Consider the following 72,089-nt stretch of genomic DNA (forward strand, 5'->3'; position numbering starts at 1 on the left):
CCTAAAGTATTACCTTCTCTCTAAGTTGGAGTTGCAAATCGAGATCTTTGTTAGTGACTATTCCATGTCAAGGTAAGTATTGTGACTCTGTATGTTAAAGTTATGAAAGATTAAGTCTAAATAAGTGCATGAATAGTAAGATGAAGAAGTAAGGCTTTATATAAGGGTTATCTGGGTTTGTGATAATGGTAAAGGTTACGAATGAGTTTTAATGATCTTCTTTTTTTTTCTAAGCGTTGGTTGTTGTACTCCCTTGTTAGATTTGAAGTTCAAACTGTTATCTGTGGTTGTCAAGTGAGTCTTTATACTGACTATTGCATGTATATTATTCATACAAGATATTTCTATGGTAATTGATCAGACTATGAAATAGAAGCTAGAAAAAAAGGTATAGTTAGAATGTTTGTTGGGGTTCGCATGTATAATTTGTATAAATTGAACAAGTTAAAGTATGATATGTATGTGACTATACAAGAAATTATTTAAGGATATCTATGGTTGTGTGTTTGTTTGTTGAGGATGATAGATACATCTGGTATAGATCTAATGAGTTCAAGTAATGTGACGGGAAGTATGATCGTGTATGTGAGTCTTAGATGTATGTTGTGTATTATGTTCTATTAAGAGTCTGTGTCTGTATCCGCGGTATTTTCCAAAGGGGTATGTCAGGACTTTAAACACGAAATCTGAAAGGAAAAGTCCATGGCTATGAAACTTTCTAAAAGGAACTAAAGGACGATGATTACTTAATGGGGTTCTTTGTGTGTCCCAGGACGATGATGGCTAAACCTTACATAACATGATTTTAGGCAAATCCATATTGTAAACACGTTAGGAAAGAAAAACCTTTGTGGCAAATCATGAAAGAAAAGCCTTTGTGACGAAACATAAAAGGAAAGCCTTTGTGGCGAAATACGAAAGAAAAGCCTGTGTGGTGAATTATGAAGGGATAGCCTTTGTGGAGAACCTTGTAATGATAGCCTTTGTGGAAATAATTTGAGAGATAAGCCCTTGTGACACACTCTGAAGGAACGACTTACTTGGCGAATTCTGAAAATAGTGCCCTTGTGGCATATCATAGTAAGGCTTTCAATGGGGTATGCTAAAGGAATGATTCTTATGGCGGATTCTATATTAAATTGTTTTGGCGCATTCAATATGGTTAGTAAGTGTGATCAGAAAGATTAGTAGGGCACAGTGTCTCTATGGGTTAAGGTAAAATAATATATAAGACCATGGTTCAATTATGAATACTGAATTGAAAAGATACAGATAGGTGATGGGTTAACATAAGAAAAGTGTTTCTTGAGTAAGAATTCCAAATTTGATATTTGAAGGAGGTATCTGCTGTCTGTGTAGGTAACCCATTCATGAATTGTGATAAAACGATGGCTTAGAGTTATGTATACAAGAGTAATAGTGTTGCAGTTGTATGGACCTCTAGAAAAGAAATGGATAAATATTTATGAAATTTATAATTGAAGAATGTAAGTGATGTATCGAAGATGTTGATGGGTAAGTAATGGTTTCAGAGTAAGGGATGTTAATCTATAGTGAATGTCACAGCCCGATTTTCAGTGGTGACAGAACAGTGGTTTCGGGACCATAAATTTCTATAGTGTCAACTCAAAAATATTATTTATAGAATATTTACGGAGTCATTAGAGTCGTATTAAAATTTAGTCCAGAAATATTAACGTTTAGATAGCTAATTAAAGAAGAAGGACTAAATTGTAAAAGGTGCAAAACTTAGTAATTATTGCATTTAGATTATTAAATAGCTTAAAATTTAAATGTGGAAGGACTGAAGTGGTAAATTATTGCATTTAGTAATTGTGTAAATTTAAAACATAAATAGTATAAAATGTAAAGTGAATTGGAAGGTCAAATTTAAGCTAATAATTGAATAATTTTACATTTTAGATTAAGACCCAATTGATACTCGAAGAAAAGGAAAAATTACGAAATAGTCCCTAAACTTCTACACCTAATACAATTCAGTTTAGGTAAGTTCGTATGGTTTAAAATTTAGCATCTATATGAAATGTTGGATGATATAAAATAGTATAGTAAAATATATTTGATTATAGATGATGTAAGGTTATTGAGAAAAGTTATTGAATTTCAATTTTTGGATCGAAATGAACGCGGGATAGAGTACAGTCGAGTTATGATGTGTTATGGGGGATTGGAGTGGAGATTGTTGTGGACTAATATATATATGTTTTTCAAGTAGGCCGAGGTTCAGCATTTGTTGCGAACTCTCGTGTTATACTCCCTGTTTTGGTGTGTTTTCAGTTGGACTAGCTCTTCGGAGCCATTGGTGTGTTATCGAATGGATTAACTCTTATGAGCATCTAGTGTGTTTCGGTTGGAATATCGATGTACTCATATTCGTAAGTCATTCATCAGATTGTAAATCTCTATAATGTAACTTGTTTTGTGATTTTGATGGCTATGTCATGTATTTGGACTTTGAATTAAATTTTACAATTCACTTTGGTTGAGATTGTGGATGACAGGGAACACATATGGTTGTATTATTATAGAATGATTTGTTGTACTTACTTCGGTAAGATATTATTATTTTAGCACGTCGAACTTACTAAGCTTTAATGAGCTTACTTATGTTATTTTCTATTCTTGTAGATACTTTGAAGGTTAGACGGTCAGATCGGCATTCAAGTCACACTATCCACTTATTTTTGATAGTTTTTGGAACGTTCATTTCAGATTATATGGCATGTAATAGGCTTGTATGTCATTACTAATGTTTTGGATATGTAAAATGTATGATCTTAAGTGAAAATAGTCAACTTATATGAAATTTGTGAATGAGGTAAGATGTTTTGATGCAAATATATGGTATGTGTTAATGAAATGTTGTGTTTGAGGTGCCTATGATAGACACATTGGTTAGGTGTTAAATTTTGTGAATTGATAAGTTGTGATTGATGATTCATTTTGATGTATAAATGTATATACTTGTGGTATCAATGATGATACATTGGTTAGGCCCTTAGGATGTTGATTTAACATGTTTTTAGCTTGTTTAATGTCACTTTGAATAGGTCTTTTGGTTGGTAAATTGATTACTTAGAGTCTAAGTAAGCTTGAATTGGTAAATTTGTTGTTTAAAGTTCATTTTGGGTCCACACGGCCTGAGACACGAGCGTGTGACTCAGTCGTGTGAGACACACGGCCTAACGACACGGCCGTGTGTCATCTGATGAGTTTTTTAGGGTGCAAATCAGTGAGTTACACGGCCTAACACATGGTCTGGCACACTGGGGTGTGGGGTAACTTAGAGAGTTATACGGTTTGGCACATGGGCGTGTGACCCTACTCAGAGAGTTACACGGGATGGAAGACAGTCGTGTGTCCCTAGTTTAATTGTTACATGGCTTGAGACATGGGCGTGTTTCTATATGTCACCCTCAAACGGATGGACAAATCAAGGTGGTGAACCAAATTTTAAGGGCTTTACTTAGAGCCATTATTGGTAAGAAGCTTCGTAATTGGGAGGAAAGTTTACCATCTGTAGAATTTGTTTATAATCATTCCATTCATTCTTCTACCAGTATTCCCCTTTTGAGATTGTTTACAGTTTTAACCCCTTAACTGTTCTTGACCTTGTGCCTTTACCTCTTAACTCTATTACTACCTTAGATGGCAAAAAGAAGGTAGAAATGGTTAACTTTACACACGAAAAAGTGAGAAAACAAAAAATAACAAACAAACCAAACCAACGCAAATAGAGTCAACAAAGGGAGCACACATGTGGTCATTGAACCCTGCAATTGGGTTTGGGTCCATATGAGAAAAGAAAAAATTTCCAACTAGACGCACAACGAAATTGGACCCATATGGTGATTTATTTTTGTTGGAAAATATCCAATTTGAAAACAGTTTTCTAGCACAACGAAAAATTAAAATTTTGAAAACCAAGCCGATTTATGATATTTATTGCAATAAACCTTGAACTGAAATTGTACATGTATTTTCGAATAAGAAAATCCTTGATGTTTTTCTAAATTTCAATCAAACAGTCTTCTCTACTATTCACGTACCACGAACTGCTTCGAGTGTGGGCTCGAACCAATTGAATCAAAACACAAAACTAGAAAAGGTATTCTTTTCCTTTTGAGGTAAAAATGGAAATTCTCTCTTCTTTAATAGAAATTGGTAGAATTTTTATTCTAGAAAAATATATTTAATAGTTGAGAATAAATTCTCTCCAATTTTCGATAGAGTAACAATCTCTCAAAGTTTTGTTAATAGCTCTATTGGTGTCATCTATTTATACGAAGAGAAAGTAGAGCCCTTGTTGAGTTGTAGTGGTTTATTTCAAATAGAAAAAAAAATCCTACTTAGAGTGAAAGTATGGTGGAAGACACAACCCCCTTCAAGTTACATGAGGAGATTTTGGGCCTCTCTCATATCGGGTCAAATTACGATCGACCCTGTACTTTGTATTTTGATCCTACCCAATTTTGTTTTTCTATTTCCCAAAATAAACTTCAATATAATTATATTAAATAATTTTCTCATCCCAATTTTACCCCCGATAAATTATGATGATTTTACCCCTCATAAAATTTTGAGAAAATATGTTTAATATTTCACCACTCACCATGTTCACTATGACCGAATGGTTTATTTTCATTTTTGGGCTTCAAACAACTCAAAAATATAAACTTATTCTTCTAATCATTTTTGAGTAATCCATGTACATTTGCAAACGAATCATTTCTCATTTTCATTTCCATTTCCATTTCCATTTCCATTTCCATTTCGAGAAACTTACAATCATTTCCAAATTATTTCATTTCTCCATTTTGGAGAAAACTATAATCATTCCTGAATGTTTCTTATTTCTCTATTTCTATTCATTCCGTTCATTTTGATTCAAACTCACAATTCATTTTTGTTTTCAATGAGCTAGTAAAGGGATCGATTGGTGATATGCAATTAAGGCTCAAATGATTTATAATTAAGTTTTGGTTTTTCACATATGAATTATAAACTCATTTAATCATGAAGTCTTTCACTATAGTATCATGATAGAGCTCTCCCTAATGACATGCCATTACGAAAGCATCTAGTCAATGCTCGTCCACTGGCCTTGTCATAAGTTTGTTACCCTTATAAGATATCCTTAATCTCTTTGGGATAATATCCACTCTTCCAATATGATCCCATTTTATCTCATGGTAACCATTACATTTTCTTTCATGAAAAGACAATTACTATTAAATAGTAATGAAGTCATTCATCACAAAGACAAACAACCCATATGTCTCGGGATATGAATTCCACTATTGTGAATGATGTTATGTACTACAGAAGTTATACACCCAATGCACTAGCTTTTGATTCATTATCCATTAATTCTTAGGCTTTTACTTATATCAAAGTGAACGAATCATGCATACATAGTCCGCCATCCACTCAGGATTTATGCATGCCACACTATAAACATCACAAGTGAATAAATTCATAAACGGATTTAAGATCTATTCTGCTTTGGTCTAGTCCGATATATTCTCAATCCAGTCAATCACATCTATGTCTCTATCTTCTAAGAGTCATCCGCTCCGATGCCCAAGGCATCTCCCTAATTAGACTTGATAGATGACATATTATTATTTCAATCGGTTTACACATTTTTTATTAGACTAAGGACAAGTTTAGGTTCATCTACTAATACAAGTGTCTTTCTGTATTACGATCCAACCACGTAATATCGCTTAGTATTAGTTTAAAATTGGACAACCAATGAGCAACATTTGCTTCTATTTTGCTTTATGTGCAAAAACCATGTGACGATAATATACAAAGTATTAAGGTAATTCATGAATAATTTTATTAACCAATCTGTTTGAAAAATTACAATTGTACTTAGACAAAAATACTACACTCAGGGCACCGGATCCAACACTTTTCAAGTACTCAAACGCATCAACGATAATGCGTATCAAATTGATCTTCTCGATGAGTATAATGTTAGTTCCACTTTTAATGTTACTGATCTTTCTCCCTTTAATATTGCAAAAACATGAGGACGAGTCATTTTGAGGAAGAGGGAATGATACGAGCAACCCAACCTAATTCAAAGACCATGATAGAGATGGAATTAGTTTCCCCCAAGGTCTAATCACAGGATCCAAATCCAAGTAGTTGAATTTGAAACTCAACTTATTCGTTCAAGAATTTATGATGAAGAAATTTTGAGAAAAAGAGTTGAAGCTTCAAGACGATGGACTTTGGAGTTAAATACCAAGCAAGGATAAATTGGGAGGACCAGTTCTATTTATGGACTTAAAATCTCAATCTATCATGATAAGCCCATGTGGAAAATGTTAACAAGCTCAGGCATTATACTTTAAAGACTCCAATCAAGCCCACTCGCCTAGCAATTTTACAATAAGCCAACTTGGAGTGCATTTTTGGAAGGGATCCAAATGTTTCTAGGTTGAAATTTCTCATAGCGTTTTATATATATCTCTTGCTTCAAAACACATTTTCAATCACTCAAATTCGCATTCAAGAACTCAAGTTATGATCATTTTACTGAAGACTACAAACCAGAATTTCTGGACAGGATTATTATGGAAATTGTAAGTTTCAAGCTTTTATTCGTGTTTAATCATATTAGGTTCAATTTTTAGGCTTAATTTTTATTACATATGAGTCCAATATTGCATTTTTATGTGTTTTATTGTTATTTATTTATTCCAAATTTTTTATTTTTAATTATTTTAAGTTATTAAGGATTTTATGTTTTAATAAAACAAGAAATTTTAGTTTAAAACTACTTATTGTTTAGATTAATTAGAGTTTTAGTATAGTTGAGAGTTTTATTTGGATGTAATTATTTAGCGCATATAAAGGCCTTTTCATTGTTCGTTCAGGACACAATTGTTTTCATTAATAAATTTTTCAAATCTGGGAGTTAGTTTCTTTGTGCAAGATTTCCTTCTTGTGATTTTTAGAAGTAGTTTTCTCAATTTTCTTTAGGGAGTCATAGGAATTCATTTTTCATCCTTCAATTTGCCAAGGAATTATTTCTTGGAGAATTTATTAGAGTTATTAATTGAGTTTGTTGGGGTGTATACCTCAAAGGGTTTAATTCGACACTTATCCATCTATCCATCATATCCATCGATTTACTCGTTCCATCTTCCACTTTGTTATTTTTCTAATTTTTGTTTATTTATTTATTCATTTATTATTTTTATTTATTCTTTGTTCTCATTTTTTATTTTAGTGCTTTCATTTTCTTTACTTCTATTTTTTTAATTCTTCTTTACAGGTCAGATCCGAATCAATCTTTCTCAAGTTGAACAACTTGAATACTATCTTACTCTATTTTTTATTTATTAAGATCTTCTTCTTCCTCATCCCCTTATCACAAGGGTACTTACCTCTTGGATGGAAATTTACTCAAAAATAAGCTTTCAAATTCTTGAGAAATGATATTTTCATTAAAATAATATTTTCATTATAAAATTCTTGAGAAATGACCAAAATGTCCTTATGTGAAAAAATTACCATATTGCCCCTTTTGCAATAAAGCATAATTTCTTCACAAGTAGGCACTTAATAACTCAAATTACATAATCCATCTTTAATGCTTAATAAGAATCCTTGGGTGGAGAAATTTACACTTTTACCCTTCTCTTAGTAAAATGGAACATTTACAATTTAGTCCTTATATAATTAAGTCTTTCAAATTTGATTCCGTAGTGATTTTATCATACCAATACATATTATACCTTATTCTTATGTCAATTAATCTGTAATAACCAGTATTCCTCTTCTTGGTCAAATTTGTACTTTAGCCCCCCAACTTTTAAAAAAAATTATTTAGTCCTTTTTTTGCTACATTTTCACATTCACAATTCTTTATACTGATTTCCATCTCCAATATCAATTTTCCTATCATGAAATTTCTTTATCTGATTGATTTTTCAATATCCTCGAAATATCACTATATCTAATCCAGAAACAATGTCGGATGATATACCAAAATTTTGGGGTGTTACATGAGCTATCCATTGAGGAAAATATTACACGTGTTGAAGGATACATTGGAAATCCCTAAAAAACACTAGCCCAAATGATACCATTCTTACCCAATAACATATAGGGTATAGGTTTAAATCCTATAAAGCACAAATATGAGATTTTTTTGTAGGTGACCATGTGCAATGTCGCAGATCAAAGCCCATTACCATTGAGCACAGAATATCCCATAGAGGTCAACCGATAAAATGAGACTCACTTGACCTACTTGAACTGGACCGACTCGTAGAACATGTGGAAAAACCAATCTACTTAAAGCTTTTGTGGCTAAGTGAAACACTTATGGAAATTTAGGGCTAATTAATCTAATAATGTAATCTGATAAGATTTGATTTTGTAACCTTAAAGGATTGAGTCGATCCCTTAAGAATCTTAATTGTAGATAGGTTTTAATTTTGATTGTTGATGTAATTCAATTTGTATCGTTGGTTTTGGGGGAGCTCAACTATAAATAGAGGACATCCCCCTCGGTTGTAAAACTTAAAAGTAATAAATACTTTGAGAGCATTTACTCAAACACTTGGTGTACGATATGTTTCTGTTGGCTTTTCTTTTTGTTAGTGGCTACTTTTATTTCAAGCTTGCTTCTACTTTACTTCGGTGTCTTAAGAATTTTTACAAAAAAATCTCATTTTTTGAATTTAAGATTGACTTAGGAAGATTTGAACCCAAGAAGTTGCCTAAGGTCGTGTAGTTTGTCAAACTAAAGTTTTAGCCCCGTGACAGTTGGTATTAGAGTTAGTGTTTGAAGGCACCGATTAAGATGATAAAATGAGGAGATGAGTAGAATGTCTTGATGAAGACTCGTGGAAGGTCTAGGAAAAATAGCAGAGTATGGGATATGTGTCAGCTTTGGAAAGCCTAGTCAGCAACTTAGAGGACTCCATGATGGTGTGAAAGAAATACTCAAGGTAGTTGAGGGACGTACCGATGAGTTACAATTGATGAGAGTGCAGCTCAAGGACTATATGGTGGAGGCTCTCAGTTCCAATCAAGATGCAATGAGAGAGACCCCCAATGCTACCATGGTTGACCAGGCCAATAAGGTGACATAGAAGAATGATGCTCTCAAAGTCATGGTAACAAATTTTAAGGAACAGGTTACAGATATCAAGGGGAAGCTCACTATTTGTAAAGTTGTTCCAAGTAATGAGATGATGGCTTTAACTCCTAATTAGTGTAACATAGATGTTCCTAAACTGAAAGAGTTTAAAGGGACGAGTTCTGCAAGAGATGTGCACAATTTTCTCTAGGGGATGGAGCAGTACTTCTGTGCAATGACCATTAAGGATGATTCTACTAGTGATAAACACTACTTCAATCTATTTTACGGATGTCATTCTCTTTTGGTGGCATTGTAGGTCCATGGATGAGAAATATGGTGAGACTGCAATTTGAACTTGGGAGGGGTTCCAAAAAGAGTTGAAGATGCAGTTTTACCCATAATACGCCGAAGAGAAGGCTTAAGTGAAGTTGCATCGGCTTACGTAAGAATGCACTATTCAAGACTATGTTAAAGACTTTAGTGAGTTGATGTTCAAATATCTAACTTGAGTGAGAAATAAAAATTCTACTAGTTTAAGGATAGGTTGAAGTCTTGGGTGAAGCAAGAGTTGCATCGACAAGGTACAACTGATCTTTCTGTAGCCATGGTCAAGGTGAAGTCCTTTATTGAGCTTGATTCGAAGAAATATATTTAGATCAATAAACGGACCAGTCAATTGATAAACGCGGGAAAGGAAAAATTGTTGATTACACGTCGGAGTCAATTTTTTGCTGCAGAATCGGTTTAGGTAAGTTCATATTAGGATTATTATATTTATATTGATTTGAATTTAATTATTTATGTGTTTGTGTTTATAAATATATGTTATCATCAACATGACGAAAACGAATAAGACCATAGCTGAAAGACGTTATGGCAACATGACGAAAACGAATAAGACCATAGCTAAAAGACGCTATGGCAACATGACGGAAATGAATAAGACCATATTTGAAAGACGCTATGGCAATTTGTCAGAAACGAGTAAGACCATGGCTGATAAACAGGATGGTATCATTATAAATAGAACTAAGATCATAGTTGAAGGACGCTATGGCATCCTTTGATAGTTTTTTATCAGGTACTATGTACCGGTGAAGGAGTTCACACCGATGGCTCGAGGCATCCTTTGATAGTTATTTATCAGGTACTATGTACCGATGAAGGAGTTCATACCGAGGGCTCGAGATAGTACATGTCTTATAGATTTTCTAAAGCCTGTGTGAGCATTATCCTCCCTCGTATCCAAATTCAATTTTCTAATGTTCTTTGAGCAAAACAATTAATTATTAGGATTAAATGAATTAAGATGATGCTATGATTTACATATTGATATAAGATTATTGACATGTTATGTTTGGTTATATAAATTGGTTATATGGAAATAGATTTATGAAATGTAACAAAGGATACGAGACATTTGAAATGAAAATGTGAAATGTTAAATGAATAGATTATGGTGAATGGTATATCAAATGCGTTTACTTGTAGATGTTTTATGACATTAAGAAGTTAAAAATTTTTATATGAATTTACTAATCTGGTGAGGCTTGTGATATGTATAAGCAATTAAATGAACTCATGACCTTGATTATGATTTTTATTGTGAAAGGTTTAAGTTAAGTCATTTACGGTAAGTTAAAGTTTACGTTTAATACAAACTTACTAAGCTTTACACAAGCTTACCTCATTTTTGTTTTTCTTTCTTGTAGATCATTGGATACGAGCTATCGATTGGATTGCTTTTGGAGATTACACTATCTGGAAACTTAATCGGTAACTAATTGTTCACTTTGGTCTGGTTATAAGTGGCATATAAATAGGGTTTTGGTATATATATGTTATGATCATTTGGTTAGGTTTAGTGCCATTTCAAATATGTGAAATGTGTTTTGACGTACATCCTTAGTGGTATTTTGGGTTTGTTTGCATTTAATAGCATAAAAGTGTGTTTGGAATATAATGCATTGTTGGTTTGTTGAATTGGCTAATACATGATAGGTTAATTGGTGAAGTTCAAGTAATGCTTCTGGTATTTGGTGATTTATGTTGATTTGGTGAATGTATAAGCATGGAAAGCAATTTTTTTTAGGTTTAAATGGTTGATGTTTATGTTTGAATTGTGGTGCCAACGAATGCATATTGGTTAGACACATAAGTTGATTATGAATTGTGGTATTTGAATTGTGGTATGTTTTGGCACATTTTGAATAGGCTTGAATGTTTATTAATGTATGGCTTGGAACCTAAGTTTTGGTATGTGAATTGGTTTGTGTTTAAAGGTGAATTTAGGTACACACGGCTTGTGGCACGGCCTACCACATGGCCGTGTGCTCCACATGGTTGTTTGACACGACCGTATGGTCTGTTTGATTTTTAGTACAAGATGTTCCACACAGTCATAGATTGTTACACGGCTTGACGACACGGTCGTGTGACCCTATATTTCATAAAATCAAATTTTATATGGTTTAAGGACACGGACATGTAGCATAGCACCACAAGGCCTCAATCTTGTTACACGGCCTGGTCACACGGCTGTGTGACCCCTATTTACAAGTTTTTCCAATTTTTTCTATTTTGTTTTAGATTCGTCCCTACTTATTTCCAAACTGATTTTTAGGTCCAATAGGCCCGATTTAAATTCCATTTACATGTATATGCTATGAATAATGTTTGAATATTTATTTATGATATTTAAATTGATTTTTTGTTTGAATATTTATTTATGATATTTAAATTGATTTTTTAACTATTTTAAAATATTATCAGACTTTTTAACTTTCGTAATATCCCATAACCCTAATTCGATGACGACAGGTTAGAGGTGTTACATTTAGTGGTATTAGATTTACGATTTAGTCGATTCTAGGACTGAATGTAGCATGTATTGTGTTTAGAAATGCATGCCACTTTATAACTTGGGATAGTGAGATGACTCTCAATCAGTTTGACTGGTTTTCTTATAGATACAAGATGTTAACTAAATCCAATCGAGTAAATTTCGATGAAGTATTGAGTTATGTTCTAGCCACTAATCAAAGGGCTACTCATAAGGTGTCGGAGTTTCAAGGGTCTAGAGAAGATGCTCACAATACCCTCTTCACTATCATGAATGATATGTTTAACGCATGTATGAGAGTTTGTAACCTCCCAAACCTAGCCTAGACGTTATGCCTGAATCGTGAAAGTCACATGGGACACCTAAACTATGATTCTACCCTATCGATGGTTGAAAAACTTAAACGCACTCTCTTTTTAATAAAACCACGATTACCTTAGTTATTTTGGGGAAAAAACATTCATTATAAAAATCCAATCTTTATTAAGTCAAGTTCGTATCACTGGCGTGGTTTTTAGAAAAACTCATTGCACATCATTGCTTTTGGAAAATAACTTTGGTTATCTTGATTACAGTGAAAAAACCGATTAAAACCCAAATAATTAATTAAGCCAAGTAACATGCTTAACCTGAATTCAGTATATAATAATAAATCACTCTCATGTTTAAGGCTATGCATGCATGAAAAATGCCCAAAACAGAAATAGTCCCAAACCACAGTTCAAATCGCTTTACAGTCCAAAAACCAAATAAACTTAGGGAATTTTATATAAATCAAAAATAAAGATAATAGTTTTGAAACTGAGCCCGAAGTTCGTCATACGTCTACATGCCAAGTCCGGTCTTAATTTCGTTCATTACATTAGTAGTTTGAAGTAATGGGGTCAGCTAACTAGCTTTGTATGAGTCTAAACAACAAGGCATTAATCAAGCATTTACGTAGAATCGCAAATCACAATCAAACAACATGAATAACAATATAATGAGTCATGATCATGTTATAATGCAAATTGAGTTTCCTACCCCAACCATCTGCTACACACCACTTGTAACCTCTCTAACGCAACCTAAATGTTATAGCTAGATTGAGAAAGCTACATTAGCCACCAAAATGTCTAAGCTAACTTACGTTACTTTTGAAGACCTTAAATAAACTTATTTTAGAGAAAATCGTAGTTGTACTTTGATTTAGCTTAAAAACATTCATTCATTAGGTCATGTATACTTAGTATTCATTTTATTGTTGATAGTGTTGTTTTAGAAAAACCATTGGACATTCATTTTATTGCTGATAATGTTAACTCCTCCGTCAACCACAAAATCTCAACCCAATGCATATGCAATATGTCACAAATCTCATACATAATCATATCTCAATACTTTTCACATTCATTTGACATGCTCAACATGTCCTCAATAATCACTTACTTTCAGTAAATGGAAACAATGTTCCAATATTTCAAATTACATTTGTGTTGGTAACAATCAATATGTTCAATTTCACGTACTTTACGGATTTTCATCGTGCATAAATAGCACCCTTTTCAGTACACAATATAGCAAATATTTCATGCGTTTAAATCATACATAAGCTTAATATATCAACATATTATATCATTCAGTCAAACATTCTCATATCTCATAACTCAAATATGCAATTACAAACTCAACCAAACATTCATACTATCAAACTAGCAATTTTGCCAACATGTCAATCTTTTAAGATTCGAAACATACCTAGTTCGGCCACTCACATAATCAATAATTTTGATATTAATCCAATCCAATAAGCAAACTATTTTATCAAATATAACCTGATATTTAACATTTTCAAACAATTTTATGAGTTTAGGACCCACACCTTATTTTTCGCTTCATCGCAGCAAACTAACGAATCTTCCAATTTTCCTTAATAATTCCTTAAATGAACCTAAACCAAAATTTAATATAAATTCAACCAATTTACCATTAAACCAGCCCCCAAACACCCACTTATGATTTCAAACCAATTGTTGAAATTATAACTATTTTGTGAATCCAAACTAGTTAGATTTCTTACACTGTATCGATGCGAACTGTACATACAATTGTTCTTCGCCTTTACGGATGATTTGGGGCGTTTGGGTCAGCACCTAGTTCAATAATATATTGGACAATAAGTAGCTAATTAATGATTAAATACCTTCATTTAATAAATTCTTAACCTTTACCCAACAACTTTGTCGAAGTAACAAACTAGTTATCCTTAATTTTACTTACGCTTCACGATTTATGGGATCCGATTAGCTAATTGATGAAGAACGTCCCTACCTAATTAACATGTGATTAAATGTTGATTATGAGGGTTCAAGAACACAATTTAATTCTGGAAAAGAATGGGCAATACCCAAGAAACAAAACAACCCCCTTTCTTGCACATAGGCGCACGCAACACCGCCCATGGTGGCCAAAATTGGGGCTGAATTTTAAAATGGTTTGAGATCTCATTAAAATCTGGAAAAATCATTTTAAATCCACCAAATTCAAAATCTAGAAATTTTGGTTTTTAATTGACAAGATTAATCAAGAAATTCAAGAGAAAAGAGATCTTACCCAAGCTAGTTGAGAGGAACGACAATAACACTTTCTTGGCAATATTTAGGATCGATCTTGGGGTTCAAGATTTTAGATTTGGAATTGATTTAGATGAGATAAATGTCAGAAATAGAGTAAAGGAGATGGTGCACAATCTTATGCAAAAATAAGAAGAAAGATATGGTAAAATGGGAGGTGTAGGCGACGACAATAATGGGAAAAAGAAAGAAAATTGAAGAGAAAAGAGGAAAGGAAGAGGGTTAACAGCTAAATTAGGGAAAATTTTAATTAAAGGCTGAAAAAATACAATAAAAACTTGTATTTATACTTAGGGTTCAAGGGTATGGGTGGCACACACATTAAAAAAACAAGGGATTTTGCAAAATTTAACTATTTCATAAGGGAAAGGATTCAAACTTGGGACTTCATTTATTTTCCATGCTTTCTCATATTTCTTTTAACCATTAGGCTTCTTCCTCATTCTTGAAATAATTTTGTAGTATTTATTTTAAAAATAAGGCATGTCACATACTAGGGTTTAAGGCAAAATTTGCAAAATAATAAAAATGGCGAGAGAGAAGGGATTTGAACTTGGGTTTCAAGGAACGTTTCACTAACCCTCAACCAAAAAACCAATACCTCATTTATTTCCAAAAAATGTATAGATAATCTAAAAAATTAAGGCATGACCACTCTCTCTCGATTTACAAACCCGATTCTACTAACCCCCGATTTTTAGGATGTACACCACAAGTTTCCGAGAGCCCGTTTATCAAACTCCAATGAATGTGAGCAAAGCTCGTTTTGGTAAAACCACCAAATGAATATAATTGTAGAAATCTACCAAATAATGAATAAATGCAATAAAATCGCCAAATTCCCTCAAATCTCTAGTGCAGTGCACTGACTACGAATAAATGCAAACTTAATATGCCGTTGAATCTTCACGAAACTCCTCCGTCAACCACAATAATAACCCACCCCAATGCACATGCAATATGTCATACAATCTCATACATAATCATAACTCACTACATTCAAAATTTATTGGCATGTTCAACATGCCCTCGAATTATCAAATACTTTCAGTGAATAGGATCATTGATCCAACTTTCAATTCACCATCAAGGTGGTATCATTTAAAAAATCACAATTTCATGTGTTCTTACAAACTTTTCTGTGTGCATGTATAGCAGTTTTTCAAACATTACATTGCAAATTACTCATACCAATATATCATGCATAAGCCTTATTTTCATTCAAAATCATGTTATTCAAACAACCAATCATACATTACATTAACCATTCACAACAATATCAATCATGCAATTATTCAGTCAATTTAACAACTTTGCTAACATGCCAAACACTTAGGGCTCAAAACGTACCTGATTCAGCCACCTACAAATTTAATTACTTAGCTATTTAATCAAACCTGATCATCACACTAAATCATCAATTATATCAATAAAAACATTATTATCATTTAAGTCTTTGAGTTAGGACCCATACCTTATTTTACGCTCTTCCGTAACACACTTGTAAATCTTACGGTTTCTCTATTAAGCTTTAAAATTAACCTAAATTAAAAATCAGTATTAAACTCAATAAATATGCCTCTTAAATAGCCCCCAAACACCCACTTATGGGTTCAATCCAACCATTACAATTATAACTATTTTTCAGATCCAAACTAGTTAGGTTTCTTACACTGATTTGATGCAAATCATACGAGCGAACATCTTTCGACTTCGCTGTTGATTTGGGACATTTAAATCAACACCTAACACATTAAAATACTGTAAAATCAATAGCTAATAATTGATTAAAATTCTTTATTTAATCCATTAACAATATTTCCCCAATATCTAAATTGAAACTATAAACTACTTTATGATCAACCATACATACGCTTCCCGAATTATCAAAATTTATTTTCCCTAATTAAAACAAAATTAAATACTGATTAAGATGTGTCAAGAACCCAAGATAATTCTAGAAAAAGAAGAGAAAAAATTAAAGAAAAACAACCCAGTTTCTTGCCCATAGGCAAGCGCACCACCACCATCAGAATTACTAATCTAATCAATTCACGAATTAGTAGTACAAATCTAAAATAATAATAATTACTAATTAAATTAATATAAAATAACAATAATAAAATTAATTAACTAAAACTAAACCTAAGTTAAGTTATCGGCTTTGCGAGCTATTCTAGCCTAGTTTCGGCTTTACGAGCTATTCTAGCCTAAATCCAGTTGTGTTACCTGATTACCATCTAAGATACCCTTTCGGTCTCACCTAGGTACACAGATACCCTTTCTGTCTCACCGCTTAGCTCAAGTTTTATTCAACAGGATACCCTTTCAGTCTCACCTGTCTAAATATTCTACTAGGATCATCAATCCTAGTATACTAAGTCTCTTAAATAAATACCTAATTTTAGGTTATTATTTACTTGATCAATTAACCATATTAAATTGTTGAATCATGCTTATGGATTAGGATTTTCGATTAACAAAGTTAAAGAAAGATAGATAAATAATAGAATAAGAAAATAGATAGAGAATGCTCATGGATTCATTGATGTAAAATCACAGTTCTGGAACAATATCCGCTCGTGATAGTCTAACTTCGGAATAGGATTTCCTGATTAAGCGAACATAAAAAATTAATCTAAGTGAAAACTGTAAAGAAATAAAAATTGAAAGCTAAACAATAATCTCTGTTCAATCCCCCTTTGAATCTGGTTATAATGTTGTTTATATAGACAAAAATAAAAATACTTAAGTTCTCCTTCATTTATAATGGAAATTAGGGTTTTAAGTTGGAAAAGTACCCTTAATTGCCTTTAAATTCATAGTCGATGTGCACAAGAATTTTTGGCCGTGCAGAAGCAGTGTTGCAGCATCCAAATCCAATGTTGCAACATCCAGTTAGTGTCGTGACATTCAATTCCAGTGTCACGACATCATGGCAATTTCATCCTAGGAATTTGTTTTTGCTTCAATCTTCAGTGTCACGAAATTGGCAGTAGTTTCAACCCAAATGTGCACTTTTAGCTCCTGATCTATCCTACATAACTACAAAACCTTATTTAGATATCAAAATATTGTAAAACTATAGAAAAACATAATTTATTGAATCAAATAACAAAAACATAATAAATACTAAAATGTGTTGATTTAGCTTATTAAATAAGCTAAAGTTAGTGAAAAGGGATGTAAATAATAACCTAGATAGTGGCTAATTAGTCACGTGATTTGCTAGACTAAAATTCTAACCCTGTGACACAATGCGCATAGTTCACCTTTTCAAGAACCTAATAGGACACTCTTGTTTTGTGAACCCACCACGTTTCCGGCTCTCAACAAAATTGAGAAGCAAAACCCCTATCAGAGACAATAACGACCTGTTGAAGGGCCCACTAATTTTTAACGAATGATAGCTCACAAACTTCTTTCAATTGAGTCAGTCTCAAGCATTTCTATTTTTTTAATTTCTAAACTTCTTTTATGGAGTCTAACTATTTGTCAGCTATTGAGTGCATATAGTTTTTTTTCCCATTGTATTCTAAATCAGTGGTTTTTTACATGTGTGATTTTGTATTTCTTTTATAGTAAATATTTAAAAGTGAGAAATTAGCTAATGTGGCATTGGTTCAGTTGGCAAAAGTAGAAGCCTTAGTCTTAAGTATCCAAGTTTGAGAGTCATCATTCGCAATTTTATGTGTGGGTCTCGAAGTCCCACTATGTACGACTATATGTGTGGGTTTAGTTCAATTAGTTCAGTTTATTGATTTTAATCTGGATTATACACGTCATCAGTCTAGTCGTGCTATAACGGTTAGATTCTACTTTATAATTTATTGAACAATTTTATTATAATAGTTTGATATTTGTGATTATTTAAATCTATATATTTATATTTGCATTTTGATTATAGTCGTCACACTTAAAAAAAAAAGTGAGAAAATTAATTACTTAGTGCCTTCCCATGAAAATTCCAAAACCTCAAGTAATAAAATCCATAGGCTTTCAGCATTCGGAGATCCTAATTTTCAGTTCAATCAAACATTAATTTCCCTTTTTCTCATTGAAAATTCATCAGTCAAGAGGTTATCAACCTAAAAGTTTTGAACTAAAATCATGCCTATCCATACAAATAATAAATAAGCAAATTTTATTCTTATAAAATTCGATAAAAATTCTTTCTCACAACCTTTTTAATTTATTAAATTTTTTATTAAAAGAGATAAATAAATAAATAAATAAAAAGCTTCTATTCATGGGGACCTTGCTGCTAAACAAGATAAGGAAACAAGCTTCCTGTTTTCTTCAAGAAAAATACAGAAATGCAAGGATTGCCTTCAGTGATGTTACTGCTGCAGAATTGTAAGTGTATTGCCTATCAATCTATCTAAGGTGAAGGTATGAATTTTTTTGGTAGCGATACGATATAAAATCATAAATTTTGGTGTCAAAATTAGAAGTTGTGTTAAAAAATCTTAAATTAAATTATTAAGTTTAGGGAGGTGCCAGGATAATAATTTTTCCATTAACCAAGGGACGAGGCCCTGAGTGATATTGTTGTTATTCTATTTCCAATAAATAATCTGGAAAATTAATGAAGATTTGACTATGATTTTGTGAAGATTGGCTGAAGAAGCAACAAACAATGATCCATGGGGGCCTGATGCTAGAACAATGACTAAGATATCTGAGGCATCTTTTAACATGAATGATTATTGGAGAATTGTTTATGTTCTACACAAAAGGTAATGCAACAGTTTGGTTAAGTTACAATTTAGAGATAATATTTTATATTATAAAAAATTTCAATTATTTGATTTTTTTTACTTATAAAATAAGAGATTACATCAAATTCAATTAAAATCAAATAAAAAAAATATTGTTATCAATTTTTTCGAATTTTTTTTAGTACCATAATTAATATGGTGTAGGTTGGATCACATTGATTGGAAGCATTGGAGACAGTCGTACAAAACATTGACACTCCTTGAGTTCTTACTAACTCATGGCCCTACAACTATTGCTGAAGAATTTCTCTGTGATTCTGAGGTTATTGAAGAGCTTGGAACTTTTACACATGTTGATGAGAATGGGTAATCTTTGATTCTTTTCAACTTCTTTTTGGATTTTGTATTTAGTGTAAGTAAACCTGAATATTGATCTAATTCTAAAAATCAACTTCATCAATTTGATTCTAGTTAATTTGATTATAAAGTCAATAATCTGAATTAAAAAACCTAGAATTAAACTAAACCTAAAACTATTTGAACTTTAAGCAAGAGCGAAGTCCGAAAATATTATTTGAAAACAAAATTAAGTTATATATTTTTACAATAGTAAAAATATATTTTCATCATTTTAATAGTCTATATCTTTATTATTTTTAAAAGATTAATTTTTTTTTTCGTTTTTCGAGACCGTGCTAGAAATTTTTCATTTTATGGGCCGAGTCCCCTGCCTGCCTTGACCTGAAGCGATTAGAACTGAAATGATTCAAACCTGTCGTATGGACAACAAGAGGCTAAAATCCGAATGACCCGAACACCAAAAAGAAAAAAGGAAAGCTCTTTTTGGTGTGCTTAACGTTTATATTATTGTTTCACTGTTAGGTTCAATTGGGGTCTAAACATGCAGAAAAGATCAGATAAAATCCTAGAACTGCTAGGAGGAGGGGAAGCATTAACACAAGCAAGATTAAAAGCCCTGAAAACAACAAAAGAAATCAAAGGATTTGGCAATACAACAACTCCATCTCCTCCATCATCATCAACATCTTCTTCAGATTCATCAAGAGCTTCCACTTCGTCATTCGGCTCATTTTTCACATCAGTTTCCACACTCGCTGACATAAACGATCCCCACATGGACAATTTGGAAACCCCAATATTGGCTAAAAATGAAAGCTCTTTTGATGAGGAGAAAGCTCTTGAATTCCCCTCATCAGAGGATGAAAGTTTCAAGTGCATGCACCTTTGGGATTGCCCTCCCATTCCTGAAAAAGGGTCTTTGCTAGAATCTGATGGAAGTGAAGAAAACGACACCAAATCAGAAGGTTTCATCACTGATATCTGCTCCAAACTTGGAATCAGTCCTTCAAAAACAACTGCTGTTGCTGCTCAAAAAATGGCTTTCAGGAGCTTTTCTGATGCTGGAAATGTTGCCAAAAATAAATTTGGTCGCCAGTTTTCTCTGAGATTTTGATTAATTTATGTTTTCTTTTTTAAAAATGGAAAAAAGCATATGTGCTTATTTAAATTATAGTATACTTTTGTTGTATATATACATAAATTTGACTTGTAAGTAACAAATATACTTTATCAGTGTCTTGTACCAGTTTGCAAGGCAGGATTAATGGATTAGACTTGTATGCCTAAAGAAATAGCAAAGTTTGATAGTTTCTTCTTTTGTTTTTATAATTGTTTTCTGCGAAATCAGAATTTTCTTCAAGACACGCTATAACAATTATAAAAATTTAAAGTGATTCAATCATAATTTTATCATGTTTAATTTATAATTCATTATTTTGAAGGAATTAAATAGAATTTCTTTTTCATATTTAGGGAGCTACATTGGTAATTTACCATATATTATCTTTCAATTTTATTATTTTTAAAGAGATTGAACTAAAATTTTACATTTTTAAGGTGGCCAAAGCTCCTGACAGCCCCTAGCTTTACTTTTGGTATATATATACACACCAGGTATTATTTTATCTTTTTATTCTTTTATAAGATATAAGAGTTGTTCACAGATCAAACTTGAGATTGATATAATCGAAAACTATTTTTTTGAAGTAAAAATGTGTTGATGATAATTAGTAAAGAAAAGAGTGTCATTACACCCACCCACCGAAGAAACCGATTGGTCAAGCACATTGGTGCCATAATTGAAACTATTGGAAACAGAAAAGAAACAAAACAACAAAAGCAAGAAAACCACACTAAACAGATTGAGAAAGAAAAACATAATCAGCAAATAGATGAAATGGCACCCCACGAAATCCACAAACAATCACCACTAGTCTGAAAATCGAGCAACTCCTCTTCCCATCTCAACCGACGATGGCATCTCGACAATTTAGTCCAACATGCTCTTGCTACTCTGGCCACATCAAAGTACCAAAGATGAACCATTTCTCCGGCATTAGAAAACCCATGTAACGCCCGTTTTTAGTGAAATAAAAAAAAGTAGTTTTGAGACCACAAACCTGATGAGAACTTTTTATTTTATGATTATTTTAATGTCTACAGTATGTTAATAATATCTTATAAAAAATTGTTAAGAAAATTTGACGTTTGCATGCTTAATTTAGTAAAAAGGACTAAATCGTAAAAGGTACAAAAGTAGAGTTCTATAAGTTAAAGGAGTCTAATTGTTCTGAAATTTAAATGTGAGTGGATTTAAATGGTAATTAGACAATTTATGTGGATAGTGGACATCCAGGGCATTATTCAAATTATTAATTTTTTTAAAGGATAAAAAGGTAAATGAGTAAATAAAGATTAAATTAATTAAAACAAAGTGTTCATCTTCTTCATTTGATGAACCAAAACTGATTTTGGCCATTAGAGAATAGGGAGCTTTCGGTTGAGCTAGAGTTGTGTGCATGGTGAGTTTTCAAGCCCCGCTTTTAATGATTTTTATGTTTTTATGATCGTTGTAGCTTAATCTAGCTAGTTTGGGGACTAATTTGTAAAATTTTTAAATATTTAGGGTTTGGCCATGAATTTTTATTATTATTCTTGAATTTTAATGAAAAATTATGAGTCATTGTAGATAAATAAACAAGTTTTGTAAAGTATTTTTTGATGAAAATGACATTTAGGGACTTATTTGTAAACGTAGCAAAATATCATGGTTAAATTGTGAAATGATGATTTGTATGAGTTGATATGGGTTCATGATAAATTCAGTTAGCATGATTTAGGGATGATAATGCTTAGATTTTAATTTACGAGTTTAATAACTAAATTGTAAAAAGACTAAAATGTTAGGGGGAAATTGTAATTATGTATAAATGTGGATTATGGATTGAATTGAATGTTTGAGATGGATTGAAACACTTAATTGAATATAATTGTTTATTTAGATCAAGATAAATCTCAATCGGATCTAAACCTAGGAAAGATGAAAATCACGAATTAGCTCGATCGTTCTTTTACACTCTAGTTGTCGATGTAAGTTCATAGTATTTCTATACGTAATTGAATTTCTACTTGTTTGTTTACAATATAGTTATGTAATTATTTGCTTACACTTAATTATTCCTAGAATTGCACATACGTGCCCCTGTTTGTACTTCGGTACCCTTGAATTGTACATATGTGCCCCTGTTTACACTTTGATAACTTCAAATCGAGTAAAATAAAAGTTGCATTCAATTATTGTTAAGTTAAAAGATTTACTATGTTCTTACTAAGCTCTATAAGCTTATATGTTTTTGTGTATTGTTTTGTAGATCGTTATTGATGACTTTTGGACGGATCGAATCTTTGACTCACACTATCCACCGATGTTGAGAGTTCTTGTGCTCCTTAGGGTTGTGGCTATATAGATTGCTATGGTACATTTTGACAAAATACTAAACTATGTTGTTAGGTACTTTACTAAGGTTGTAAATAGGTATCTTTTTGGTACAATTAGAATGATATGAAAGTATACACTTGTGGTTTGTTTTGGCTTGTTGGTGAATTAAGTTGCTATGCTAGAAATGGTCTTAATCGTTGTGTGTTTTAAGATGATATGGAATTGGTTGTGTATGTTGGAAGTAAGGTTAATTATGCATATGTGTTGGTAAGTTTGTTTGATTGTGATTGAGGTGCCTTACAAGGCACATTGGTTGAATGGATTTTGGATCTTTTGAATTGGTTAAATTAAGCATGTTTTGGTAGGTTTTTGGTGTATTGATCATATGTGTATATGGCTTGTAAGTACTTGTTGGAATGGGTGAAAGGAATGGCTTGATTTTGGCCAATTTCTTGTCCACACAGCCAAAGACACGGGCATATGTCTCACGGCCTAGCACACGGCCTGACACACGTTTGTGTAAGGCCATTTCGAGAGTTACACGACCTGGCACACGGGTGTGTGGCTTGGCCCTATGACCCAAGTCAGAGTGTTACATGGGCATGGACACGGGCTGGGACACGGTCGTGTGTCCCTATTTTGATTGTTACACGACCTGAGACACGGGCGTGTGTCTTAGTCGTGTGAGTCATACGGCCATGTGACCCTTGCAGTTTGAATTTTTCAAACTTTTTCCTTAGTGTTTCAAATGTTCTCGATTTAGTCCCGAATCATTTCTAAAGTGATTCTAAGGCCTTGAGGGCTTGAATAAGGGACAATATACATGTATATTATTAGGTTAGGCTATGTCTATTGAAATGTTTGGAAATGAATGATTTTAAGTTAAGTTTATTTGGTAATGCTCTATAACTCTAATCTGGTGACGGATATGGGTTAGGGGTGTTACAACCTACCTCATTCCCAAACTAGCATTACCCTTTGATCCCTCTCTACTGCTAATTTCACCTACCCTGGAGCTTCCTCTACCCAAACCCAAAGCTCATTGAACCTCATTCCCTTCTCCGCTATTATGTATGTCGTACGATTCCCTTGACGAGGTATGACCAAAACTCTATCGATAGAAAATTATTATCCCTTATCCTAATTTCCTTTATCAAGACGCTAATGTTCGACTTATCTTCCTCAAAAGCCCTTAATTTCTTAATGACAGTTAATGTACCCCTTCGTAATTTACTTCTGAAAGACTAACTCCTTTGCCAAAACTACGGCACTACGACATGCCGTTACCTCTGCCGCCGTCGAATCTGCCACATTTTCGTATGGGTAAGTCCCTGCCACCATCAATAACCTCTCATTATTCCTAACTACTATACCAACTATTGCCTTCTTTGTAAACTGGTTATAAGTAGCATCAAAATTTACTTTTATTGAATCCATTGCTAGCAATTCCCAAATGAGGCCATATGCCTGTTGTAATTGTGGCAATACATGTTCCAAACTATTTACCTCTTACATATAAGATTTTATAAACACAACTACCCCATTCACAATTTGATTAATTCCTTTATTGTAGACTCTATTTTGATTAAACCACAATGCTCAAAATGTGACCACCCATAATCTACATGTGTCCATTGTATTGTTAATGAACTATTTAGCTAACCATCGCTTCCAATTGTTTTCATTGTTGGATGAGGAAAACAACACCTCCAAATCTCACAAAACTTGGACATGACTGGACACTCTCGAAACAAGTGCTTGATTGATTCTTCAGCCCCTTGACAAACAAGACAACAACTCCCCCTTACCACGCTCCAAATGACAAGATTATTAAGAGTAGGCAAAAAAATTAGCTATTTTCCATCATGTAAACGTAATTTTACTAGCAACATTAAGTTTCCAAAGCTTTGTGCAAAAAGCTTTCAAATCTATATATTGGTCTGTAGCAACAATTTCTTCCCCATCCCCACCTTTACCCTTGGCCATAAGCCACTTGTATCCACTTTTTACCAAATATTCCCCTGTATTATCCCCTCGCCACACGAACTTATCTATCTGGGCAAACCTCAATTGTAACAGCTCATTTCTCAATGGTGTCAAAAATAATGGTTTCGAGACCACAACTCTAACATGTCAATTTGTAAATATTAATTATTTAATATTGATAAGGTCATTAGTGTCATATTAAAATTTGGTTATGAAATTTTATCGTAAAAGTTTACTAAATAGCTATGGAAAGGTAATTAAGTAAAAAGGACTAAATCGTAAAAGTTGTGAAAGTTTACTTCTATTAGTTAAAATTACTAAATAGCTATGGAAAGGTAATTAAAAGGACTAATAGGGTGATTTAAGCTAAAAGAGTTGTAATGGACGGGTTTAGGTGTTTAAAAGGCATGAAATTTGATTATATAATAAAGGGTAAATTAGTACTTAGTCAAATAAATGATAAGAGCAAAAATGAAAATGAAAATATCATCTTCTTTATTAAGTTTAGAATCGAAAACCCTAGAGAAGGAGGAAGAACATGCAACCAAGCCTTGGCTTTGTGATTAGATAAGCAAATCTTGCCCATTTTTAATATTTTTTTATGTTTTTGAGCTCGTATTAGTTTAATTTAGCTAACCTAAGGACTAATTTGTAAAACTGTCAAATTTTTCAAAAATTTCCATTGATGAGTTTGAGTTATTCACGAATTTTTATGAAATATTATTGAGTTTTGTTGTTAGTTAGGACTATTTTGTAAAGGAGTTTTTGAAGATTTTAATGTTAAAGGACTAAATTGCTAAAAGTGATAAACCACGAGGATTTGATGTGAATTAACAGCAAATAGGAGCTGTAGAGAGGCCCTTATATATTTGGCCAAGCGTAAATGTGAGTAAAAATAGTTACTTTGCATGTTTTGGGCTTAAGGACTAAATTTCACAAAAGTAAAATGACGGGGGGTAATTTTGTAAAAATGTCTAAAAGACCTAATTGCATAAAATGATGTAAGATTGCTATTGATTTAGTTAATTTAATGAAATTATTATTTTAGATCAATAACGTGTTGATATTCGAGGAACGGAAAAAGTAGCTGAGTAGTCCCTGTACTTTGGTTGTTGCTACAAATCAGTCTGGTAAGTTCATACTATTTTCTTTATATTTATAACGATTCTTACATATTACCAAATTATTAAAATTTGATCTAATGTTGTATTTTATCCATTTAATGTTTAAATAATAAATGAGTATAGTGAGTACGTGGTGTACCTGAAATAGTAGGCTTTGGGCCAGTGATAATTTAGCAGCCTTTGAACTGGTGATCATTTAGCAAGTACTATGTACCATTGATACAGACCGTAGCGATGGCTTGAGATCCTGCATGTGTTGCAGATTCTCTATAGCTTATGTGAGTAGCATGTGAGCCGATTAAAGATCTAAAGTTAACTCGAATGAGTGATACCCTTTCGATTACCTGAGATGAGATATTATTAGAACAATGACTTTGTTTATGACCATTTATCATGAGGCATTTTGATGACATGAATTATCCAAGTATAGTTGTTTTTGGAAAGTTGAAATAATAGTAATAGGGAATACGTTTTGAATTATCGTACTGTTCAATACTCATCTGTTGTGAGCTGTGATTGACAGGAACTTAATTTCTTGTTCTTATACATTGTTTTGTTAGGTTTAAATCTGATAAGATGATCATCTAATCATTGAACTTACTAAGCTTTCGTAAGCTTAGTTGTGTCTTATCCCTTTTCTTGTAGATTACAATTTGTGGATGGAAGTTCGGATCAACTCGTAGAATCACACTATCTTGAGGACTCTTTTGGTAGATTTTGTAAACATTTGGCTTATATGGCATGTAATAGGGCCAATAGGTATGATGTTATATTTCATAGCTATGTGGGATGTTTGGTACGCTTGATGTTTAAATGATAGTCCTTGTGATATATTTGTTAAACTTTAAGTAAGCTTGTGTCTGTGGACATGAAGTGGTAAAGGTCGTGTAGGTTGGTATGAATGTGTTTGAAATGGATTAGATTAGGTGTATGTTATGACCCATAAATGACTGCTTTGGTAATGAGTAGTATGAGCATTCTAATGTGTTTTGGTATATGATACCTTGGTGTGGTTTAGATGAATGACATGTTTTAGTTGTCTTAAGGTGTGGTTATAGACTTGTGAACATTGTAATGTGTTTTGGTAATTACATGTTTTAGTTGTCTTAAGGTGTGGTTATAGACTTGTGAACATGTGCTATGAATTTATTTATGTACTTGTGCAATTAGGTGAGGAATAAGCATGAAATTGGTCACTTTTAGGCACACACGGCTTGGGACACGGGCAACCCACATGGGCGTGTGTCCCAAGCATGTTAAGTGTAGGGTTCACTCGGGTTGGGACACATGGCTGTGTGACCCAAGTCAGAGAGTTACACAACCTATGCACACGGGCGTGTGAGGTGGCACACGGGCGTGTAGGACAGCTACACAACCATCTCTAGAGCCACACGGTCTGGGCTCTGTCACACGGCCGTGTGACCTCTATAGTGGAATTTTTTTGTTTTTCCCTAGAAGTCCTAATTTGATTTGAATTGATCCCTAATTGTTCTTAAACTATTTTTAGAGCCTCGTAGGCTTGAATTAAGGCCCGTAAGTGTATGCTATATTCCATACTTGAATTATATATGTATTTGTTAAATTTATTTAATAAATGCATGCTATTTATTATAAAAATGTTTCGATTTGTTCGGTAACATTCCGTAATCCTATTTCGACGATGAAAATGGGTTATGGGTGTTACATCGATAGTGGAATGAACAAAATTCTATTAACCTGATCGCGGTCAAAGAGATGGCTCAACACATCGAACTTCTAGGTATAAGAACTCACATATATCAAGTTAGCCATAAAAGTAAAATTAATATTAATGAATTGACCCATCGTTCTCCCTTGTCCAGGCCCCGGCAACCAAAAATCCCTCAAATTGTTGATTGTTGCACCACTGGCCACCTTTCATCCCCCACCTTCTTCTAACACCCTACGCGGCGCCCAAATACTCTTCCACATATATGAAGGGTAATATTTTAATTTAGCATTCATAAAATCACTCCCCTAATACTACTTAGCTTTCATTACCCGTGCTAGCAAACTATCTGGCTTTATCAATAATCTCCAAGCTTGTTTCGCTAATAACGCTACATTAAAAACACCAAAATCTCGAAAACCTACTCCACCCTCAGATTTCGGCCTACACAACAAATTCCACTAGCACCAATGAATCCCTTTTTCATTTTATTATTGCGCCACTAAAACTTACTAATGATACTCTCTGGTTCACGACAAAGCGTAATTGGTAATAAAAAGCATTACATAGCATAAATCAGGATTGCTTGTAAAAAATACCTCTTTACCCCTTATAGAAAGGTGTCGCACACTCCAACTTTCTATACGTTTTAAGAGCCTCTCCTTAAACCACACAAATGCCTCATTCTTTCTCCTGTTGATTATTATTGGTAAGCCTAAATACTTTTCTGGGTTACTTGAGATCCGAACCCCCAAAATATCTCCAATTTGATCCTTTGTTCTTCTATCAACATTTTTGCTGAAATAAACCAACAATTTATCAAAATTGATCACTTGTCCAGAAACACCTTCATATTGCAATAAAATTTCTTTCATTTCAACCACTCTCTCCTCCTTTACCTCCCCAAATCGAATACTATCATCGTTAAAAAATAAATGCGTCATCGTCAAATCTCGTCTCCCCAACCTCTCACCTCTAATCGTCTCCCCACACTTCTGCTTCCGTAAAATTAACGAACAATTCTTTGTTCATACTCTCCGAGATAGCAGGCATGATCCCAGCCAGCACACGTTCAACAATCTGCAATCGAAGAAGCTATAAATAACTCTCTAAAATAATCAGATGCTACCTCAGTCATTTGTCTTTCCTCCGTTACCCATACTCCATCCTTATATTTCAATCCTCTAGTGGTATTCTTCTTCCCACAACAAGAAGCAAAATTATGCAAAAAAATCGTATTCTAATCACCAAATTTGAACCAATTAGCTCTCGCCCTCTGCTCCCAAAATAGTACTTCTTTATCAGCCTCCATATTCAAAGCAAGTTTAACATCAATCAACTCCATCAAACTATCCTCATCAGGTTCAACTGAGATCAACACTTCTAGTCTAGAATTAAACTCCTTCACTTTCTGATTCTTGTGTATTTGATCTTCCCTCGCCCATTGGTTCAATTCCATTCCCAATTCTTCTAACTTCATTGGTACATAAAACCTAGAGGAGTCCCAAAATACCTTAATGTGTGTTTCATAAGATTCCTCAAAAATCCAATTCACATTGAATTGGAACTGTGAATTAACCCATCCCCTCTGATTATTTCTATTACACACATTATCCACCAAAATCAGACAATGATAAAAAAAAAACATGCTTCAAATTCTTAATAGAAAACCCGAGAAATAACTCCTACCAAGCCAAATTGGCCACCCCCTATCCAGACATTCACGCACATTATTATTTGGCATTCGCCCCATTTCCCAAGTAAATCATTACTGGAGAAACCCATATCACTCAAATCGCATTCTTCTAGCGCATTCTGAAACCTCATCATTTTTCTTTCATTTCACAATCATCCTCCTCGCTTCTCAAAAGAAAACATAATTTCATTGAAGTTACCCATCACCAACCACAGTAAAGATCTATCCCTACCCAACAATTTGAAAAGATTCCATGAATCCTCCCTCCATCTCTATTCCGATGACCCATAAAACCTAGTGAATCTCCACTTTGGCAACCCTTCACCCTCCTCAAGTTCAATATCAATATGCAAGATGGAAAAACTTCTTAATTGAACCGTGCAATCACTTGTCCAACCCACTGATACCACTAAAAAAGTCACACCTTTCTTGAACCCGCCTCATATGCCTTGCACTTAACTTTTTTTTATAAGAAACAATATTTGGGTCTAAAATAATAATATTGAGACCTAAATAAGTAAATTAATGATTCAAGTTTATAATACTAAAATATCTTATATTTTATTATTCTACTTTGAAAAGGTTTTAAAATATATATGGTTTCAAATTTATGTGCTCTAACATGGAAGAAATTAGCTATACTGTAACAAGATTTTAATTTGACATGTTTAAGTTTTTAATTTAACTCAAACAATTTCACTCGGTTCAATTTCATTCCATTTAACTCGATTCAAAAAATTCAAATCTAGTTATGATGATAAAATATGACTCATCAACTTGATTAACTCAAAATTTTTTCACTCGATTCGATCGAACGCTTACTCCTAAAGCTAATAATATGAAAGATAAAAGATTATTTTTAACGTATTTTTATCGATTACAATTTTACTCCAAAAATTGAAATCATTGAACTATTTTTTTGTTTTCATTTAAAATTCTTATTTTTCAAGATAAATATTTATTTTTCGAATATTTTAATAATTAAACCATTACAAAATTTTATAGTTAAAAGGAAAGTTTAATTAAAATAATTATTTTAAAAAATTGATATATATTAAAAATATTTGTAAATTATTAGCTTTCAATATATTAATATAGATTTCAAAGCATCCAACGTGTCTTTAAACCAAATTAATACATTAAAAATCATAATTATCCATTAAAGACAAAAATTTACTCTGATTTTAGTTTAGTCGGCATTGATATTATTGTCAGTGCAAGAGGACGTGAGTTTGAGTACACTAAAATGCATTATCCTCTTATTTAAAGATTGGAGAGGGGCTATGAATAATTCTAAATATTGTATCAAAAAATAAAGACTAAAAATCATGATGCTATAAAAGAAACTAAATAAAAAATGTTAAACATGAATAATGTACTAAATCCTTTTAATTTTGCCAAAATTTTAATACCTTATTTTTATTTTAAATTTAAATCTGAATAATGTAAAATATTTCTTTAATTTTGTCTAATTATTTGATATTATTATTAATGAATAACATAAATTAATTAAATATTATTCAACATTTAAATTATATATATTTTTAACATTTTGATAGAGAGTTTTAAAATTATAAATTTACAATATTTTATAAAAAATATTGACTATTGCATACCAAATATAGATAATTATTTTAATTATTTTTACAAAATTGTAAAAAACAAAATATTCCGTCCTTATTTTACATTTATCATAATACAAACTATCATAATTTTAAAATTAAACATATATATATTACTTTCTCAATCATATATGTTACAAATTTTATAATAAACTTTTAAAAATAAATACAAGATATTAAAATTGATAAATACAACTTAACTTATGCTTCACACGAAATAAAAAACTAGTATATTTTTTAATCGCATTTATTTATCCTGTATTTGATTTGTTTTTTGATAAAAAGAGATGAAATTTTGCAGTAACTTATTAGGCCTAATTAAAATTTGCAACCATTAATTTTATCAAGTACGATATACACATATTTATTTATTTCATATTTAATTTATAAAAAAGTAATTATTGATTACGTATTAATTTAGTTGGCATAGTAACTTAAACACGATAAAAATAATATAAAAGAAAATTATAAAAAAAAGTGAAATACTAGATAAAAAATTTTGATTAAAAAAAAAAGTGTCAAAATTTTCTAAATTTAATACAATTTTATTCTTAAATAAATTCATGTTTTTTTAATTTTTAAAGGGCTATTCTTTTAAATATTTGGGGGCCAAGGGTGGCCCACTAATCCCTACCATTGATGTTTCAGTCATTTGGACTCCACTCTATTGAATAAATTTGAGCATAAACATTTCAACATAATATCTAACATGCTGAAGGTTTAACCCTTTAATAAGTTCATTTAAAAATTCAAATTAAGTAGCATTCTAAATTTAAAGATAAGCATACTTCAAATAGAAAAAGTACGTAATAACATATACCTTTCCCTATTTTTATTAGAGTCCGTTTGTTTACTTGTATTTTGTTTTCTAAAAAATATTTTTATCATTTTCCACCGTTTGTTTGGTGTAAAACAAATTCTCACTTTATAAGCTTTTCCAAAACACGGGAAAATGACGCATTCTTTTGGAAAAATGTCTTACACTTTTTTTTTCGGTAAGACATTTTCCAAAACACGGGAAACTGATGCCTTCTTCTCTCCTTTCCTCTTCCCCTTCCCCTTGGGTTGCAAATCAATCCTTCAATAGAAGCTAGGCTCAGCAGAACGAAGAGAGTTACCAATTGCAGTTGGTGCTGGCTTTGCGGGTTTCTTCGCTGGCTGCTTCTGTTGCTGATTCCAACTTATTAGATTTCAATTCTGATGCTAACACCAACAGAGTTTCCTTCTCCTCTTCCTCTTCTTCTTCTTCTTCACCTTAGCATGTGTCTCATCGATTCTGGGTATCACTTCATTTTTTCTGTTTCTTTGAGTTTACTTCTTTTTGTCCTTGAATTATTGGTTAGTAAAGGATTTTATGCTTTATGGTTGATGATTGAATTTATGTTACTAATTTTTCCATGATTATGAGGATAATGTCTGTGTCGTATACATTAAATATTGGGTTTTCTATCTATAATGTTTCTGCAATTTCACTTGGCCATTTTGTTCAAGTTTTCATGTTTATAATTTTTTAGAATTAAAAATCTGAGTGACCATGTCCTTCATAGCTTTTGTGATGTTTATCTCTTGTTGGTTGAACAATGTGTTTATATTTAGAATATTTCTATGAAACCATATTCTTTGTAATAGTAATAAAAACATTTTTCGTCAAGTTTAAGCAGACAAATAGTATTTTATGTAGGAAAAAGTAGTTCTAGATTATTTTTCTTGGTGGTTGATGAATTTTACATCCCAATGGCGAGAGAAGTTTAGAAAACAAGTTTAATGATTCATATGAAGAATTTCTAAGGTACTCTGATTTCCTTTGGTTAAGGTAAATGACATTCTGTTTATATTCTTATAATTGTTGTTTTCTGCATTCCAGGTTTTTCCTACTTTACAAGGCATGAGAATTGGGACAATAATAGTTAAAAGGATTGTAAGGTTTGTTACTCTTATGTTTTTACTAATTCTGAAACTTTTAACTGAAGTAGTCGTGTTATCAAATTTTCCCTCGACATATATGCCTGCTCCATGTAAGCATTCTATTGTAATATTGTCTTCTTTTAAACAAGAGCCGTTGCTTGCATGCATACCGCTTCTTCTAGAAATTAGTATCATGTCACCGCTTGTAATCATAATTCTTATAGTTGAATAGCAGGTAAATTCTATTTGTTCTAGCATTTATTCAAGTTTAGTTGTCTAATATAAAATAAATGCCTCAGAGCCCGAGTCGAAGCGCACAATGGAGATGACATTATTTTGTTAAATCCTTATTCTTAACTGCAGTTTGTGAAATGTATCTTGGTAGTTACTAAACTTATATATAGAAGTTTAACATTTTGTTCTTACCTTTGCTTCCGAATGCTCATAAGTAGAGATATTTATGACATAGCTGCTCTTTGTTCTAGAAAGGAGAGGTAACTCTTGTCATTGTCTGAAATGTCATAACCTATGTGTTGTCTTCAGAAGTCGATTCATATCCCCCGGTTTTATTGGTTTTACCAAGATCTTGCCTCTCTTTCTTGCTTTGAAACATGTTGCAAAGTCCTTCTAACAAAGGTGGCTGTGTATTACAATTGGTCGGCATCTTCTTGATTGGTTTTATGATATCTGGCTCAACGGCTTTCTTCTGCTACCTTCACACCAAATCTAAAAAGGCCTTAAATTTTATTAGATAGGTGCTTTCATTCTTTCATTGAACTTCATAGTTTATCTCATTCAATAAACATCATCATATAGACTAGTTGCAAACAAGTTATGTAGAAACTTGAGATAATCAAGGGAAAGGGGGTTATCGAGGTTTGAATCCTCGACCTAGTGTCGACCAAGACTTGAAAGAAACATAAGTCATTTCTCAGTTGCTACTACACCAGTGGCTTGGTTACATGGAAAGTTGGGATTGAAATATATATATATATATGAGGTTACTTTGGCAGGGTCATTGATGAAATGATTTGTATTAATTGTTCTTGAAAAGCGTGATATGTATAGCTTATTTCAGGTTCTTCTTCAAAGTATGTAGATTCAGAGATGATATCTTGGGCCCTACTACGCTGATGTATAATAGGACAGTTTCAAGTACTTGTTTTGAAGATGAGCGGATGGTTAAACAAGCTGGTCGAAAACTGTTGTTAGTTCCATCACTCCAATTGCCGTTAGCATCTTCCAAGATAACTAAACCACAAAGTTAAACCGAATCAAACATATGGATTTAAAAAGGCTGAGAAATTACTTCCTTTGTGCATTCAAGCTTCAGTTTCTTTTTTATCTTAGAAGATTGCCCTTTTATTTTCTAGTCACATATTGATTTTGAAGTATGATGTATGTGAGTTTAGTTTTCTTCAATTACACTTGTTGGTGGACTGAAACGGATCGAGTTCGTGGAGAAGCTGAAACAAGAAATAATTCGGGCTACTCATCCAAAATTTGTGCTTACTATTTATTATCTGTTGTTTTTTTTATACAATATCTAGAGCTACTCATAGTCCCACCCCAATCCTTAAATAGGAGGATAACGCTTTTCAAATACATTTTCTTTGCATTTGCAAGTTTATCTTGAATGTTGAATGGGAGTGTAGGGTCTTCAAGTTTTATGCATGGCGAAGTGTAAGCTTAAAGGACTTTGTCTAGTAAGTAATTATCTTTCGGACATATGTGATAACTCCAAGTTCCAACTATTAAACGTGGTGTAATATTAGTTATGCACTTGGACAATGTTGTTGTTATTATGTGGTGTACTACTAATTATGCATTTCGATAATATTATTAATTTCTAGTATTAATTGTGGTTTGGAAGCTAATTTATAATTATTCAATCCTTGTTTTTATTTTTATAACACAATTACAAATAATTTATTTGACTTTGGTCGTTTTCAATTTATGACGGTTAATATTTTAACTTAATAATTGAGTATTATTATATATTTAATTTGATTTATTTATTTATTTATTTATTTATAAATAAATCATTGCAATATATGTAAAAATAATTTAAAATATAAATATATATATGTAAAAAACTTTTCCGGAAAATATTTTCGAAAATCATTAAACAATGAAAATATTTTACATAAATTCATCCAAACACTAAAAAATAAATCATTTTCAGAAAAGTAAATCATTTTCTAAAAATCATTTTTCAAAAAATATTTTACAGGAAAATAAACGAAACCTTAATGAAATTTTATTATGAATCGGGTCTCCATTTAAAACTACGAAAACCATCATTCTGCGACTAAGACCACGTGATTTTAGGGTTAAGAGCACTAGGGGCTAGTTTGGATGGGCGGTGTGTTTACCTCCGGTGAGGTAAAAACAGCGGTGGCGGTGAGATTAGTTACTGTAGCGGTGAGATTGGATACTGTAGCGGTGAGATTAGAAACAATGGTGGAGTGTGTGTTTGGATTCAAACGCAGCTGTAGCGGTGAGGTGAGAATAAAAATGACTATTAAGGACATCAGATTAGAATTGATATATAATAGAAGTTTTTAAAATTATTTTACTTTTTTAAAATTATTAAAATATGTGAATTTATAAATTCATTTAATAAAATATTAAAATTTATCTTCCAATATTTTCATGAATTATATAATTAATTTAAATTATTTATTAGATAAAATGATAATTATTTTTAATTTTTTATGGTTAAATATTTTTTTATAACAATGGTAAATATTAGAAATCGCTGTTTTGTTCCCAAATCTGAAAACAAATAAGATTGAGAAAGAAATTAGTTTAACATCTAAGGATAAAATGGTAAAATAATAAATTAAAGTATGGGTATTATTGTCTTATAAAATGTCATCGCCCTAACTACACCTAATGGAGCTTTTACCACCGGTCGACTTTAAGGTCGCCCATCGGTCTGAGAAACTCCTCACTGTGCTGGAAGCCAACACATCCAAATAGGTAATACTGCAGCTATGGTGCAATGAAATTGATAATAAAGGAGAAAAAATTTAACGCACTGTAGTGCGTTGGCATCCAAAGGAGCCCTAGGAGTCCTGTTAAATTTCTCTGGGGAACTAACTGCTTTAGCTAATTGCGTGATATCCCACATCGCCGTGGGAAGACTTAAACGCTCCATGGCCTCGGTTATAAAAAATGGGCAAACGCCTTAAATGATTCATCTTGTGTTTGGGGCAATGACACAGTTAGTGAGGTTCTAATAGAGGGGCGTCTATTGCTGGTTGAAAACTATTTCCAAACCCCCTCTTATGCCTGGGTTCAGCCTTGGCCCTCTTCGGGGTAGAGCCCTGCAACTCTTAATATCAAAGTTCATCTTTTAAGGTTTGTAAATTGAACTGAGCTGGGTTCAAAATAAAATTTAAGTACAATAAAATATTAAATATATTTTAATTGATATTCTATATTTTTATAATTAAATTTAAATTTTAAAGATATATTTTACTATTCGAAATATTGAATTTGGGTTGGGTTGGTTTAGATAAAATAAGTTCGAGTTTAAATTAAATTTACTATTTAAATAATTTATATTTTATAAATTTTAAATAATTAAATTAAATTTTAATATTTTTAGACGGATTAAAATGTAATTTTATTTTTATAAATTTAAAGAAAAATTTTCTATTTTAAAAGATAGGGTACCTGACATGATTATAATAAATATTATTTAAATTTTAAAATCAGTACAAGTTGTTTAGTAAAAGAAAAATAAAGAGAAGCAAATGAAAGAAAAGAAACGAGAAGAAAAATATATAGTTGTTCCTATGATTGAAAAAATCGAATTGATTTTAAATTGAATTAAAAGCTAAAAACAAATTATCAGAGCGGATAAAAGATTAAAAATAAAAATTAGTTAAAATATGATAAAATAAGAGTTTTTCTGCATGTCTTTTATAAAAAAGAAAAGTTATGTTTTGATTATTTTTATTTTTAATTTATAAATATAATATTTCTAATCTTTCAAATATTTTGCCCTACAAAAGTTTTATTAGACATGAAAAATATACAAAAACAAATACAATTTTTCGCCAATAAAATGAAAGATGACGTATTTAAACCTCCGTAAAACCCCCCCTTCTCTTCCTCTGTTACGGGGTTTTATAGAAATTCCCGTTTTATATGATTGTTTACAGTGTGTTTAACGGAGGGTCATGTTCAGTTGTTCTGTGTGTGACTAAAACAAGAAAATATTCAAAGAGTTGTTGTAACAAAGTCTCTCCTCTCTTAATTTCTCCTTCGCTGCGGGAGAACCAAAACTTTCCCGAAATGGCAATCTCTCGCCTCCTTCATCCCAAACCACGGGGACTGCATTTCAACGCCAGAGGTAACAACAAAAATCCCATACCAGGATTATATATATATATTTTATTCTGCTAGCAATTTTATCAAACAGTTTCTGGGTTTTCCCTTACACCCACGAATATACGTATATAAAACTATTGCAGGACTTATCCGTTCAACGAACTGTTACTCTTTTTCTTCTTTTTCCAGTGGTGGGTCTCAGAAATTTTCGTTTTTGAAAGGATTGAAGGCGTCAAAGGGGGGCAAAGCAGGTGATAAAGAACCCCAGAAGTGAGCTTTCTTTCTTTTTCATTTTTGTTTCCTTCTGTTATTTACTGCTGGAATTATTTTTTTATTGAACTTTGGATTGATGGAATGTGGATTTTGGTGATAAATTTCCTTGATCTTGATATATAAATGTGTATTTCAGTATATAGTTGTATGCATTGCAAATGACTGTTCTTATGCCCGAGTGAATGCAATCCATGTTTACAACCCATTGTGTTCAACTGATTGTACAGAGAAAGTGGGACATGGTTTAAGGGAATTCTATCAAACATAAAGCAAACCATGCTAGAATGTCCTTTGTTTCAGAAATCCAACGCCAGGGAAACATCGGATTCCAAAGTTGACACGGAAGCATCCGAAGTTACTGTGACAGAGAATAGTTCGCACTCCGCTAAATCTTGAGTCTGTAAGTGTACCTAAATCACTGGAAATCATAACAAGGTCTCCTGGTGGCACAGAGGGTGTTTCATCCGGTTCAACATCTGATACAATTGGAGGAAATGCTTTTGAGGGTCCAGTTGTAAATGCAACTTCAGAGTTACATCAAATTCATTGCAATCCCTATAAGGTTGGGCTTAGTGACATTCGAAGTAAGGTTCAGCCACCAGAAGCTGTAATAGTTTCTAATGGCAATGAAAGGATGAATTAAGAACTTTAGCTACTGATGTAGTGGTGGAGAACTCTTTGAAAATGAATAAACCGAAATGACTTTCAGATATATTTGTGAAAATGCTGGAAAATGATGTCGAGGGATTTGAAGGGGCAAAGTCAGATGTACTTGGGCCAACCAGTGAAAAACTTGTAAGATTCCTAGATGGTACAAATGACTTGTCTGAAATTATGAACTATCTACCTGGGAACAGAACTGCTACTTCTGTTCAAAGGCCAAGTGCAACCACTATTTCATGAAAAAAGCATGCATCGTCCAAAAGATCTTCAAGAATTGAGGACTTGATGAAAGTTATTAATAGAGAAAAGAACGATCCAACAGCAGGAGAAATGGCAGGTATTTTGCGTGATAGTTTAGCATCAACTGAATCTTCGAAAGGGAACAAAATAGAGAAGGAAAAAAATAGTGACTTGTCTGAAATTATGAACTATCTACCTGGGAACAGAACTGCTACTTCTGTTCAAAGGCCAAGTGCAACCACTATTTCAGGAAAAAAGCATGCATTGTCCAAAAGTTCTTCAAGAATTGAGGACTTGATGAAAGTTATTAATAGAGAAAAGAACGATCCAACAGCAGGAGAAATGGCAGGTATTTTGCGTGATAGTTTAGCATCAACTGAATCTTCGAAAGGGAACAAAATAGGGAAGGAAAAAAATAGTGACTTGTCTGAAATTATGAACCATCTACCTGGGAACAGAACTGCTACTTCTGTTCAAAGGCCAAGTGCAACCATTATTTCAGGAAAAAAGCATGCATCGTCCAAAAGTTTTTCAAGAATTGAGGACTTGATGAAAGTTATTAATAGAGAAAAGAACGATCCAACAGCAGGAGAAATGGCAGGTATTTTGCATGATACTTTAGCACCAACTGAATCTTTGAAAGGGAACAAAATAGAGAAGGAAAAAAATAGTGATTCAATTGAAGACATGAAGGAGGTACTTGGAGAAAAACTGACCAAATCTCGTGAGAGGAAAATCTTGAATGTAACTGATCAACAATGGGGGGTTCCATAAAAATGTTTATGGCCTGGCTAACTTGCAGAACTCTGATGTTAAAGGATGACATACATCATTGAAACTACTATTAGTGCGACTTGGAGAAGAACCAACTATAAAGGGTCAGGGGAGTAGAATCTTGGATGTGACTGATCAATGAAGCAATGGAGGGTTCCTTAAAAATGTTCAGAGCCCAACTAACTTGTAGAGCTCTGATGTTGAAAGAAGTCATACTTTATTAGAGTCAACTATCAAGGATTGGGAGAGGACAATCTTGAATGTGACTGATCAACTTAGCAAAAATGTTTGGGGTGCAGCTAACTTGCGGAACTCTGATGTTAAAAGAAGACATACGCTATTGAAACATCATCTGAGCAGCGGCAATATTTCACTCGACATTAAAAAAGAGTCGAGTATTCCTACAGAATCCATAAGTGACAAGGAGGATAGCAATTTGGATTTAGCCAACTCTGGTCATGTAAAATCAGGACCAAACTCTCATGTGTCTCTTCCAGTTAGCAGAGAAGAGCTTAACCATTCACAAACTTGTTTTCTTAGCAAAGAAGGATATAAGGATAACAAAGAACTGGTCCGGTTTTTGACCAAAAATGTTAAGAAACTCAATATCCTTGCAGCTTTCAGCGATTGCGGGCTGATTGTGAAGGTCGAGGAACTTTCTTCTACTAAAGAGAGCAGTTTCAAAGACTTTTTGGTACATTTTAAGGTCAGTTCTTTAATTTTTTCTTCTCACCACCACCTGCCTCCCCCCCCCCCACGCCACAAATAATAATAAGGTACTAGGTTCTAACTTCATCTCAATTGTTTCTCTCCAGTGTCCTTTTTATCGGATTTGTTGACATAAAAATTTTATAGGCATTGGGAAAAATGAAATAGTCAAACTTAACAAATTTCTAGTCCCGACGAGCTTGATTTAGTATATATAACACATTTTAGTTTATGAAAGCATTCTGTTTCACCGATGTAGCATCTTAGTCTTTTCTGGCTTTGTTGCAGACAAGGGAAGGTTCCCAACTTGCTCTCAAGAAAAATGACGTCATGGTTATGGAAACAGAAGCCTTTGTGGAGCCAACTTCTTCAGAAGACACGGCTGGTGCAATTATTTCCATTCCTGATCCAATTAGCGATCCTGAGGCTCCGACTGCATTACTGAAGAATCCTACTACAGCAGCTGAAGGAAGCCCTTGCCTTTCATCATTCTAGCATATCCAACATCTTCTTGGGTTCTACAACTTCTGTTGTATATGTGGAGTTAGATGTGAACCTTATCTCTCTTAATTGTTGGCGTCTAAGAATTTTATTGTCCCTTCAGGTTCTATTATGTAACTTTGGTTTCGTCTTTTATGTACTAATTTACGAAGTCTCACTTCTCAGACAGAAGATGCCAAAGAGAGGCACTTGCACAACAATCCGTACTTGTATCGGGGAAGGAGCTGCTGATCCTCAGGATTGATGCACCAAGGACAACAATAGTGAGGATATCAAACATTAAACCCACCAGCAAAGCCTGGACAATATGCAATTCTTATGGACAAGTGAAGTATTTGGCAAAAAGAGGTGTGGGAGTTGTGGATGTGCATTTCAAGCTTGCTGAATGGCCTAACATGCTAAATATTGTTAATAAGTGACGTGATCCGGCTCGGTTGATTGAGTCGAGTTCACTTAAGATGCCCGATCGTCGACGAGAAGTTCGTTCGAAATTATTTTAAGATGAAGATTGTTTTCAGTTTAAGCGGAAGACTTTTAAAAGGGTTCGAAAGATAGGCTAAATTTAGATATTTTGTAGGTTCGGTTTAATAAGAAAAGAAATAAAGTTTATATTTAATAAATAGGATGGAAATGGAAAAGTGAACTTAAGTATCAAGAACGGTTCAATACTATAGAGAGTATTGCCCCGGGACTTATATCACTTAAGGTGGAAAATACGAAAGGTAGAAGATGGACCTTGACCTGTTACCTATAAAGAGGTAGGAACCAAAGGTATAAAAAGATGGATGAACGCCACACCAGAATGGTGATAAGTTCAAAGAGTCGGGTTGACGCCACTAGCTAGCTAGATAAGGCAGAACGAGACTCAAACGAAGTAAGAAAGGAGATAACCTCACAATCAAGTTTTAATAATCAAGAATGTCTAACTTGTTTACAAAGAGAAATAAACTATTTATAGTTTTCATATGATAGCTGAATGGATAGAATTAGATAAGCTTAAAGACTAAGTAATTTGGCTTTAAATGAGTTAAACTAGTCTAGAAATGTATTCCTTAAAGCTATGTCTAAATTCGGCTGAATGGGTCTTCAATGGGCAGCTTCATGGTTAAGGAAATGAACTTGGTGGCTGGTGAATGCATGGGAAGCCAAAAGCCTTGTCTAGGTTCGGCCAAGGTGTGAATGGACACTCCAAAAGATGCCTTTTGGCCGAATAAGTACATAGGAGATTAATGGGCAGCAACCGATGCATGTAGATGGACATTCATGCACTCTCCTATTCAATGTAATGAACCATTCATGTATCATCTTTAAGGCAACCATTCGTTGTAGGTAGTCATGCATGCACCCGAACATACATTGAACCAGCCCGTTCATGAATCATCTTTAATGGTGTTGCCACACTCGGTTGTACCTACATGAATCACAAATACATTAAATCCCAAAATATATTCAGCTGAACTAGACATATAAGCAACAAAACATAGTAATTAAAAAAATAATTAATTAAAAACATAGCTATTAAATTCGGCTAGCTCAAATAGATAGGAAACAATTAATAAACTGATTTGAGTTAGGGAATTCGGTCTTAAGCTGTAACAAGCTGAATTAATTAAGCTAATATGTAATTTATTTAAATGATAAAATTAACGAGCTGATAGGAAGCTAAATTGAGCTCAAATGGACAGAATTGAGCTCAAATGAGCTGGTTGGAGCTGAAATGAGCTAAGGGAGCTGAAATTGAGCTAAAATCAGCTTGCACTAGGGTGCATGGATTCTTCAATGGGTTAGCTCGAGCTTCTCCATCATCAATGAGCAGGTCCCTTTGGGAGCTCAATGGAATCAAGAGGTGGGCTTGGTGGAGCTTGGGACGTGGTCACGTCAATAAGTATGCTCTTCTCCATCATCAATGAGCAGGTCCCTTTGGGAGCTCAATGGAATCAAGAGGTGGGCTTGGTGGAGCTTGGGACGTGGTCACGTCAATAAGTATGCTTTTTATCTTTGAAGTTTTTATGATAATCAACCCAAGCATTCCTCTAATATATTATAGTGCTGCAATTACATGCAGTTTGAATGGAATTGAAGTGGATGAAAATCGGTGGCTTGCACAGCCGGCTCCTGTCTTTCCTGTTCAAATTCTCAGAGCCCTTTGGAGTCGACCAGAAGAATGGGAGTTGAGTCAGTTGACTAACCTTGCTACCAGGTATTATTATGGCAAAGAAATTTAATTAACCTTGCTATCATAATCAAGCATGAAAGCATAAGGGATTCATTAGAGATTTATTAAAAATTCAACAATTATTTTTATGTAAGCGATTAATATTATTAACGAGAAGCATTATTAACTACTAGATTTTATCACTCAAGTGAACGAAAATATTTATATTAAAAAAACATTTTTATATATTTATAAAAATATATTAATAAATGATTATAATTCCAAACAGTGTGATGTTGCATTCTTCTACTTCTTTACATCTTGTTAAAATTCAAAGGAAATTCTTATAAGTTTATAATTCCAAGCAAAAGACCACTTTGAGTCATTAGGATCCCAAGTCTCCTTAATGAGCATGGAATTACATCCAATCCAATTATTTTAACGTAGTCAAATCATTATTCTAAGAAGTCTACCTTAGTTATCTTTTAGAAAAGTCAAAACACATCAAACTTCTTTTGTCTTAGTCAAACCGTTGTTCTAAGAAGTCAAAACACATCAAACTCAAATACAATTTCAAAATTAGGTCAAATACCCTAATTTTCATGAAACCCTAATTATTTTATTTTTGGGACGAAGATGTCGACATTTATCCTATAGATTTTGATATTGTTTCTTAAATTCGAATTTTTCATTATATATGAAACTTTGGTCACATGAAAAATTAAAAATTTTGAATCAATTGGAAATTTAAAAATCAAATACATTCCTAATCAAAATCTGGAGCTCCTTAGGGGAGGATGTTTACTTTTCATCTTCTTGGTACGAGCTCTCTATTCTAATTTTTGTTACAAGATTCCTAATATGTTTCTAGCTCACAAAAATTCTAATTACAATAAATTTAAAAATCTACATGGAAATTATAGTCTACAATTTAATTATATATAAAAAAACTTACATACAATCATTCTAATTCTAGAAACCACAATCTTGACAAAATTATATAATAACAATTATAGAACTCATCAACATCCATTCCTATATGTTTGAACATATAAAAGATCCTAAAATACCACTATCTATCAATTGAATCCATACACAAAGAGAAGAGAGTTTTAGATTATATAATTTATGTTAATAACTAAATCGAGATGGCTCTGAAACCAATTGGTGGAAAAACATATAAAGTGTGCGTGATGGAATTTTAAAAATTTTAATACATCCAAAATCAACTCGGATATTTAATAACAATAGATCATGGATAATCTAATACTTGGATGTGTCTTGATTTGCTTTGCTTAGTTGGAGAAGTTGTGTAACACCTTTAACTCGTATCCGTCACCGGAATAGGGTTACAGAGCATTACTGTAAAAACGTAATGTAAAATAGACATTTTCAAACATTAACATAATCATAGCATAACTCAATCATATACATGCATATCGTCCCTTATTCAAGCCTTCGAGGCCTTAGAAACGATTGGGACTAAATCGGAAACATTTGAAACATTGAGGAAAAAACTACAAAATTCAAATCTGCAGGGGTCACACGACCGTGTGGCCAAGCTGTGTGACTCACATGGCTGAGACACGTGCCTGTGTCTCAGGCCATGTAACAATTGAAACCCAGCCCGTGTCTGTGCTCGTGTAACTCTCTGACTTGGGTCACACAGCCAAGCCACACGCTCGTGTGCCAGACCGTATAACACTCGAAATGACCTCACACGCCTATGTGCCAAGCCATGTATTAGGTCGTGTAACTACCTGACTTGCAACATTTAAAACCTACAAGGGATATACGACCATGTCGCATGGCCGTGTGTGACACACGGCTGAGACACATGCCTTGTCTTAGGCCATGTGGACAAGAAATTGGCCAAAATCAAGCCATTTCTTTCACCCATTCAAAGCATGAACCTAAACGCACCTACACATAAGACCAAGGCATCAAAATCTACCCAAAACATGCATAAAAATGACCAATTCACAAGATCATTAAACCATACAACCAATATGCCATATATGCACCTCAATCACAATCCATCAAACATATCTAAACATATGCCTATTTGACCATATGTCAACCATATACATCTACTTATTTCCATACCAAAACATACGACCACATTCCAAGCTACATCATCACATACCAAATTGGTCATTTAAAGCATACATCAACTTAGCCATATCAACACCAACTATCAAGGCTTCAAAGTACCATAAGTACTACAAATTCAAAGCAACATTTACATGCCATAAACATCAACTAGACATTAGACACAAATCCACCTATACATGCCATTATAACATTGACCAAAACATCAAAATCTACCGATATAATCACTAGATAGTGTGATAGGTCTCCGACGAGCTTCCAAAGTGATCGAACTTTCGATAATCTATAAAACATAGGAAAGAAAAACTACGTAAGCATATAATTCTTAGTAAGTTCGTAAATCATGAACATAGCTTACCATTTCAATGTAAAACCTCATAATTTAAACATGAATCAATCCAACATAAGCTTGACACAAGCCTAAGCATCACCAACAACACAAGTTAGTGCTTTAATACATAACTTAACAAAATCATCACATGGTAAGATAGATTTCATGAACTTTGTACAACTTAATTCATACTTTCCCTAAGTATAGTTGTACATACTTTGATCATTATAAATTCATACCTTTTCATAAGTTCATAACATAGTCATAGGAACACTTACCGTTCCTTCCCTTTCATGCCCATTGAACCACTTAGAATAATATCGAATACGCGGGAAGCTCACACAAAGTGTGCTAAACATATGGTTGAAACCATTCCTTTCCTTTTCCTTTACATCATTGTTCACTCGAGCCATAAATGGGTCTACTCACACAAGCTGACGGTCGGAATATAGTTACATGATGCCGCTCACACAAGCTGAAGAGTATCCGTAACAAATGCAGGAACTCAGTCATCAGTAGGACATTCAAGACCAACACCCGAAACATGGTAACCCTAATGACATGTCATTTGTATTCTATATATTCCTAAGGTTCAAATAGGGCTCGATAATTGTCGTACGTCATTGAATTTCCATCGTTTCATGACATGATAAATAACACAATAGCATGCATATATCAAATAACATTAAAACATTATTTAAACATACAAACTTACCTCGATTTTAAGGATGTCGAAATAAAATCACTAATCTAAGGCTTTAGCTTTTCCTCGATCTAGATCCGTCCGAGGTTTATCTTGATCTAAATAAGCAAATTCAATTCATTTAATACACATATTATTCAATTTAGTCCAAAATTCATACTTTTATAAATTTACATTTTCCCCTATTATTTTAACTTCTTTACAATTTAGTCCTTAATCTCGTAAATGGAAATTTATGCAATTTCATCCACATTTCATACTAGCCGAATTACCAAGGGACTTATACAGCCTCATACAACTCAACATTTCACAAATTTATCATGATATTTTACTATTTTTACAACTAAGTCCCTAAATGATAATTTCATCAAAAATCACTTTACAAAACTTGTTTATTTGGCAACAAGGACTCATAATCTTTCATTAAACTTTAAAAATCATGCAAGAACATTCATGGAAAAACCCTAAACCTTTAACAATTTTGCAAATTGGTCCATGGGCTAGCTAGATTAAGTTACAACGACTTCAAAAATATAAAAATCATTAAAAATAGGACAAAAACCACTTACATGCAAGTAAGGAGAAGTAGCCAAATGTTCAAAGCCTTAAAATGGTGCTTTTTTATTGTATTTTCGGTGGTGTTTCTCAAGTAAGAAGATGATACCTTCTTTTGCATTATTTTTACTTCATTTATTTATTAATTTACTTAATTAACCTTTAACTTAAACTACTTAAAACATCAATTTCATGTCCATCTTTGTCCACTAAATATAATAATGGTCTAATTACCATCTAAGTCCTTTAACTTTAAAGTTTCATAGCTATTTGATACCTTTAGCTACTAGAACTCTACTTTTGCACATTTTACGATTTAGCCCTTTTCACTTAATTAAGCATGCAAATGACAAAATTTCTTAACGAATTTTTTATACGACACTACTAACATACCATAGACATTAAAATAATAATAAAATAAATATTTTCACGTCGGATTTATGGTCCCGAAACTACTATTTCGATTTCACTAAAAAAGGGCTGTTACAAGTTAATTTGCAATTAAACTCGATTTGCCCACAGAGAACTTTACTCCTTCACAAAAACAACCATATCTCAAATTACAAAATTAACATTTCAGTTATTCAAAAACCATTGCTAAGAAAGGTTAAAAATCTACAATTTGTGCACAATAATTGTTCCAAAAGGTAGTCAAATGGTCTAAATAAGTCTAGTAAAAGTTACCCTTGTGAAACACAACAATTAATCATGAGCTTCCCTCAGAGAATTGCACTGCTTTATAAAAATGACCATATCTTGGGCAACAAGAAATGAAATCAGGTTATTCAAAAATCGTTTTAAAGATAACTCAAAGTCTTAAGAATCAGACACTAGAATCACCCCAAAAGCTAATAGGAGCATTTTGGAAAGAAAAGCAGAAGTAAACCTTAAAAAATCCTATGAGATTGGTTTCAGATTCTCACATAACTTCAATCATTGCTTTTATACGATTCGATCTTCTCTACTATTTTCTAACTCACAAATCGCATGACTACTAGAGATTGTTCTAAATTCAAAAACAAGTATTCAATCGGAACTCCATGAAAAAAAATGATTCTGAACAAATTCTCTTTTTTAGCTAAATAAACAATTTGACAACTAAGGATTTTTAGTTGTCACCAATTGTGGATTTTCATCAATCTTATCTCGTTAGATAATAGAAATATTTATAAAGAGCTTATTAGAAGTCTAATTATTCAAACTTAGCAATAAAATAAAGAGTCTTAGGTTAAAACAATAATATGGGTAGCAAATTGAGTCCAACGAGGACTCCATATGCCACCCACCTTACTTGCTTGTACGACAAGGATATTCCCGTTATGCACAGACCTGACTTTGACCCTAGTTAGGTCACCTTAAGGCTTACATATATCGCTAAAATGTGTAACGACCAAACAAGTTGTTGCTAAATGTTAAAATATTTGCAACAATCTTAAATTGTCGTTATGTAATTTAATTTTATGCTTATTCATTGCAACGACAAATCATGTTGTTGTGAATTTGTAATAAAATGTATAACGACAAAACAAGTTGTTATTAAATGTTAAAATATTAGCAACAACTTTGAAATGTTGTTACATAATTTAATTTTCTACTTATTAATAGCAATGACACAAATTGTCATTGTGAATTATTAATAAAATTTACAACGACAAAATAAGTTGTTGTTAAACCTTTAAATACTAGCAGCAACCTTAAAAAAATTGTTAAGTATTTTAATTTTTTGCTTATTGGTTGCAACAACACGATTGACCGTTTCGAATTCTCAATAAAGTTTGTAATGACAAAACAAGTTGTTAAAAATTAAAATATTAACAACCTTAAAATGTGGTTGATGTGGTGACTGCGTCCTGAAAAATAATGGCTGTGTCAGATGCAAATTGGTCTACAACCGTGCTATTAAATTTGAGTTTTTTTAAATGATTGATGATTTCGTATTTTTATTTCATCGTTGGTTGGTTCTAAAATTTTGTCATTATATAGATCATTTAATATGCTATTCTTATTGGGTTATTATCTGTTTAATTGAGTTGCTTATGCGAATATGTATTGATCTTTTGCAAGTGTTTGATAATATGTTTAAGATGGAGTTTTTAATAAAATTATAATGTTAATTAACTGGATATACGTGTTTTTTTAAGTCATTGAAGAAAAAAGATAGTCAGATTAACACATGATGCACATCCATTCACAAACTCTAATTTGAGTCAAAACACCACCATATACGAATTCAATACTGAACATATATTTTTGTTCTGGGTAAGCCATATGAAATTTTAATAAAAAGAAAAGCTTTTAGAAAACATGTCTGAAAGACATTTTACAGTCACAAGAGTCGAACAAAAACAATTAAATAAAAGTAGGGGTATAATGGCCAAGCTAAATACATTTTCTTTTGAATAAAATTACTATATCAAAGAATTTATAAATCCTAAAATTAGAAATAGGAAGTAAATATTAAACTCCTTCCAATTTAACTGACCAGCTGGTTTTATTCAATCATTGTTGTGGGAAACAGTTCAAAAATGTTGGGTTGATATTATAAATGCAATAAAATGTAAATTCAGGCAAAATTCAAAAATCTACCTCATAATAATATTATTAAATAATAGTTACAAAGTTTGAGAAGAGATTGAAATGAAATGAAGAAATAATCCTGGGAAAATGGTTAATTTATATAAGGGATTAATCGATAGTTATATATTATAAAAAGAAGAAGAAGATAAGTTCCTATATTATAAGGATGAATCCTTTCCAATAAAAAATGTTTAAAAGGATTGACACTTGTATTAGTTTCTTCCACAAACTCCTTTTTATTGAAAGTTGATCAAAATCAAAATATTTATAAATAAACAATAGAGGTTCGCTTTCAATATTCATTGCTAAACTTTTTATCTTCTTGAATATCTTCAGATTCTTTTGGTGCTACAGTGAATTTAACAACTATAGATTTAACTTAACATTTTCCATTTTCTTAGGGTAGATTTAATTATTATGGTTTTGTAATTGAAGAGATTAAGTAGTTTTGAAAATAGCAAATATTGTATTTTGTTTTATTAACCCAAGTAATTTTGTAGAATAAAATGTTAGAGTTGTGTGACCCAAATTCTAAGAGATTGTTTGCAAGTTAAGTTAAACAAAATATATCTTCTTTCTAGAAGATTTAGTATTTATGAGTATAATATATTTAGCATTTATTAACATAATATATTTAACTTTGATTAGAATTAGGTTTTTTCAACCTATAAATAGATGTAGTCGAAACTCCTCTTGTTATCATTCGAATTTGATATAGTGAATTTTCTTCTCCTCTGCCCGTGGTTTTTTTCCCTAAAAGTTTTCCACGTAAAAATCTGCGTGTTATTTTTATTTCTCTTTTCTTTGCGATATATTTTCATTACCGACGTTCTATTTTTACAAATTGGTATCCGAGTTTCTGGGTTTTTCATCTCAATCACGATAATGGTGTCTTTGAAGTATGAAATTCTGCGGTTAGATCACAACACCAGATTTGCGTTGTGGCAGATTATGATGCAAGCAGTTCTTGCGCAGATGGATCTGGAGGATGCCCTGCTAGGGATAGATAAGATGCATTCAACATTAACAGATGAAGAGAAGAAGCGTAAAGATCGAAAGGCGTTAACACAATTACATTTGCATTTGTCTAACGAAATTTTGTAGGATATGATGAAGGAGAAGACCGCTACTGCATTATGGAAGAGGTTGGAACAAATATGTATGTCAAAAACTCTAACCAGCAAGTTGCATTTGAAGCAGCGTCTTTATGCTCATCGTTTGGAGGAAGGTGTGTTTGTGCACGAAACCTTAACAATGCTTAAAGAAATTCTTTCAAACTTGGAGGCCATGGAGGTTCAGTATGATAAGGAAGATCTAAGGTTGATTCTACTTTATTCAATGCCCTTGTCTTATTCAACCTTTAGAGACACGATTTTATATAGCATCGAGTCTCTCACAATTGATGAGGTTTATGATACTTTGACCTCGTATGATAAGATGAAACATCTTGTGGTTAAACCCGACTCTAATGGAGAGAGTCTCATTGTTCGTGGGAGACAAGAACGAAATGCTGATGATGATCGTGGAAGGACACAGGAACAGAATTCTCGCGATAAATCTAAGGGTAGATCAAAGTCTTCAAACAAAGGTAAAACTTGTAACTTCTATAAGAAGAAAGGGCACATTAAATCTGAGTGCTATAAGCTACAGAACAAGATCAAAAGGGAGGCTACGAATCAAAAGGGAAAACAACCAGAATATTCTGGTGAAGGTGATGTTATAGAAGACTACAGCGATGGTGAACTTCTAGTCGCTTCTGTCAACAATTCTAAAGTAAGTGAGGAATGGATCCTTGATTTGGGCTGCACCTTCCACATGAGTCCAAATTGGGATTGGTTTACAACTTACGAAACAGTGTCTGAAGATGTTGTTTTGATGGGAAATAATGCTTCGTGTAAAATTGCAGGTGTTGGAACGATTAAAGTTAAGATGTTTGACAGAGTTGTCATAACACTTAGTGACCTGTGACATGTTCTAGAATTGAAGAAAAATTTAATTTCGTTGAGTATTCTTGATTCAAAAGGGTACAGATACATAGTTGAAAATGGGGTTTTGAAGATTTCCAAAGGTTCCCTCGTTGTGATGAAAGGGCAGAGAAAGACTGCCAAGTTATATGTTTTGCAGGGTTCTACTGTTACTGGTGATGCAGTTGTCGCTTCCTCTTCCTTGTGAGATGATGATATTACTAAACTTTGGCATATGCACCTAGGGCATATGAGTGAGAATGGCATGATAGAATTGAGCAAAATAGGCTTCTTGATGGGCAAGGAATTTGCAAACTAAAGTTTTGTGAATACTGTATTTTTGGGAAGCAAAAGAGAGTTCGATTCACCAGAGGAATCCATAACATGAAGGGAACGCTGGAGTATATTCATTCTGATCTGTGGGGGCTATCTAGAGTGCCTTCGAGAGGTGGAGCAAAATACATGCTAACTTTAATTGATGATTTTTCCAGAAAAGTTTGGGCATTCTTCCTGAAGCAGAAAAGCGATGTGTTTTTTGCATTTAAGTCTTGAAAAACTATGATTGAAAAACAAATGGGAAAATAAATAAAATACCTCTGCACAAACAATGGCTTAGAGTTCTGATCTGATGTGTTTAGTAAACTGTGCATGTCAGAAGGGATCGTAAGACACTTGACAGTTTGTCATACTCCACAGTAAAACGGCGTTGCAAAACGAATGGACAAAACGATCATGGAGAAGATTCGATGTATGTTGTCAAATTCCAAGTTACCAAAGTCACTTTGGGTGAAAGCAGCCTCTACTGCATGTTTTTTTATCAACAGATCTCCATCCGTTGTCACTGAGAAAAAGACTCCACAAGAGGTATGGTCTGGTAATTCTACTGACTATTTTAATTTAAAGATCTTCTGGTGTCCTACGTATGCTCATGTTGATAATGGAAAATTGGAATTGAGATCCATTAATTGTGTTTTTCTTGGTTATAAAGTTGGTGTTAAATGGTATAAGTTATGGTGTCTTGAAAATAGAAGAGTTGTGATTAGCAGAGATGTTGTTTTTGATGAAACTGTTATGCTACCTAACTTATCTCTTAAAGACTCTTCCAATAAAGAAAATCAAAAGCAGGTGGAGTATCAGATTCATCCAGAATCTACAACAGAGTCGACTCCTTAAACCAGTACAAAAATTCAAAATAGAGTTGCTTATTTACCACAATACTATATCGCCAAAAACAGAACTAAAAGAGAAATTAAACATCCGAAGAAGTATGCCGAGGCTAATCTAGTTGCTTATGCTTTAAATGTGGCTGAAAATATAAATGCAAACCAAGAGCCATCTAATTATTCTGAGGCGGTTAGCTGTGAAGACTCAGAAAAGTGGATGTTTGCTATGCAAGAGGAGATAGAATCACTCCATAAAAATAGATTATGGGATCATATGAAACTTCCTAAAGGTAAAAAGACTGTTCGTTGTAAATGGGTGTTTAAAAAGAAAGAAGGGACTACAAGAGTTGAAGAACCCAGATATAAAGCAAGGCTTGTTGCAAAGGGTTACAGCCAAATTCCAAGAGTGGACTTCACAGATGTGTTCTCCCCAATTGTGAAGTATAGTTCGATTCAATTTTTTCTTGGTATTGTGGCCATGCATGATTTGAAGCTTGAGTAATTAGATGTAAAAACTGCATTTTTGCATGGAGAACTTGAGGAGGATATTTACATGCAACAACCATAGAGTTCTACAGTCTCAAAAAAAGAGGACTATGTTTACTTGCTGAAAAAGTCCCTTTACGGTTTGAAACAGTCACTAAGACAATGGTACAAGAGGTTTGATTCCTTTATGACTTCTTATTGTTTCAAAAGTAGTTTTGACAGTTGTGTTTACTTTAAGAAAAACAGTGGTGGTTCTTTTGTATATCTACTCCTTTATGTTGATGACATGTTGATAGCATCAAAAGATAAATGAGAGATAAGAAAGGTAAAATCCCAACTAAGTGAAGAATTTGAGATGAAAGATTTGAGACCGGCAAATAAGGTATTTGGTTTGAAGATTCTCAGAGATAGAAAAACAAATAAATTGTACCTAAGTCAGAAGGGGTACAATGAGAAAGTTCTTTGCAGGTTCAATATACAAAGTGCTAAGCCTGTTAGCACTCCTTTAGCAGCACATTTCAGATAATGAGATTGAGAACATGTCACATGTTTCATACTCTAGTGCAGTGGGATCTCTCATGTATGGTATGGTTTGTTTACGTCTAAATTTATCATATGCAGTCAGTATGGTTAGCAGATAGATGGCGAATCCCAGTAAAAAACATTGGAAAGCAGTTCAGTGGATTTTAAGATACTTACGAGGTACTACTGGTGTTTGCTTATAGTTTGGAAGAACTAGAGATGGAGTCATTGGGTATGTTGGTGCTAATTTTGCTGGAGACCTTGATAGAAAATTTCTCAGAGGTTATGTCTTTACAATCAGAGGTTGTGCAATCAATTAGAAAGCCACTTTGCAAACTACAGTCTCTTTGTCTACCACTGAAGCTGAGTACATGGTGATTACTAAGGCTTGTAAAGAAGCTATTTGGTTGAAGGGACTCTTTAGTGAACTCAATGAAGACCTTTAAATCAGTATAGTATTTTGTGACAGTCAGAGTGCCATCTTCTTTATAAAAGATCAAATGCTTCATGAGAGAACAAAACACATTGATGTTCGGTATCATTTTGTTCGTGATATTATTGCTCGTAATGATATTTTTGTGAGCAAAATTAGTACTCATGAAAATCTTGCAGATATGATGACTATGTCACTTCTTATAATCAAGTTTGAGCATTGCTTAGACTTGGTTGGTGCTCATTATTGAAGTTAAACCCTTAAGGGGTTTTATGGAAGAGGTGAAAAACTTGTTCATTTAGAATTTGTGTCAAGGTGGAGATTATCAGAGTTGTATAACCCAAATTCTAAGAGATTGCTTGCAAGTTAAGTTAAATAAAATATATCTTCTTTCTAGAAGATTTAGTATTTATGAGTATAATATATTTAGCATTTATTAGCATAATATATTTGACTTTGATTAGAATTAGGTTTTTTCAACCTATAAATAGATGTAGTTGAAACTCCTTTTGTTATCATTCGAAATTGACATAGTGAATTTTCTTCTCCTCTGCCCGTGGTTTTTTCCCAAAAGGGTTTCCATGTAAAAATCTGTGTGTTCTTTATTATTATTGCTCATTTCTTGACGATATATTGTCATTATCGACGTTTTATTTTTACATAAAATATGTAAGATTTTAACAATTAATTTATATTGTTCCTTCCTTTTATGAGTTAACTCAAGATTTACAAACTTTTTCAAAAACTTTTGTGGGAAATTAGAGGCAATTGGCTACCACTTTGGCACCAAAAATTTTCACCACTAAATTAGAACCCTTTTGTAAAGAAGTATTGAAAATTGTTTTGGAAGTTCATTCTCCCAATTGTCTTTTCTTTTTTTTTTTTCTTCGTGAAGGAAAAAACACTATATATATGTTATTATATAAGATGACTAGTCGAGGTAGAGGAAAAGGTACACTTCCAAGGTTTCATGATAATTTTTTCAAAATAAATCACATATCTAGAAGGAATTTTATAGAAAGGGAACTTGTTGATGAAGATGAAACTCAACTACCAAATGATACTTGGAAAATTGAAGAAGATGGATACAACTTATCAAACGAAATCAATTGTCTTTGCTTCTTTTTCTCTATTGCTTATATATAGATCGGAGAATCGCTATCATAGAAGATGTTATCAAAGTATATATAGATATGTAATTCGTGTTAGGTTGGGGAAATTAGCCTACATATTCATTGTTTTAAGTGAAAATTTTAGTTTGATGATGTAATATTAGCATTATTTCTACATGCCTCCATAGGTAAGTAAAGTACTTCGTTGTATCCAATGTTTGGTTTCTTTTTCCATTTCATATTTGGTTCGTAAAATTTTGCAATGTTCCTCGTGTCCTCCCAATAGCTTTCAAATAGATATGCCTCAACTTGTCCCTTAAGAAAAGGTTGCGACTTAATTAGAAGTTGTGATATTTAATATAGTATTTTTTGATGAAGCAAGTGTATAAAGTCGATGATATTTTGGTTGTTTCTTGTGACAATAATCAAATGATTTTGTATAAAGTTAATAATATAATATTTATTGAAATTCAAATTTTATTGTATAATTTGCCAATTGCATGATAAATTTTACTATGGATGAACTATTTGCATGTGCATTAATTCAAATTTCAAACTTTGTTATTGTTTAAGTGATGTAAACATTTATTTTTCTTCTTTGTCAATTTTATTAATATGTTGCTCGGTAATGATTTTAGTAATGGTTTATATAAACTTTAGTTATGTTTGTATTATGATACAATATATATGATTTTACAATTTTCGGACTTTAAATTTTTGAGTTATTTCAATTTTAATTGTGAAATTAATTTTTAGGGTAAACTACATTGATAGTTACCCAATTATAAAAAATTCTTATTTTAGGCATTCAAAATAAAATATTTGTAATTTAGACACCCATTTACATGATTTGTTCATTTTAGTTTCTCCCGTTAAAAACACTAAAAGAAATCTGAGCATTTTCAAGCAGCCATTAAAATGGTTTGTCGACAGTGGACAATGGTTTCTTCAACAACAAACCTTCTTCAACTTGCAGTTTGATATTCCAAGCGATTGGATCATCCATTCATCAACACCTTGCTTTTTTTTCCCGAACAACTAAGCAACCATTGCTACATGTCTATTCATTATTTTAAGATCATCCAACAAGGGATTTGAGCCAAGCAAAAAACAACAGAATTAAAACTAAGATTTTCTTTTTATTTAAGCCATTGTTAATGAAATAGGAATTGAAAATTCCTTGAAAAATGAAATGTGGAAACATGAAATTAAGCCTGCCAATATCTTGCTTTAAAAACTTCTTTTAATTTTTTTCGTTTGGAGGTAATTCCTATTCCTTCTCTCTCTCTCTCTCTCTCTCTCTCTCATGAAAGGAAACAAATCATAACCCATTTTTTTGAATCACTTTTGGAACTCTGGTGTTTGTTGTCTTTCTTTCTAATTTGATATGGAAAAGCAAAATTTTGGGGTTTCTTTTAATGGGGTTTGGTGAAACGACAAGAATGTGTTGATGAATAGATGATCCAATTCCATGGAATATCTAAGTGCAAGTTGAAAAAGGTTTGTTGTTGAAGAAACCATTGTCCACTTTCAACAAAACATTTTAATGGCTGCCTCGAAATGCCATTTAGTTAGAGTTTTTAACGAATTATATAATTATATAATGTGAGTGCTAGATTACAAAGTCTGTATTTTTTGTGCCTAATAGGAGAATTTTTTATCGTTGAGTGATTATCTGTGTAATTTACCCTATTTTTATTATAATATTTCTTATAAATTTCTTTAATTTTGTTAGATTTTATTTTAATTTAATTGCAACTAAATAATATTGTTTCTAAACAAATAAGGATAAATATCAAAATTATACATGAACTTTGATTCAATGTGCAATGTTACACATGAACTTTGAATTTGTGAAATTTATATATGAAATTTTGATTTGATTCCATTTTCACAAATCAATAAAACATTATCGAATTAACATAATTTTACATTGATATATTGCATACATAAACAATTATATTAATCAAATATGAAAATAAAAGTATGTATTCATTTCTTTAAATTTATACAATTGAATCAAAATCAAAGTTTCATATATACATATGAACCACAATTTAAGTTTCATGTGTACACCAAATCAAAATTAATGTATCAAATTGCACATTAAAACAAAGTTCTTATATACATTTGATATTTATTCCAAAAAATAACTAGCATCTTTAAATTGTTGTTGCCTATTTTTTTAGCAATTGGATTATATTTTACTACAAAATAGAACTATAGCAATAAACCTTAGACCGAAATTGTATCTATGTTTTCGGATAAGTGATATTTTCTGACTTTTAACCAAACGATCTTTTCCGCTATTCTCGTACCACGAACTGCTTCGAGTGTGGGCTCAAACCAATTGAATCAAAATACAAAATTAGAAAAAATTTTCTTTTCCTTTTGGGGTGAAAATGAAAATTTTCTCTTCTTTAATAGAAACCGGTAGAATTGTTATTCTGGAAAAATATATTTAATAGTTGAGAAAAATTCTCTCTATTTTTCGGTAGAGTAACAATATCTTAATGTCGTTGTAAATAGCTCTACCGGTGTCATCTATTTATAGGAAGAGAAAGTAAAACCCTTATTGAATTGTAGATGTTTATTTCAAATAGAAAAACAACTTACTAGTCCAACTAGGAGAGAGAGAGAGAGAGGGGGGCTAATAGAGTGTGGTTCCCTTCATATGTATTATGATGGGGATTCAAGCCTCTCATTGTATTTGGTCCAATTATGTGTTTTTTGGACTTTTAACCCAACACTTTGTAATTTAATCCAACCCAATATTTGTTTTTCTATTTCCCAAAAATAAACTTCAATATATATATATAATCAATTAAATAATTTTTCTCATCCTAATTTTACCCCTAGTAAAGTTATGATGATTTTACCCTAGTAAAATTTCTAAGGAAATATATTAAATATTTCACAACTCAACTAGTTCATTATGACCAAATGGTTTATTTTCATTTCTAGGCCTTAAAATAGCTCAAAAACATAAACTCATTCTCCCGATCAGTTTTTACTAATTTATCTACATTTGCAAATGAATCATTTATCATTTCCATTTTGAGAAAACCACATTCATTTCCAAATGATTTTATTTCTCCATTTCGAAGAAAACCATAATCATTTATGAATGTTTTCCTTTTTTCTATTTCTATTTATTTTGTTCATTTTCGATTCAACACATTCATTTTTGGTTTCAATGAGCTAGCAGAGGGACTGATTGGATATATGTAATTAAGGCTCAAATGATTTATAATTAAGTTCCAGTTTTTCGCCTATTAATTATAAACTCATTTAATCACGAAGTCATTCCACTATAGTATTGTGACTGAGTTCTCCCTAACGACATGCCATTATAAAAGCAACTACTCAATTTTCGTCCAATAACTTTGTCATAAGTCTGTTACCCTCATAGAATATCCTTGATCTCTTTGAGATAATATCCGCTCTCCTAATATGATCTTATTTTATCTCGTGGTAACCATTACATCTTACTTCATGAAAAGTCAATCACTATCAAATAATAATCAAGGCATTTATCACAAAGACGAAAGATCCATGGCCACATTTACTTTTCATCAACCATGTAATACCAATGAAAGGATATCATTTATCATGTCTTAGGCTATGAATTCCACTATTGTCAATGACGTTGCATACTGCAAAAGTCGTACACCCAACTCACCAGCTTTCGGTTCCTTATCTATTCAAACATAGGCTTTTACTTACATCAAAGTGTAGGACTCATGCATACATAGTCCGTCATCCACTCAAAATTTAGGTATGCCACAGTATGAATGTCACAAGTGAATAAATCCATAAATGACTTCATGATCTATTCTACTTGGGTCTTGTCCCATATACTATTAGTCCTATCAGTCACATCTATGTCTCTATCTTCTGGGAGTCATCTGTCTCGATGCCCAAGACAAATCATCTCCCCACTTGGACTTGATAGATGACATATTAGTCTTTCAATCGGTTTGCTCATTTCCGATTAGACTAAGGAAATGTTTAGGTTCGTCTACTAATACAATATGTCTTTTCATATTACGATTCAACCACGTAATATCGCTTAATATTAGTTAAAATTTAAACAACTAGTAAACAACATTTGCTTCCATTTTGGTTTGCATGCAAAAACCATGTGAGGACAATATACAAAATATTAATGTAATTCATGTATAATTTTATTAATCAATTTGTTTGAAAAAATTACAAGTGTACTTAGATGAAAGTACTACACTTAGGGCACCAGATCTAACAGAGACCGCCCAACAAAATTTGAGAACTTTTCAAGCTTATCAAGTAATCTCTTTCCTTGATTTTATTATTTTCACATTAGCGACAATGTGTCAACTAAAGTGTGAGGGGTAACATAGAAAGAAATTAAAGTTTTATTATTTATGCTTGTTTTTAATCTATTTTAGTAGTTTTTTTTTTCTGCTGTGTGTTTTTCTATGTGCTTGAGCTTGTAGAAATACAAGTGTTTGGTGAGGAGCATGTACATAGGTTGATTGTTTAAATTATAAATCTAACTTGAAAATAAATAATTTATGTTGTTTATATTTAGACTAATTAGTTCAATTTAATAATCTGTAAATAGGAAAAAGAAATTAAATGTACAAGTGATAAAGGTAGATACGAATAGGTATTTATGTTTTCTTAATCATAAGATGTTTGGATTAAAATACTCAGAAAATAAATTCATGGTTATTGAAACGGTGTAGTATAATAAGTATAATCTTTACAAGCCTATGCTTAAACTAAAATGAATTGGGGGAGCAAAAGCATTGTGAGTGCGATAAAACATAGAATGGGATAAAAGCCAAGAGAGTGTTGAGTGTTCACAGTGAAATAAAAATGTGAGAAATTGAGAAAAATCTCACTCATATTGGCACAAAAACTCGTAAGTGCTTGTGCTTATAAATATTGTATTAGAGTTCAAAACATGAATAAAAAGTTGAGTAGGAAAATTTTTAACTAAATATATTATTCAAATATAAATGTTACTTTCGTATATACATTTTGATGGAGTTATACGTTTAATTTTCTTTAACTTGTTTACTTTGTAATTTGTTGAACTAACCTGTTTGAGTATAAAATTGTTTAATTTTCTAGCTAGAGTTATGTGTTTAAGCAATTCTTCTTGGTGTTCATGCTTCGATCCAATCTCGTGTACCAAGATTGCTCAGGTACATTTTTGTGCATTTTTTTGTCTTTGTTTTTGTTTCGTTTGCTTAAAGACAAGCAAAAACTTAAATGTGAGAGTATTTGACCTGCCGCCAAATGTGGTGGTAGTTTTAGTACAGTTCGACGCTTAGGGGGCTTTTTTTTTGTCATTTTAAGTTTAATTGTTGCATTTTTAACTATCTAAGTTTAATTGTTTGCAAAATAAGCATTTTTACACAAGAATTGATGTTTGTTGACCTATGAGGCCAATTTAAGACTTAGGTAGTTTTAATATGTTGAATTGAGGTAGTTTTAATATGTTGAATTGAGCGTACAGGATGTGTATTTAGCAGTCAGACGACCTTATGGATGACACCCGAGTGTAGCACAAGTTTCTCGAGGTGTAACACGTGAAACCGAAACTCCAGCCTCATGAAATCAGTGTTATGTCATGATACATTTTGGCTGTGTCACAACACAAGCCTGAATTTGGGGCACAAGACTCGACAAGGCTAAAATCGTCCTCGCAATCAATATTTTGTAGGATTATGGCCAGTAATCGACCTAATTAGGGTTTTTAAATATCATTATAAATAGAAAGGTTATTGCTAATAGGCAAGCAAGCCTTTAGGAGCTGTAGTTAGTAGATTTAGGTTTTAGTTCATTTTATAAACGACTAGGTTCGATTTGAACCTAAGTATTTTCTATAAAAGTATTTACTAGTTTATTGTATTGTTATTTTGCAAACATCAAGATCAGTTAATGATCGAGAGATTATACAACTCTAAAAACATCTAATTTAATCAATTGAGTAATTTCTTAGCCCTTTCTCTTACTTAATTTTACTTGTGTTCTTTTGCATGTTTAAATTAAATCTAAGAGTTATAACATCTAGATCCATGAGAGGCTAAGTCTCTAGGGAGATTAACAAGTAGATGTGGGAGTAATTAATGCAGGACTACGGGTTTCCCCTAAAAATTAACTAGTTTGAAATTATATGTGCCAAAACCCTAGGATTGACGACCCTAAGAAGTAATCTAGGTTAAACGAGGTTAAGATATAAGCAAGTACCTGTCTATTAGTTAATTAGTAGAGGTCAGGAGGTAATACTAGTTAATTAATAGTTAATTCCTTTTAAACCCAATTTTTTAAGTTAACTACAACCATTGAAGTGAGTTAGGGTCGGTTCTTCATTGCTTAAAAAAAGTACTTTTGGAAGAAAAGCTGTGCAGAACAAGTTGCTTTTGGCTGCAATTTTAGCTTTTCCTCTTCCAAAAGCACTTTTGGTGCTTAATTACTTTTTCACCCCTCCAATAACATAGTACTTTCCTTTTTGTTTCTTGGTGCTTAATTAAAAATGTGTTAAAATCACTAATTAAAAATAAAAAAATAGTTTTTTAAAATACTAATTACAAATATTACAATTTTTTTAAAAAATCTTCTACCTGTTAAGATGATTTAGTTGTTTGTTTATTTCCTTTTTATTTAATTTAGTTTATGCTCGTTATCGATTTTGTGGTCTATTCGTAATATAATTTTTAATTATTACTGTTTAGACTTGTTATTGTAAAAGTAGGTTTGTGATTGAATTCGTCCTCCCTTAGGTACGATCCTCGAAATACTTCCTTGTATTCCATTGTAACACCTTAATATATTATTATTTAACCCATATACTTGCGGACATCACTATTTTATTTCTATATATTTTGCTGTAATATTTTCTGTTCAAACATTTGCACGTTTGGTGGCAATCACAGCTTGAACCCGAAGATCGGGTCAAGTATGAGGTGTTACAATGTTTGACTCATATTTGAAATCCATTGTGTTAAGTGGGACTTATGTATAATGATGTTAATAATTATGACTATAGGGGGGTAATGTTTAATTAAAAACCAATGAGCTCTCCATAAGAGTCACATGTTTGAAATTCATAATGCAAATGGCTAATAAATTATTAATATGCAAGTTGAACCCATATGATTCTATAATAAGGGTTAGAACCATTAGTAACACTAAAATGTGGCATGATTGAATTTTGTAATAAAAACTTCTAAGGGGCTCAACACTAATAAAATATAGGATAAGTGTCGCGTGTGAATGTGTAATGCGAATGTGCAAGTATACACGTCGAATCAATTAATAAAGTGATGAGTGAGTATCGTCTCCACAGGGATTGAATTTGAATAAAATAATTGGTTGTGCTATTACTATGAAACTAACTAATTAAACTGTGCAAAAAGAACAAGCGATTAATTGATAATGAGATGTAATGAAGGATTAATAAAATCAATTATAACCAAAAATATGCTAGGGCAATTAAAATGCTATGGCAATTCTCAAAGAATAAGTGGGAAAGAGTTTGTATTGTTGAATGATGAAGGTTGGAATCATTTGGGTTTATTTGTACAACATAATAATGCCATGACAAAATCTTGACTATTCTACTGTTTAGGGAATCACTACTGCAGTCTGCTTCTTTCAAAAGCCAGACTTTTAGCTATCATTCTGAGTTTTTGTATGTCTACAAAACTCAAGAATAATATCCAGATTTTTCTCCCTTTCCCTGTACAGATCGCAACTTCTATGTCTAGATGCTACAAATATTCTTTCGAATACTTGCCTATATCATCCGATTATAATCCAATCTAATTAATCTTTTCAGATTTAAATCAGTTGTAATAACATACTACACAGTCATCTATGTCTAGAGCTTGCATGCATGCATTAAAAATAATCACAAACCGGATGAAACAATATTCAGTTCAAAATCAAACCATAGTCATTACAGATAATAAAAATTCACCCAAAATAATTCCAACCCAAAGAAAATTAGCTTGTGGGTTGAACATACGGATCCATAATAAAATCATTCAACATCATTGTTTAAATTCTCGAATCACAAGTTCAAATCAGAAAATAAAGATAGAACTGTAGGAAGCTTTCACTACTCTAGCTTTAACTCTAATAATGAGATTTGATGCATAACTTAGGGTTGATTTCTCTTCCCCTTCCTTGCGTCTGTAATTCTTCTGCTCTATAAGCTGCTACCCTCTCCATTCTTTTTGAAAATTCATGAAAATCTGATGCAGAGAGATGGAAACCATTTTTCTCTCTTTTTCTCTCTCGTCGATCCTCCCATTTTCTTTTTTCTTTCCTTCTTTATAGGGTAGGTCCCTCTCTCTCAGTACACACATTTTGCTTCCTCTTTTTCAGGGTGGTTTATCTTGTACAAGTACAACTAGCTGAGAGTGACGAGGACTGAGTGTTGCGTCAGCTTCTTGGAATTTCCATGGCATTCGTATTAGCAATCTAACCAATATTTTGTCATGGCAATATTTCACTTCCTTCATTTTCTTATTCTTTTTATCTTCTCTTCTTCATCCTGTGCCCTCTATCAACTACAAACAATACCTTTCTTCCCCAATAATAGAAGTAACAAATAATTACATGTATAGCACAATCCAAATATTTTTTTTATAATGTTCTAAAAATGCAAACATATTTACTTAATTACAAACAATTAATTCAATCTAGAGGCTCGAAATAAACTTTTTTCAAGAGTTATCAATAAGTAGTATTACCCTTGTGTACTTATTAAGCTCTTTAAGCTAATGAATTAGTTGTTTAAACGCATAGGTTAAGCATTTCCCAAGAAACTTTAGATTTCGATTTGGGTGCATCTGCATCACCATTCAAGTTTTGAGGTTGAAATTCATTTTTTTTTTGTCATTTGTATTAGAAACTTAGCATGTACTTAAAAACTTAGATTGAATTTGTAAAGTGTAATTTTCAATTGTAAATAAACCCTTTTGAGTGTTCTTAATCAAGCATTGATTGGTTATTTAAATCGAATGCATTTATGATTTGTATTTTGAGTTTAAATGGGCCCAAGCTTGTCTTACAATAATTTGAGACTTGTTGACCTGGTGTGGAAATATTTGGATATAAATGTGGGTGCTTTTGGACTATTTTGTTAGCTTTAAGGGTCAAGGTTCCGGTACTTGTATTAAAAGTATTGAAACATTACACATCAGTAGCTAAATAGCTACAATTTCTAGCCAAAATATCAATACATAGGACATATGTATCGATATCTTGCCTAGGGTATCAATACATGGGGTATATGTATCAACACATAGCCCCTGAATTTTGTACCTCTACATTATTTTAAACATTTTGAGCCCATTAAAGTCTAGAATTAGCCCTAGAGACCTCCAATCACCCACTAAATGTTTCTAAATAATTTTAAAATGATTTTAAAGACTTCAAAACTATTTTTAGCTAAATCTTTATGAATTAATTAAATTATTTCAAAGTTTGTTATCTTAAATAGCTTTTGAAATTTTTGTGATATATGTGCTCCAATGGTATTGGACACTTGGACGATGAGGGTGTTACATGTTGTAAGCTGATTTTTCTTCCTATTTTGAAAATATGTTTTATATTTATAAATAATTTAAAATTGTTTTATATTTGTAATTATTTTTTAAACAATAAAAGATTTTAGATGGACAATTATCTTATCTCTTATCAATTAAAAATTTTGCAATTGGATTAGAAATTTGTCACATGTATTGCATTTATTGTTTGTGGATTTTGCTTTTTGGAACAACGACTCATAAGTAAAGGACATGTTTTTACACTATAAAAAGAATTTATCATAGAAGAAAAAATACATAAATTAAACAAATACAATTCTTGGTGCCATAACACCAATAGCATCAATACCAAACTGATCAAGAAGCATCACTGGAGGAGAATAAGAAAAAACCCAATATCTCCACTTCCCATATTGAACATGAGCTAAAGAGTCTAGAAAACCCAACAACCCATTCTCCATTCCAATCCCGTATAACACCCCCACAAGCAGACACACCAGATGGCTTTTGAGCACCATCAATGTTCAACTTGTACCATCCCGAAATAGGTTTCCTCCAGCTGACCAAGTGCACATTCCTCAAGCGACTGCTTATGATACTGTTATCAGCATTCTCCATCGCACCAATACATTGTTGTTGCAGTCTCAAACTCCTTTCCAATACCGATCCAAGCTCTATAAAATTACTATAAAAAAAATCTATTCCTACGTTTCCATAGGTTCCAACATAATACTCCAAAAAGAACATCCCAACCAGCACCATCTTAAGCAAAGTAACTGGGATTAGAAATATTCTTGTTCACCTATTCAGGAATTTGCATAGTCATGAATTCAATGAATTTCTCCTCCCAAACCAACCACTTCCAAATTAACAACGCTACTATACATCCACGAAGCACATGGTCCAAAGTTTCATCCTTTACTCTGCACACTTCACACCTCGCACTGATGGTCATGTGCCTTCTCTTCCTTTCATTGTTTGTTAACAATTTGTCTAAGCACATTAAAATTTTGATATATGGAAAAGAAAGAAAGTATTTTTGGAGAGAAAATTGCAATATAAATCCCTCCAATTTGCTTATATTTTCATATAATTTTTAATTATGTTTTGCTAGTTATATTTTTCTTAATGAATCCTTCCAATTTACTTATATTCAATAATTCAACTTACAACCTTACATAAAAATCCATTATAAATATTAAAATAATTTAAAAGGTTATTTTTAAGTTTATAATTATTTTACAAATTAAACACACTATTAAGATTGAAATAGATATTTAAACATATAAATAATGTAACAAAAAGAATTATTCAATGGTCACAATATTTAAATTTAATTGATAATTTACATTGACTAATTAATAATTAAAATTAAGTTAGAAAATATAAAAAAATATTTTTGCACCATGTACTATTATAATATTTATATTTTAAAATAATTTCATCATATTGTTTATTTAAGTTTTGCCTAATATCAATTATCATGTATTTAAAATAAAACTTATATATTATTATATTTTAATTTTGCAATTATACTATTAATAAAATGCTATAAATTTTATAAACAAATTATAAAAATTAAATATAATTTAATTAATATATGTAATTAACTCGTGTATCGCATGATAAATAAAACTAATTATATATATTCCCAAAACTATTTTACAGTCAAATTATTACTTTGGGATCCAATAAAAACAAAAGCCTGTTTGGGCCATTGGTCTGCTATTCTTTTTGTTATATGATGGGGGCGTAGGTACCGGTCACATCAAAGACAAGAAAAGTGATTGGGCTAATGTTAACCAGTCATAGTGATGAGCTTGTGGTTGAGATTATGATGCTAAAATCAAGGATATATAGCTATGGTAAAAATTGAATGATTTAAAATTTTATTTCAATGTGTAAAGATGAAAGGAAAGAGGCTGGCATGTTATAATTTTATTGATTGGATCTCTATTTTAGGTGATAAAAACGGTATAATTTTATAATTGCTTATAGGTTGATTTAAGGTTTAATATATGGAATGTTTGTGTAGTTTTTAAAGTTTAAGATTTAATTTATATGCTTTAATTTTGAGAAATTAAATTATTTTTCTATTAAAAATTTTGGTTTTTTCGTTTATTTTGTTGCTAAAGTTAATGACATTAAAAGTAAAATAACTTTTTAGCCTTCAACATTTACAATTTTACCAATTTAGTTTATACCTTTTAAAAGTACATAAAATTTTAAAAATAATTTTTTCCATATTTTAAATAAATAAAATATGCATATAAAAATTATAAATTAAAAAAAGAATATGAAAATAATTTAAAACTCTTTAAAATTAAAGAAAATAAAAATAAAAATTATTTTAAAATATTCAAAATTCAAAATTCAATGTTATCTGAATTGAATTGGACCAACCAGTTAGACCGATTGGGCTAGGAACTAGTTGGGGTATCTACTCAATGAGAGGTAAAAAATCAATTGACTCATGAACTGGTACGGATTGATTGAACCAAGATAAAAAAAAAACAAAACTAGTTGAATTGATAGTTGAGTTGATTTTGAATTGTTCTAACCAATTAGTTCCCATAACGATTAGTCCGACTAGTTCAAAGCAAATAAATTATGAAAAAAAATTAAAAAAAGAAACATTACAAAAATCAGTTGATTTTTTTATCCAGGTTCAATAAGTCTATATCGGTTCACAGGTCAACCAGTTTTTTTATTGTAACACCTTGAAATTTCTTATTGGACATGTGGTGCTATGTCGATGTTGAATAAGTGAATTCATAAGAAAATTTGGAGAACAAGTAAAATAATATTATAATGGGAATAAATTTTATTTTGGATATTGGAATTAATGAAAAGAATTTTAGAAGTGAAAAGGGTGATTTAAGGACTAAATCACAAAATTCGAAAAAATTGAGGACTAAAGTGAAAATTTAACCAGAAAGAGACATGTGAGCTATTAGTGACTAAATGGGATAAGAATAAGTTGGATTATATGTAAGTGTGAAAAAATCACTTTTGGGACCAAATTGGGAAGAATTGATAGTACATGGACTAAATTGTAAATTTTTCAATTTTATTGAGAGAAAGAAAATGTAATTTTCATCACCTATGGATTTGTTTTAAATATTATAAGTGAATTATGAGATTTGGGGTCGATAATTGACAATCACTAAGAATAAATCGTGCTTTGAGATAAAATGGGGCAAAATGATAATTTTACCATAAAAGGGTAATTTGGTCATTTCACAAGTATATTATGATCAAAATATTATTTGAAAAATATATTTGATACATGGAAGTTATTTCTATGGAAATCGGTTGGGGTGAAGCCATAAATTTTTTTTAGGGGGACCGAATGAAATTTTAATTTTTAATAGTCTATATCTTTATAATTTTTAAAGGATTAAATCGAATTTTTATAATTTTAGGGAGGGCAAAGTTGACACATGCACGGATGGGGTGAAATTTATTATATTCCAATCACCAAAGATGTCAATTTTTAGGCTTCGAAAATTAGCAAACTTGTGACAACTTTTTGGATGGGATCTTGGGATTTATGGGTTGAGATATCTCATGGAATTTGAAGATCTATCTCTTAGCTTTGGAATACATTTTGAATCACTCGATTTTGAGTTCGGGATCCCAAGTTATGACTGTTTCAGTGAAGATTGCGCAAGCAGAATTTCTGAATGGGATGATAACGGAAATTACGAATTTTAGGCTTTTAATTCGAGTTTAAATCATACTGGGTTCTGGTTTTAGGCTTAATTTTTATTCTATATGACCCCAATATTGTATTTATCACTCTTATTATTTTATTCTAAATTGTTTATAATTATTAAGTATTTTAAGTTATTTAGGAGTTTTATGTTAACAAAAAAGTTTAGTTTAAAACTACTTCTTGTTTAGATTAAATTAGAGTTCTAGTATACTTAAGGTTTTTATTTAGATTTATTTAGCTAGCATATTTATAGGCCTTTGCATTGAACACAATTGATTCAATTCATTATTATTCAACTTCTCTTTTAAGTTTATAAATTCTCTTTGAGTTTTCTTTTTTTTTTTTAAAGAATTTCTCTTGAGTTTCATTTAGAAGAGTTTTAACAATATTTTTAAATTGTGGGGATCATCTTCAAATTTTTTCTTGCCAAGTTTTCTTTCTTGGAGGGGAAACTAGAGCCACTTGAAGGGGGTTGTGGATTCTTCGTGCTTCCAAGGCTTCTTAGGACTTCTACATACCACGTTCTATCTTTCCATTTATCTTCTTTATTTTCTTCCTTATTGTTCTAATCGTAGATTTATTATTCTATTTTAATTATCTTAGCTATTTATTTTAATTGTTTTATCTAACTTGGATTTGATTGCGTTTCAGGTTGTGTTAAAAATTTAAGTTTCTTTTCGAACGTCTAGAGCCCTAAGTCAAATGCGCGACTTTGACAAACTTTACGATCTGCTTCCACATTCATCCGTCTCACTCTTTATCAAAAGTGCAATTTTACCTTTATTAATTTAAAATTTTTAAAAAAAATTAAAAGTCCTAAATAGCAATTTTCCATTTTATAGGGGGTCAGGCCCCTTACCAACCCCCTAGATTCGCCTCTAGAAATTGGGCTTCAATTAGTGAACTTGGCCTTGAAATTTTTGTATGTGGGCTTGGAAGCCCATTTGCATGATTTTAAAGAAAAAAATAGAGAAAAATAAACCTCCATCAACTCGTACATTCTAAGCTCACCCATGGAGGTTCTCTCCATTCTTTTTTGCAATTGTTTGCAAGTTTTTCTTTCAATCCCTTCAAAAATCTCAACACCCATCTTGAGATTTTGCTAAAATCTTTTAAAAGACTATTCCATAAGATTGAATCTTCTTATAAATCATCATCTTTAGCAAGGGTTTTCTTTCTAGTTTAGAGAAAGTTAAATCTTAAAAGAAAAAGCTTACACCACATTGTGGATGAACTACTGGTCGTCATAGATGAACTGCTAGTAATAAAAATAGTAGATGAACCATAAGAGTTTTTGATAAAAAGTTTGCAAACAAGCTGCTAGTATGGTGTGAATAAACCACTCATCGGTGCATATAAAAGCTACTAGTACATTGTGGATAAACTAGTCATTGGTGCAGATAAAAGCTACTAGTATGTTGTGGATAAACCACTCATCGGTCGAAATAAATCACTCATTGGTGTAGATAACCTGCTCACACTTCCTTTGATCATATTGTCGCACCCCATGCAATGTAATATGACATGCTTATAACATATCAATTCAGTAGCAAGGGACAGGCTTATAACATATCAATACTGATAAGAAATGAGGCGGATGAATGCGAAAGAGAATCGTAAAGTTTGTTCAAGTGGCGGATGTATCCTAATCTCTAGATGAACGTAAGCGGAAACGAGAAACAACAAAACCAAATTAGTTGGCACAAAAAAGAATCAAACAAAATTAAAACAAAAGAAAGATGAACTGGCTGGTAAAGGGTCCAATAGAGAGCGAATTAGGGTTTCTTGGATGGAAAGAAATCATCCTAGGACCTTAAGAAAACACCCCAACCAGATTTGGAAAACAAAACGCAAAACGAATTTGTTAGAAGTGATTTTAAAGATAAAAGCAAACTGTTTTGTGCAAGAATGTTTGGAACAATAAGAAAATATTAAAACTCCTAATTTTGATGTGTTTCTTGATGGAACAAGATAGGAGAACGTCTCTCTTGAAGAAATTTTAACCTAGAAAGAAAATCAATAAAATCAGTAAACCAAAACAACAAGAACTAAATTAAAATAAACAAGAAATGATAAATTAATGCTAGAAAAGAGAAGATGGCATCATAAGAAGCCTTGGAACTATTAAGAATCAACAACTCCTTTCAATGGCTCTGATTCCCCCTCCAAGAAGGAGATCTTGGCAAGAAAAAGCTTGAAAATGATTCCCACAACCTAAAAGATTGTTAAAACAACTTCTAAAAGAAAATCAAGAGCTATTCTTGAAGAAAAACTCAAAGAGAATTATTATTAACTTAAAAAAAAAACAAAAATCAATTGTTCATCTATAAAGGCGGACGTCCATGCTAGTTATAAGCCCTTAAAATAAGTTTTCCAAACCTTAATGGAATAACTGACATGACAACTCATCAAATAAAAAAAATAAAAAAAATTCTAAGTGTGGACTTTTAATGAGAATTCAGTCAAAGGAATTAAATGGTCTCCTTGGCTGAATTCTTACATGATAATCTACCTATTAAAATAAAATTGAACCTATAGTTTAAATATTTTACAATTTGGGTCACTTTGATAATTTGGCCTGATATTCAATTAAATTACTTTCCAAACTTGAGGATGGGATTGTAGACATCTTATTGTGTCATTTTTTCAAGAACTTTGTCTTGTGATCTGTTTGCTCTCAAAATTGGCTCGTTCAAGCTTGTACATGAAATCCAATGTGCCTTGGCTGCAAGATTTAGTTTATTAGACCAAGATTTCCAAGATTTGGAATCTTGATTTTCTTGATTATTAAAATAGTCTAAAATAGCAAAATTGAACCAAGATTCAGTTTCTTAATTTTCTTGAAAATAAAAAAGTGAATCTTGGTTTTCTTTTTCAATCGTGTGCGCATCTAAGGCCTTGGTAATGAAGTATTGGATGGTCCTGTTCAATCTTGCTCAGATTTGCTTGGCCTTCGACCTCATTATTGGGCCTTGAGGAAATTTGAGCCCATCACGTTCATGAGCCTGATTTTGGGCCTTGCGACTCGTATCAAATACGGTAGCAATAGACATGCTTATATCACATATCAATACGGTAGCAAAAGACATGCTTATCATGTATTCAATTTAACAGTATCAAAAGACATGCTGAACATGCAATCAGTAATACAAATACAATAGACATGTATTTTACACATATCATGCATATAACAATAGTAATTGAGTCACTCAGATCATGGATTCGAATATACATATTATCAAGTATTCAATTGGGTGAAATAAAACTTTAAAAATAGTTTGAGGACTATACAGAGACTAAATAGAACAATTCACAAAATTTTGGGCAAAACTGTAAAACAAAGGTTACACGGCCATGTGGCTAGGCCGTGGAAGACACTAAAGGTCGTATAGAAGTGTTACATGGTCATGTGGCCAAACCGTATAACAAATTGTGGCTGTGTGGTAAACATTAAAATTACCCTACAAGATAGGCACGGTCGTGTGGCAAGTCGTGTGGATGGTTCTTCATCGTGTAAAAATTGAAGTACCCTAATGTAATAGTAGCACAGGGTCGTGTAGTCTACACGCTCATGTGGAAGACCGTGTTGCCTTAAACCTACACACGGTTTGCCTCGATTCACTTGGTAAAGAACACACACCTTTCACCGAGGGTCCAATTAGCATTCCTTACGCTTGCTTTTGGTCTGATTCACCTAAATTCGGTCCTTCAAACTACATTTACACGCGAATTAATGGTTGGTTTCAAGATTTGACAAGATAATCAAACGATTTGGCAAGAACTGTAAATGATTGATTAATCAAATGAAATACTAGCGTTGGATAGTAATATTACGGAAATACAAGATCTATTAATTGGAAATGAGGTGTACTTACCGTCTTTTGGCAAAGATTGGGATGCTATTGATGGCAATTACAAAATTGATAGAAAAATGATTAAACGATGAATTATTTAATTTGGGAAAAATAATCAATAACAATTAGGATGAAAATATGGTGTAAAGAAAAGAGAAAGAAAATAAAAAGAGAATAAATAGAAAGATGGAGAGCAAATTCTATTAGGATTTGAAACGGGACAATA

General features: G+C 32.1%; 3 protein-coding genes across 4 annotated transcripts; all 3 read left to right on the top strand.

Moving 5' to 3' along the window:
• Positions 1 to 18,836: 18,836 nt before the first annotated feature.
• On the top strand, positions 18,837 to 20,782 carry LOC105775915 (epsin-3). The gene is made up of 4 exons (XM_012598410.2): positions 18,837 to 18,943; positions 19,204 to 19,326; positions 19,513 to 19,674; positions 20,191 to 20,782. Exons 1-4 carry the CDS (start codon positions 18,837 to 18,839, stop codon positions 20,780 to 20,782), a joined length of 984 nt encoding a protein of 327 aa, XP_012453864.1.
• Positions 20,783 to 37,195: 16,413 nt separating this feature from the next.
• LOC105778131 (uncharacterized) lies at positions 37,196 to 40,801 on the top strand. 2 transcript variants are annotated; one of them, XM_052621755.1, is made up of 3 exons: positions 37,196 to 37,493; positions 37,615 to 37,741; positions 40,418 to 40,801. In XM_052621755.1, the coding sequence occupies exons 1-3, from the start codon at positions 37,289 to 37,291 to the stop codon at positions 40,572 to 40,574; spliced, it is 489 nt and encodes a 162-aa protein (XP_052477715.1). In that variant the 5' UTR covers positions 37,196 to 37,288; the 3' UTR covers positions 40,575 to 40,801. The 2 variants fall into 2 exon arrangements, with proteins under 2 accessions (XP_052477715.1, XP_052477716.1); XM_052621756.1 differs by having other exon boundaries at positions 37,693 to 37,741.
• Positions 40,584 to 41,153, top strand: LOC128033968 (uncharacterized; the record flags this gene model as incomplete). The annotated part of the gene is given in 3 exon segments (XM_052622466.1): positions 40,584 to 40,679; positions 40,796 to 40,814; positions 40,817 to 41,153. Coding segments are annotated over 3 exon segments (348 nt in total), but the record flags the coding sequence as incomplete, so codon positions are not given.
• Between the last annotated feature and the right edge of the window lie 30,936 nt (positions 41,154 to 72,089).

This window comes from Gossypium raimondii, chromosome 10 (genome assembly GCF_025698545.1).
Source record: "Gossypium raimondii isolate GPD5lz chromosome 10, ASM2569854v1, whole genome shotgun sequence".
Taxonomy (NCBI): domain Eukaryota; kingdom Viridiplantae; phylum Streptophyta; class Magnoliopsida; order Malvales; family Malvaceae; genus Gossypium; species Gossypium raimondii.

What these genes read in the sequence shown, in the direction of transcription:
- LOC105775915 (XM_012598410.2), top strand. Translation starts at nt 18,837, where the DNA reads ATGGGGACCTTGCTGCTAAACAAGATAAGGAAACAAGCTTCCTGTTTT. An exon ending in GATGTTACTGCTGCAGAATT is followed by an intron (nt 18,944 to 19,203) that starts GTAAGTGTATTG and finishes GATTTTGTGAAG; the next exon opens with ATTGGCTGAAGAAGCAACAA. An exon ending in GTTTATGTTCTACACAAAAG is followed by an intron (nt 19,327 to 19,512) that starts GTAATGCAACAG and finishes AATATGGTGTAG; the next exon opens with GTTGGATCACATTGATTGGA.
- LOC105778131 (XM_052621755.1), top strand. Translation starts at nt 37,289, where the DNA reads ATGATTGTTTACAGTGTGTTTAACGGAGGGTCATGTTCAGTTGTTCTG. An exon ending in ACTGCATTTCAACGCCAGAG is followed by an intron (nt 37,494 to 37,614) that starts GTAACAACAAAA and finishes AAACTATTGCAG; the next exon opens with GACTTATCCGTTCAACGAAC. An exon ending in GGTGATAAAGAACCCCAGAA is followed by an intron (nt 37,742 to 40,417) that starts GTGAGCTTTCTT and finishes GCTTTGTTGCAG; the next exon opens with ACAAGGGAAGGTTCCCAACT.